This window comes from Rhinopithecus roxellana, chromosome 12 (genome assembly GCF_007565055.1).
Source record: "Rhinopithecus roxellana isolate Shanxi Qingling chromosome 12, ASM756505v1, whole genome shotgun sequence".
Classification (NCBI taxonomy): Eukaryota; Metazoa; Chordata; class Mammalia; order Primates; family Cercopithecidae; genus Rhinopithecus; species Rhinopithecus roxellana.
The window spans coordinates 86,057,206-86,128,598 of NC_044560.1; the positions used below are offsets into that span (position 1 = coordinate 86,057,206).

General features: G+C 43.6%; 1 protein-coding gene and 1 non-coding gene across 4 annotated transcripts; one reads left to right on the forward strand and one right to left on the reverse strand.

Annotated features, from left to right (window-relative positions):
- Positions 1 to 609: 609 nt before the first annotated feature.
- Positions 610 to 39,784, forward strand: ZMYM1 (zinc finger MYM-type containing 1). Of its 3 annotated transcripts, XM_010385157.1 has the most exons (10): positions 616 to 686; positions 16,985 to 17,154; positions 18,904 to 18,976; positions 20,410 to 20,659; positions 27,361 to 27,535; positions 27,623 to 27,835; positions 33,342 to 33,495; positions 35,137 to 35,277; positions 35,763 to 35,806; positions 36,907 to 39,784. In XM_010385157.1, the coding sequence occupies exons 2-10, from the start codon at positions 17,059 to 17,061 to the stop codon at positions 39,187 to 39,189; spliced, it is 3,429 nt and encodes a 1,142-aa protein (XP_010383459.1). In that variant the 5' UTR covers positions 616 to 686; positions 16,985 to 17,058; the 3' UTR covers positions 39,190 to 39,784. The 3 variants fall into 3 exon arrangements, with proteins under 3 accessions (XP_010383462.1, XP_010383459.1, XP_030769597.1); XM_010385160.2 differs by lacking the exon at positions 16,985 to 17,154 and having other exon boundaries at positions 610 to 686; XM_030913737.1 differs by lacking the exons at positions 616 to 686; positions 16,985 to 17,154; positions 18,904 to 18,976; ... (1 more) ...; positions 27,361 to 27,535; positions 33,342 to 33,495 and having other exon boundaries at positions 27,758 to 27,835.
- Positions 39,785 to 66,931: 27,147 nt separating this feature from the next.
- On the reverse strand, positions 66,932 to 66,992 carry LOC115892523. Its single transcript, XR_004052396.1, has one exon. It is a non-coding gene; the product is annotated as a U7 small nuclear RNA (small nuclear RNA).
- Between the last annotated feature and the right edge of the window lie 4,401 nt (positions 66,993 to 71,393).

A 71,393-nucleotide genomic window follows, 5' to 3' on the forward strand; every position in this document is an offset into this window, starting at 1 on the left:
TTTCACCGTGTTAGCCAGGATGGTCTCGATCTCCTGACCTCATGATCCGCCCGTCTCGGCCTCCCAAAGTGCTGGGATTACAGGCTTGAGCCACCGCGCCCGGCCATTTTTTAAATTTTAATGTATTAATGAAAGAAGTCTGAACTCCCTACCTCTGAGGATAATTTCCTTTTACTGGAAATTTACTCTGCACCTGGCACTTCACTAACATTGCCTTTTTTTTTTTTTTTTTGAGTCCAGCTTCTGCAGAAGCCTGCCGAATCTTTACAAACCTACGATGCAGCCACTACAATTATCCCCATTTCAAGGACGAAGAAATTGAGATTTATAGAAGTTGTCAAATCGCTTACTAGCACACAGCTAATAAGTGGTAAAGCCATCTCTCAAATACAGAAAATCTAACTGCCCTGCCTGAGCTCTGAGTCAAGGGTCCCACTTTGGCTGCCAGCCAGCGACGACTTCAAGGGTAAAATCCTATGCGGGCCGTAAGGACTCTTCCCCTCCCTCTCTCCCACGTTTTCAATCCCAAGGTCGCCCTTCCCAACGCAGGGAGCTGGGACCACCCTGGGCCTGCGGCCCTGCGCATGCTCAGCCGCGGAGCACGACGGGAGAGGGGCGTGGCCGGCGGGGCCGTTTCGCTTCGAGATTGAGAAGCTTTGCGCGGCGGGCGTCTCTGAGAGAAATTAGTAAGGCTCCTCATGCGGCTCTGGTTTCGGTTTTTACTCCTGCGCCTTACTCGAAAGGGGCAGGGTTTCTCCTGTCGGTCGGAGGGAGGATGAGGCGTCGGGTTGGGGTTTTAGAGACGGAACTTTGAGTGCAGATTCCGCCAGATGGGGGTCGGGAACTCCGGGCCAGGCCCTGACCTGGATTGTGTTTGTCGCCTCCTTTAACCTTACCCTCACAGATTTGGGGGGTTACTGCTCCCCGCTTCCAGCGATTCTCGCCGCCTCCTGCTCCTGTGTCGTAACCGGGCCTTCAGACTTTGGTCTCCCTCCGCAGCCTCCGTTTCAAAAGCCTTCATCACACCTGTAGCTCTCCTTCATTAAGCAGTGATTTTTCAAAAGTTTGACTCCTGGCCGGGCGCGGTGCCTCACGCCTGTAATCCCGACACTTTGGGAGATCGAGGCGGGCGTATCACTTGAGGTCAGGAGTTCGAGAACAGCCTAGTCAACATGGCGAAACCCTGTCTCTACTAAAAATACAAAAATTAGCTGGGCTTGGTGGCAGACGCCTGTAATCTCAGCTACTCAGGAGGCTGAGTCAGGAAAATCGCTTGAACCCGGAGGCAGAGGTTGCATTTAGCCGAGATCGCGCCACTGCACTCCAGTCTGGGCGACAGAGCGAGACCCCGTCTCAAAAAAAAAAAAAAAAAAAAAAAAAAGAAATGTTTGCTGAACCCCAAAAGCACAGTTTGAACGCTGCTAATTTACAAGATTAATTTTAAGGTATTTGGTATCAGGGACCTTCCTGACATGACCCATGACCCATGTCTACTTTTTCAGCTTTCCAGTTGCTTCTACTGGCACTCTTGCACTTGTACTTTATCTGCAACAATAATCCCGCTCCTTCTAGTTCCCATGTATTTGTGCCTTTTTTTTTTTTTTTTTTTTTTTTTGGAGACAGGGTCTCGCTCTTTGGCCCAGGCTGAGTGCAGTGACAAAATCACGGCTCACAGGCAGCCTCAGCTTTCCGGGCTCAAGCGATCCTCCCACTTGAGGCTCCAGAGTAGCTAGGACAACAGGTGTTCCCCACTACGCCCAGCTAATTTTTATATTTTTTGTAGAGACAGGTTATCTCCATGTTGCCTAGGCTGTCTCGAACTCTTGAATTGAAGCAAACCACCCGCTTCGGCCTCTCAAAGGGCTGGGATTACAGGCTTAAGCCACTGTGCCCGACTATTTGTGGTTCTGTACATGCTGTCTCTATACCAGGAATATCCCCCATTATTGGTTGGTAGTAGACACTTTAAAACCCAGCTCAAATTTCACCTCCCAGAAGACTGACCGTCTTCTTTTCTCATTTCTTCTCAGTACCTTGTATATACTTACTGGTTGGGACATCCTGCTCATCAATGTAACCCCGTACCAAGGCACTTCGGAAATGATGGCTCCCCATTGCCTGCAGAATTAACCATGGACATTTTAGTTTGGTTTGAAAAGCATATAGCTTTCTGCCTCCAGCCTTCCCATCAGGCTAGTAAAAGACCTTGCAGAACTCAGTTGAATAAGATAAATTTCTCTTTTTTTTTTTGGAGACAGTTTCACTCTTGTCGCTCAGGCTGGAGTGCAGTAACACGATCTCAGCTAACTGCAATCTCCACCTCCTGAGTTCAAGTGATTCTCCTGCCTCAGCCTCCCAAGTAGCTGGGATTACACCACACTTGGCTAATTTTGGTTTAGTAGAGACAGGGTTTCACCATGCTGGCCAGGCTGGTCTAGAACTCCTGACCTCAGGTGATCCACCTGCCTCGGCCTCTCAAAGTGCTGGGATTACAGACAGGAGCCACCGTGCCTGGCCAAATAAAATAAATCTTAGCAAAGTGTAATGTATAAAGAAGTAGTATAATGCAAAGAAATAAGAGGAGTATATCTGCTTCTGGACTCTGTTTTGTTTTTGCTTGTGTCCGTACCACACTATCTTAATTTACTATAGCTTTATAAGCCCTTCCAACTTTTTTTTGTTTTTTTTTTTTTTTTTTGAGATTGTCTTGGTTATTCTAGGCTCTGTATGCACATTATATATACATTAGAATTACCTTGCAAATTCCACAAAAACCCCCTGCTGGGATTTTCTTCTACAGCTTAATTAGGAGAAAAATTAACTTAATATTGACTCTTTCCATCAATGAGCATTTATTTAGATCTTCCTTAATTTCACTCAGCAATGTTTTGTTTTCACTGTAGAGTTCTTTAATAGCTTTCATTAGATTTATTCATATACTTGATATTTATGATGTTGTAGCAATGGTTATTTTTATATTTTTCTGTTCTAGTGCAAATAAATCAAATTGATTTTTTTTTTTTTTTTTGAGACGGAGTGGCGCTGTGTCACCCAGGCTGGAGTGCAGTGGCACAATGGCTCACCGCAGCCTCCGACACCCACGTTCAAGTGATTCTCCTGTTTCAGCCTCCTGAGTGGCTGGGATTACAGGTGCCCACCACCACGCCCAGCTAATTTTTTTGTGTTTTTAGTAGAGACGGGTTTCACCATGTTATACTGGCCTTGAACTACTGACCTCAGGTAATCCACCCGCCTCTGCCTCCCAAATTGCTAGGATGACAGGTGTGAGCCACTGTACCTGGCCAAAATTGATTTTCAAATGTCTTGCTAAGCTTAATAATTTGGAGATTCTTTTGAATTTTCTTTGTACAGAATCATGTCATCCATGAATAATAACAATTTTACTTACTTTTCAAAGTTTGTCTTTTATTTTTTCTTGCTTTATTGATCTGACTAGAACTTCTACTACAATGTTGAAGATCAGTGATAAGAAAAATTCTAAAATATGGATCTTGTATTATCCTATGATTCTGCTGAATTCACTTATTCCAGTAGTTTCTTTTACCAGGATTGAGTTGGGGGAGGTTCCTTAGAGTTTTCTATATGCAGTCATGCCTACAAATAAAAAGTTTTCTTCCTTTCCAACTTTTTTTTTTTTTTTTTTGAAACGGAATCTTGCGCTGCCACCCAGGCTGGAGTGCAATGGCGTGATCTGGGCTTACTGCAACCTCCACCTCCTGGATTCATGCAGTTCTCCTGCCTCAGCCTCCCGAGTAGATGGGATTACAGGCGTGCACCATCATACCCAGCTAATTTTTGTATTTTTAGTAGAGATGGGGTTTCACCACACTGGCCAGACTGGTCACGAACTCCTGACCTCAAGTGATCCGCCTGCCTCAGCCTCCCAGAGTGTTGGGATTACAGGCTTGAGCCACCATGCCTGGCCTCCTTTCCAACTTTTATGCTAAATTCCCATCTACTATTTTACTTTAGCTTAAAGAATTTCCTTTAGTGGCCGGGCATAGTGGCTTACACCTGTAATGGCAGCACTTTGGAAGGCCGAGGCAGGTGGATCACCTGGGATCAGGAGTTCCAGACCAGCTTGGCCAACATGGTGAAACCCCTTTTCTACTAATAACACAAAAAATTAGCCGGAAGTGGTAATGCATGCCTATAATCCCAGCTACTCAGGAGGCTGAGGCAGGAGAATCCTTTAAACCCGGGAGGTGGAGGTTGCAGTGACCCGAGATTGTGCCATTGCACTCCAGCCTGGGTGACAAGAGTAAAACTCTTGTCTCCAAAAAAAAAAAAAAAGAATTTCCTTTAGCATTTCTACAGTGTTTTCATTTATCTGAAAGTGTCTTTATTTTGCTCTTAATCTTGAAGGATATTTTTACTGAATATAGAATTTTAGGTAGATTGTCCCCAGCACTTTAAAGATATTACATTGGCTTCTGAGATTTCATTGTTTTCTTTTCTTTTCTTTTTTTTTTTTTAGACAGGGTCTCACTCTGTCCCCCAGGCTGGAGTGCAGTGGCATGATCACAGCTCACTGTAGCCTCACCCTCCCAGCTTAAGCAATCCTACCAACTCAGCCTCCCGAGTAGCTGGGACTCCAGATGCACACCATCACACCCAGCTAATTTTTAAATTGTTTTTAGAGATGGGAGGTCTCACTATGCTGCCAGGGGCTGGCCTCAAACTCCTGGGCTCAGGCAGTCCTCTGTCCTCTACCTCCCAACATGTTCAAATTACAAGTGTGAATCACCACACCCAACCTTCTTACTGCTTTTAAGATTTTCTTTTTGGTTTTCACCAGTGTGACTATGATATGCCTACTCGCTTTTTTCTTTATATTTGTCTTTTTTGTGATTCACAGAACTTCTTGAATTCATGTGGTTTGATGTTTTTCTTCAGTTTTGGGAAATTGTCCCAAAAAATTGTAGGTATTTTTTGTTACTTTTTTTTTCGAGACAGTGTCTCAGTCTGTTACCCAGGCTGGTGTGCAGTGGTGCGATCATAGCTCACCATAACCTGGAACTCTTTCCTGGGCTCAAGTGGTCCCCCAGCCTCAGCCTCCCATATAGCCTGTACTACAGGCATTCACCACCATGCCCAGCTAATTTTTCTAATTTATTTATAGAGATGAGGGTCTCACTATGTCACCCAGGGTGGTCTCGAACTCCTGGACTCAAACTCCTGCCTGGGCCTCCCAAAGTCCTGGGATTACAGGCGTGAGACACCTTGCCTGGTATTTTCTTTCAAATATTACTTCTTTTGCATTGTCTATTTTCTCTTATTCTAGAACCGAATAAGAGATCCCACATGGCACATTATTCTAGATTCTTATTCTAGAACTGAATAGGAATCCCACATGGCACATTATTTCAATTTTCCATCCTTTTATCTCTGTGCGTCAGTCTACCTTCTAGTTTGTCTTCACTAATTTGATACTCATCTGTTGAATTCTTAATATTCTCACTGTGTTTTCCAAGTCTAGATTTTCCATTTAACTCTCTCTCTTTTTTTTTTTTTTTAATGGATTCCAGGTCACTGCAGAACTTCTCCATCTTTTCCTCTATTTTCTCAAACATAACCAAGTCCTTGCCTGACAAGAACAATATCTGAGTCACCTGTGGGTTTGTTTCTGTTGCCATTTTTTTCCAGTCAGTTTTGGGATTTTAAAACTTCCTCTTGGTCCATAAATTATTATTAGATTCTGGACATTTTGGATGAACATTATTAGCATCTGGATGTACTTCCTTCAAATCAAAGCAGGCTAAGGTTGCCATTAGGCAGGTGGATAGTAGTAGCAGATGACATTGATCCTGTTGATTACAGGCGTTGTTAAGGCTGTTCTATTTCAGTTTGTCCTTTCTTCTTGGAAGTGGTCTCTTTTCTTCTTGGGGCATGGCCATTACTCTTGGGGCAAGGTCCTCCTTGAGTCTCAACCAGAAATCCAGGTCTTTACCAAAACCCTTCTATCTGCTAGTCTTAAATTTCAACTCTCAACTCAGCATAGCTGCTATAATCTTATCAGCTCTTTGACATTTAACTGCTGTGTTCTGTTAAGTTTTTTAAGTCTCACTCTGTAAATGTGCAGTTTAGGAGTCAGCCAATGACTTGGAGGAGGGGAGATTTGTATGCACATTGTTTTTCTGTGGTTTCCTCCTCTCCCAGATTGTGCCTCTTGAGTTCCAGCTACTTTAGAATCCAGTACTGCTAACTGTCTCCTGCTGTTTTCTGCTTGGGTTTCCACTATTTTGTCGTGGAAAGTCCCCTTACCAGTAAATAAAGTCTGTTAAATTTTGTAATTGATTCTAGTGAAAGGATTTAGTATGCTAAAGGCTACTCTACTATGCCTGGATTTATCCGTTTTTTGTTTTGTTTTGTTTTGGGTTTTTTTGGAGACAGAGTCTCGCTCTGTCACCCAGGCTGGAGTGCAGTGACGTGATCTCGGCTTACTGCAACCTCCGCCTCCTGGATTCAAGCAGTTTTCCTGCCTTGGCCTCCCAAGTAGCCGGGATTATAGGTGCCTCCCGCCATGCCCAACTTTTTTTTTTTTTTTTTTTCAGACAGAGTCCCAGGCTAGCACAGTCTCAGCTCACTGCAACCTCTGCCTCCCAGGTTCAAATGATTCTCCTGCCTTAGCCTCCCTAGTAGCTGAGATTACAGGCGTGTGCTACCATGCCCTGCTAATTTTTGTATTTTTAGTAAAGATGGGGTTTCACCATGTTGGTCAGGCTGGTCTTGAACTCCTGACCTCAGGTGATTTACCCGCATTGGCCTCCCAAAGTGCTGGGATTACAGGTGTGAGCCACCATACCCAGCCCCATTTTTTTTTTTTTAAGACAGTCTCGCTCTGTCGCCCAGGCTGGAGTGCAGTGGCGCGGTCTTGGCTCACTGCAAGCTCTGCCTCCAGGGTTCACACCCTTCTCCTGCCTCAGCCTCCTGAGTACCTGGGACTACAGGCGCCTGCCACCACACCCGGCTAATTTTTTGTAATTTTAGTAGAGATGGGGTTTCACCGTGTTAGCCAGGATGGTCTCGATCTCCTGACCTCGTGATCCACCTGTCTCGGCCTCTCAAATTGCTGGGATTACAGGTGTGAGCCACTGCACCCAGCCCCCATATTATTTTTGATTCTTGCTAGTCTGATAAAATCTGGAGTTCAATTGGTTTACAAACTCATAGGATCTGATTAGGCAGAAATGACTTGCAGGAAGGAAAGCAGTATGGGGACAAGTAAAGTGAGGAGATTAAGGTGCAGCTGATTCTTTGCCTTGACATCTGTCTCTCTTTCCCTCTGGCCCAAAGAGGAGGATGGTGTTTTCTCCTGTGGTTGTTGTAGATCTCCTTTTGGCTGCAGCTGTCATTTGCTGACCCTGAAAGCACCTCCTTGACTACATTCCAGCTTGAGGGACAATAGCCTCCTTCCTTGAACAGTCATTCCTAGGGCTCTCCTGGGCCTGCCCATTCCTGCCTTTGGTGTGGCACATGCCAGCCACCTAGCTCTAATAGGGAATTGTTGTTAAATCAGTATTCTGCACCCCTCATTCCCAGCCTAGTTTTGAAACGTACTTGTGGTTGGGGTGCTAGGTTCACACTGGCCCCTAGCCTTTGTGGGGTCCTTGCTAAGATTATGAACGGAAGCCCACATACTCTGTCTAAATATTTAAAAGTTATAAATTAAGCGAACACATCGCGGAATAAAATGAGTTCCATCCTCCTACCGTGACCAATACATCTTTGTAATGACCAAATAGAAAAATACATGTAAAGCTGTGGTTTTCAGGACTGAAAGTAAGCAAATTATCAATGATGTCAGAATTCAATTTTGTGTATTATGTTTAAACATTGTATTTGGGTCACTCATGGTAAATGGTTATCACAGAAAATATAGAAGATTTGAATTTCATTATATAAATCACTATCATCCATAATATGACTTTTTAAAAAATAATTTCTTCAAGTTATATTTATAGTCATACAGAATTTTAAGGTTTTTCCCCAAAATTTTCAATATTGAGTTATTAGTTTATTTTATTTATTTATTTTGAGATGGAATCTTACTCTGTCATACAGGCTGGAGTGCGGTGGCGCAATCGTATCTCACCGCAACCTCTGCCTTCCAGGTTCAGGTGATCCTCCTGCCTCAGCCTCCTGAGTAGCTGGGACTACAGTCTGGGCTATTATTTGTAAAAAACAGAAAGTTTGTTGCTAAATTTGTTCAGATCTCTCTCCAATCAAGATTATAACTTTATCTGTAGCAGTAAAAAAAAGTGTCTATATAAATTAGTTTTGAGATTATATGTCTGCATCTTACTCATCGTCATGCAGTTTCCTTTCATTATTGTAACTGCCTTATATTTTATTGAAATCTCATGCAAATTTTTTTTTCAATTGAAAAAAAATTTTTTTTTTTTTTTTGGGATGCAGTTTCACTCTGTTGCCCAGGCTTGAGTGCAGTAGCCCGATCTTGGCTCACTGCATCCTCCACCTCCCGGGTTTAAGCAATTGTCTGCCTCAGCTTCCCGAGTACCTGGGATTACAGGCACCCACCACCACGCTCGGCTAATTTTTTTTGTATTTTTTTTTTTTTTTTTTTTTTTTTTTTTTTTTTTTTTTTTTTTTTTTTTTTTTTTTTTTTTTTTTTTTTTTTGTATTTTTAATAGAGATGGGATTTCACCATCTTGGCCAGGCTGATCTTGAACTCCTGACCTTGTGATCCACCCATCTCAGCCTCCCAAAGTGCTGGGATTACAGGCGTGAGCCACCGCATCCGGCCTTTCGTTTGTTTGTTTGTTTTGAGATGGAGTCTTGCTTTGTTGCACCCAGGCTGGAGTGCAGTGGCACGATCTCCGCTCACTGCAGCCTCCGCCTCCCAGGTCAAGAGATTCTCCTATCGCAGCCTCCCAAGAGCTGAAACTACAGGTGTGTGCCACCACACCTGACTAATTTTTTGTATTTTTAGTAGAGATGGGGTTTCACCATGTTGGCCGGGCTGGTCTCGAACTCCTGACCTCAGATAAATCTGCCCGCCTCAGGCTCCTAAAGTGCTGGGATTACAGAGGTGAGCCACAGTGCCCGCCCAAAAATTCATTTTTTAACAGTAATTTGAACCATCAGGGTTATGTAAATACTGTTTACTAATTTTCCAGGAAGAATCTGGATGATATCCCCTGGAGGTCTATATGTGTATCTGGAAATAACTCTTGAAACTTGCATTTTCTTTTTCCTTTTTTTTTTTTTTTTTTTGAGATGGAGTTTCGGTCTTGTTGCCCAGGCTGGAGTGCAGTGGCACAATCTAGGTTCACTGCAACCTCTGCCTCCCAGGTGCAAGTGATTCTCTTGCCTCAGCCTCCCAAATAGCTGGGATTACAGGCATGTGCCACCACGCTCGGCTAATTTTTTGTGTTTTTAGTAGAGACGGGGTTTCTCCATGTTGGTCAGGCTGGTCTTGAACTCCTGACCTCAGGTGATCAGCCCGCGTCAGCCTCCCAAAGTGCTGGGATTACAGGCATGAGCCACCGTGCCTAGTCTCGAAACCTCCAATTTCTTTATGATCTCCTGTTTTCAGTTTAAGAATGAATGTGGGCCGGGTGTGGTGGCTCATGCCTGTAATCCCAGCACTTTGGGAGGCTGAGGCCGGTGGATCATGAGGTCAGGAGTTCGAGACCAGCCTGGCCAAGATGGTGAAGCCCCTTCTCTACTGAAAAAATAAAACTTCCCATCTCTACTAAAAAACAAAACTTAGTGGCCAGGTGCAGTGGCTCAAGCCTGTAATCCTAGCACTTTGGGAGGCCGAGACGGGCAGATCACGAGGTCAGGAGATCGAGACCATCCTGGCTAACACGGTGAAACCCTGTCTCTACTAAAAATACAAAAACTAGCTGGGCGAGGTGGCGGGCGCCTGTAGTCCCAGCTACTTGGGAGGCTGAGGCAGGAGAATGGCGTAAACCCAGGAAGCGGAGCTTGCAGTAAGCTGAGATCCGGCCACTGCACTCCAGCCCAGGCGACAGAGCGAGACTCCGCCTCAAAAAAAAAAAAAAAACTTAGCCAGGCGTGCTGGCCGGCGCCTGTAATCCCAGCTACTCAGGAGGCTGAGGCAGATAATTGTTTGAACCTGGGAGGCGGAGGTTGCAGTGAGCTGAGATTGTGCCACTGCACTCCAGCCTGGGTGACAGAGAGAGATTCCGTCTCGAGAAAAAAAAAAAAGAAAGAATGAATGTGAATTTTGTTGTGTGCTCTATCATATTACTCTCTTTGGTTTAAATTGAAATATTTTATGGCCAGGCGTGGTGGCTCACATGTGTAATTCCAACACTTTGGGAGGCCGAGGTGGGCGGATCACAAGGTCAGGGGATCGAGACCATCCTGGCCAACATGGCGAAAACCCGTCTCTACTAAAATACAAAAATTAGCTGAGCGTGGTAGCGCATGCCTGTAATCCCAGCTACTCAGCATGCTGAGGCAGGAGAATCGCTTGAACCTGGGAGATAGAGGTTGCAGTGAGCCGTGATCACACCGCTGCACTCCAGCCTGGTGACAAAGCAAGACTCCATCTCAAAATGTGTGTATGTGTATATATGTATATGTATTTTATGTTACTACCAAGTAGTATTGCCCAGCAGGAAGATTTGCAGCATTCATCCTTTGACTATTAATACCTGTACTCTGTCATACTATGATTTAGCCCTAGTTTGGAAAGATGAGTAGGGCTATGTTAAAAGGAAATCTGTAGGAATTATTTTACTCTAATGTGCATCTTGTTGGAAAAGGATGTAATGGATCTGTCACTAATACGTGTTTTGTTCTTCTTATAGCCAAACAAATGTTGCATTGCATTTTCCCTTGCCTCAGAAATTTTCAGGATGCTTTCCTTTTTTTCTTTCTGAGACAGAGTCTCACACTCTTGCCTGAGCTGAAGTGCAATGGTGAGATCTCGGCTCACTGCAACCTCCACCTCCCAGATTCAAGCTATTCTCCTGCCTCAGCCTCCTGAGTAGCTGGGATTACCGGTGCCCACCACCATGCCCGACTAATTTTTTGTATTTTTTAGTTGAAATGGGGTTTCACTATGTTGGTAAGGCTGGCCTTGAACTCCTGACCTCCTGATCCACCCACCTCAGCCTCCCAGAGCTCTGGGATTTCAGGCGTGAGCCACCACGCTCAGTCTCCACTATTTTTATGTTTGTATGATGACACATTTGAAGGGGTTGCAAGATGCCAAAGCTCATAGGTACTTTGTTTTGTTTTACTTTGTTTTGTTTTGTCTTACAAATAGCAGTAATTGTACCTCACGTAAACTTCATTGGCTATGATACCGCCACTGCACAAAACTCGGTGCTTTCTTTTTAATTGATGTTTAGACTTGCAAGGCATATGTACTTTCAGGTGAAGGGAATCTACCTGATGACAAATAGTTAATTATTAGTGAGTTTTGCTTTACTGCTTGTGTGTAGTGCTCAAATGGGCTGGACAGAGGCTGTATGAACCATTTATTGCACTTGACACTCAGGCCTTATTTAACTTTCTGCGTTGGGATAGGAACTTTCAGCAAAAGTTGAACTAAAGATGGAAATGAGGGAAGGTGGTTGAGCCCCAATCACAGAAATAAAAAATAATGGCAGGATTACTTGGGTCTTTCATGTACTAACCCAGAATAAAACCGTAGTCCTGGAATTACTCCTATAAGAGATTTTTTGTTTGTTTTTTTCTTTTTTGGAGCCCATTATTCTAAGTGAATAACTTCAGCTTCTCCACATTTGTGTTAGTTATCATCTGCCCTCCATAATGAAGGCTTTTTTTTTTTTTTTTTTTTCTGAGACAGAGTCTTGCTCTGTCACCCAGGCTGGAGTGCAATGACACGATCTCGGCTCACTGCAAGCTCCGCATACTGGGTTCACGCTATTCTCCTGCCTCAGCCTCCCGAGTAGCTGGGGCTACAGGTGCCTGCTGTAAGGCTCTTTTTTTTTTTTTTTTTTTTTTTTTTTTGAGGCGGAGTCTCGCTCTGTCGCCCAGGCTGGAGCGCAGTGGCATGATCTCCGCTCACTGCAAGCTCCACCGCCTCCTGGGTTCACGCCATTCTCCTGCCTCAGCCTCCCGAGAAGCTGGGACTACAGGCGCCCGCCACCACGGCCGGCTAATTTTTTTTTTTTTTTTTTGTATTTGTAGTAGAAAGGGGGTTTCACCATGTTTGCCAGGATGGTCTCGATCTCCTGACCTGGTGATCCGCCCGCCTCAGCCTCCCAAAGTGCTGGGATTACAGGCGTGAGCCACCGCGCCCGGCCTCAAGGCTCTTTTTTAAGGATCTAGGAGACAGGAAGACTTGCACTCTGAAGCCAAGCTAGAGTGGCAGGAAAGGAAAGAGTTCCAAAGGATTTAGAATCAGAGGTGGCAGTTACCAGAAAAGTGGAAAGTAGGCCTCAGTCAAGGAAAAAGGAGAAAATAAGGAACCAATCTGTCTTTGAAAAAGAGACCTTGCTGGGAGGGATAGCATTAGGAGCTATAGCTAATATAGGTGACAGGTTGATGGGTGCGGCAGACCACCATGGCATGTGTATACCTGTATGACAAAACTGCATGTTCTGCACGTGTACCCCAGAACTTAAAGTATAATGAAAAAAGTAAAAGAGACCTTGCTTTCATCGTTCCTCAAAAATTGTAAGATGGAATTTTTTTAAAACCTGAATGCACAACAGTCTTTTATACTGTGAGTTTGGATTTTAGCTGCCTATTGACCAGAAATGGATCTACTGATTTGGATAGTGAGGAGAAACAGGCAGGCATGTGTGATGGGAAAATAGACTTAAGACTTATTTGGCTGGTCGTGGTGGCTCACACCTGTACTCCCAACACTTTGGGAGGACAAGGCAGGCGGATCACCTGAGGTCGAGAGTTTGAGCCCATCCTGACCAACATGGAAAAGCTCCATCTCTACTAAAAATACAAAATTAGCTGGCGTGGTGGCACATGCCTGTAATCCCAGCTACTCGGGAGGCTGGGGCAGGAGAATCGCTTGAACCCAGGAGGACTGTGGTTGCAGTGAGCCGAGATGCATACCATTGCACTCCATCCTGGGCAACAAGAGCAAAACTCTTGTCTCAAAAAAAAAAAGAGAGACTTATTTAAAGGGTAGATTGATCTAATTTCATGATTAGATTTAGGGAGAAGAAGAATAATCCCAGGTTAATCCTAGATTTCTGGTATGGGAAATTAGGTATATGACACTGCTATTTACCAAGAAAGGGAATATCTGTAAAGCAGGTTTGTGGGGGTAATAAAAGAATATAGTTTTATTGAGGCAAGAGGATTGCTTGAGACCAGAGTTCAAATCCCTTGAGTTTGAGGGACCTGTGGAACATTTAAGTGGAGATATTTATTTATTTATTTATTTATTTATTTATTTTATTATCGAGACAGAGTCTTGCTCTGTCACCCAGGCTGGCGTGCAGTGACTCGATCTCTGCTCACTGCAAGCTCCGCCTCCCAGGCTCACGCCATTTTCCTGCCTCAGTCTCCCGAGTAGCTGGGACTACAGGCACCTGTCACTGCACCTGGCTAATTTTTTTTGTATTTTTAGGAGAGACGGGGTTTCACCGTGTTAGCCAGGATGGTCTCAATCTCCTGACCTCGTGATCCACCTGCCTCAGCCTCCCAAAGTGCTGGGATTACAGGCGTGAACCACCGCCCGGCCAAGTGGAGATATTTAATAGGCAATTAGGTATATGGGCCGCAGCTTAGGAATGTAGGGGAGAAACAGCCCATAGGTGATAGTTGAATCTGTGGTTGTGATCATAGGCTGGGCACAGATAGACACCTGTCATTCGAGCACTTTGGGAGGCTGAGGTGAGAGGATCACTTGAGCCAGGAGTTCGAGATCAGTCTGGGCAACATAGTGAGACCCCTTCTCTTAAAAAAAAAAAAAAAAATTAGCTGGGCATGGTGGCGCATGCTTGTGGTCCCAGCTACTCGGGAGACTAAGGTGGGAGAATTGCTTGATCCCAGGAGGGTGAGGCTGCAGTGAACTGAGATAGTGCCACTGTCTGAGTGACAGAGCAAGACCTTGTCTCAAAAAATAATAAAAATAAAAAAAGACTTGGTTTTTGTTTGTTTTGTTTTGTTTTGTTTTTTGAGATGGAGTCTCTCTCTGTCTCTCAGGCTGGAGTGCAATGGCATGATCTCAGCTCACTGCAACCTCTGCCTCTCGTTTTCAAGTGATTCTCCTGCCTCAGCCTCCCAAGTAACTGGAATTACAGGCGCCTGCCACCATGACCAGCTAATTTTTGTATTTTTAGTAGAGACAGGCTTTTGCCATGTTGACCAGGCTGGTCTCGAACTCCTCACCTCAGGTGATCCACCTGCCTTCACCTCCAAAGTGCTGGGATTATAGGCATGAGCCACCGCGCCCGGCCAAAGACTTGGTTTTTTTGTTTGTTTGAGACAGCTGGAATGCAGTGGTGCAATCTCAGTTCACTGCAGCCTCCGCCTCCTGGGTTCAAGCAATCCTCCTGCCTCAGCCTCCCGAGTAGCTGAGATCACAGGCACATATCACCACACCCGGCTGATTTTTCTTTTCTTTTTCTTTTTTTTTTTTTGTATTTTTCATAGAGACGGGGTTTCGCCTTGTTCGCCAGGCCAGTCTCAAACTCCTGACCTCCGGTGATCCACTCGCCGTGGCCTCCCAAAATGCTGGGATTACAGGTGTGAACCACCGCACCCAGCCAACAGGTTTTTCTTTCTTTCTTTCTTTCTTTTTTTTTTTGAGACAGAGTCTCGCTCTGTCACCCAGGCTGGAGTGCAATGACGCGATCTTGGCCCACTGCAACCTCTGCTCACAGGTTCAAGCTATTCTCCTGCCCTAGCCTACCGAGTAACTGAGATTACAGGCACGTGCCACCAAGCCTAATTCTGTGTATTTTTAGTACAGATGAGATTTCAGCATGTTGACCAGACTGGTCTCAAACTCCTGACCTCACGTGATCCACCCTCCTCAGCCTCCCGAAGTGTTGGGATTACAGGCGTGAGCCACTGCGCCCAGCCAACTTGGTTATTTTTTAAAAGCCAGGAGTTCAAGATCATAGAGCAGGCAAGAAGAGTACTGGGAAATTGTATTTTTGAGGAACACAAACATTTTAGAAGCAGGTAAAATAAGTATTTGTGAAAAATACTGCCAAAGAGGTAAAATGAGAAACAGGAGACATCGGAGTAAGAAAAATCAAAGGAATTTCAAGAATGGGGAAAGGGATGGTCAGAGACGGTGGATAGCTTTAGATTCTAGAATGTATTTAAATGCTTATATCCTGTAATGGAAGAGAAATCGAAGAAGCAAATGACAAGGATAACTGGAGGGCAGAGAGGGGTAGTGAGTACAGATTGGGTTAACCTCAGATAGAAAGCTTTACATTTCTTTTTTGTTTGTTTGTTGAGGCACAGTCTCACTCTGTCTGCCAGGCTGGAGTGCAGTGGCTCAGTGTGTTTAATGCAACCTCCACCTCCCAGGTTCAAGCGATTCTCGTGCCCCAGCCTCCCAAGTAGCTGGGATTACAGGTACGTGCCACCATGCCCGACTAATGTTTTGTATTTTTAGTAGAGATGGGGTTTCACCATGTTGGCCAGCCTGGTCTCGAACTCCTGACCTCAGGTGATCCGCCCACCTAGGCCTCCCAAAGTGCTGGGTTTACAGGTGTGAACCACCGCCCCTGGCTGAAAGCTTTACATTTTCTACTATTGAAAAGTTAAAAATATGTAATCCCAGCACTTTGGGAGGCCGAGACGGGCGGATCATGAGGTCAGGAGATTGAGACCATCCTGGCTAACACGGTGAAACCCCGTCTCTACTAAAAATACAAAAAAACGGCCGGGCGCGGTGGCTCAAGCCTGTAATCCCAGCACTTTGGGAGGCCGAGACGGGCGGATCACGAGGTCAGGAGTTCGAGACCATCCTGGTGAACACGGTGAAACCCCGTCTCTACAAAAAATACAAAAAACTAGCCGGGCGAGGTGGCGGCGCCTGTAGTCCCAGCTACTCGGGAGGCTGAGGCAGGAGAATGTCGTGAACCCGGGAGGCGGAGCCTGCAGTGAGCTGAGATCCGGCCACTGCACTCCAACCTGGGCGACAGAGCAAGACTCCGTCTCAAAAAAAAAGAAAAAAAAAAAAAAAAAAAAAAAAAAAAAAAAAAAAATACAAAAAAACTAGCCGGGCGAGGTGGCGGCACCTGTAGTCCCAGCTACTCGGGAGGCTGAGGCAGGAGAATGGCGTAAACCCGGGAGGCGGAGCTTGCAGTGAGCTGAGATCCGGCCACTGCACTCTAGCCCGGGCGACAGAGCAAGACTCCGTCTCAAAAAAAAAAAAGAAAAAAAAAAAAAAAAAAAAAAAAAAGAAAAGTTAAAAATAAACTTGTAAGTTTTGGTGGTTTTATGCTGCATTCAGGCTTGGGGAAACAGAAATGGAGACTATTTCAGAAGAAAGCACAGAGTTGGTAGTAGCTACCAGAGAAGTATACAGCAAAACTATATTGAAGAATAATGAATGAAAGGAAAGGGCCGGGCGCGGTGGCTCAAGCCTGTAATCCCAGCACTTTGGGAGGCCAAGACGGGTGGATCACGAGGTCAGGAGATCGAGACCATCCTGGCTAACACCGTGAAACCCCATCTCTACTAAAAAACACAAAAAACTAGCCGGGCGAGGTGGCGGGCGCCTGTAGTCCCAGCTACCCGGGAGGCTGAGGCAGGAGAATGGCGTAAACCCGGGAGGCGGAGCTTGCAGTGAGCTGAGATCTGGCCACTGCACTCCAGCCTGGGCAACAGAGCGAGACTCCGTCTCAAAAAAAAAAAAAAAAAAAAAAGGAAAGCCAGTGTTCTTACAGTGAAGGAACCTTGATGCCAAGCTGTCTAAAGACCCTTTTGTGGTTCCAGAAAATTACCGTATTTAAAAGGACTAATTTTAAAAATCAAACTCTTTATCAATATTTTATTTTAGGAATCTGGAAACTGTTCTTCAGGAAGAAACCCATTAGTTTGGAACTGGAGAATTCCTTTGCATCAGATACTAAAATGAAAGAACCACTGTTAGGTGGTGAATGTGACAAGTCAATGGCATCACAGCTGGGGCTGCTAGATGAAGTTAAGACAGAACCCGACAATGCTCAAGTAAACACTTTTCCCTTATTTCCATTATTTCTAGAGCAGCATTTAATTATAAATTTTAGTTATAAAGGTGCTGAAATTATTCATTGAAAAACTCAAATCTTTGTCTCCTCCAAAGCAGTTAATGAAATAATACAAGGTATATAGTGTTAAGTACCATTACAAGTATATGTAAGAAAATGATTTGAGGAAAAATTAGACTGTTTGGAATTGGGTTTTTGTGTAGATAAAAGGATTGTTTAAGGTGTTATGGGCCTAGCTAAGGTTAACACTTTTTTTTTTTTTTTTTTGCCAGAGTCTACTTCCAGAGGATAACATATTTTATTTTTGTTTTTCTTAACTTGAAACAATACAAATTACAATTTTTTAATCTAAGTTAATTTTTTATGTAAATTTAAAAAAATTTTTTATACATATCACTTACTAAAGAACTTATAAAGGATGAACTGACTTGAGCTGTGAGTATTGTTTAAGTAGGGAAAACATTCCTTAGAATGTTTGTATATATGGCCGGGCACAGTGGCTCACTAGTAATCCCAGAACTTTGGGAGGCCAAGGCAGGACGATCACTTGAGCCCAAGAGTTTGAGACCAACCGGATGACAAGACCTTGTCTGTATAAAAAATACAAAGATTAGCCAGGCATAGTGGTGCACACCTGTAGTCTCAGCTACTTGAGAGGCTAAGGCAGGTGGATCGCTTGAGCCCCAGAATTCAAGGAAGCAGTGAGCTATGATTGTGCCATTGCACTCCAGCCTGGGTGATGAAGCGAGACCCTGTCTCTTAAAAAAAAGAAAAAAAAAAAAGAATGTATATGAACTGTGAACGAGCTGAAAGTTCTAATGAAAGAAAAATCGCTAAAAAGAGTAATTTATTTGTAGTATTCTATTTAGAAATAGCCTAAAGTAGATGAATATTAAATAAGGGTATGCTTACCATTGAGTTGTTGACACTGGGGAATGTTACTCATCTAGGAACTATCTATTGCTTCTTCATCCCGTGGACTTTCAGGCATAGATCAAGTTTAGATATAGCAGCTATGAAATTGCCTCCTGTTCTGAAAAAATTGTCCTTTGTAAGAATCATTCTGTCCAATTAACAATTTCTGGGGTTAAGGTCTTTATGAAGACAATTGACTGTTAATGATTAGAACAAGCAGGGAAGACTGAGTGTGGTGGCTCATGCCTGTAATCCCAGCATTTTGGGAGGGTGAAACAGGCAGATCACTTGAGGCCAGGAGTTCAAGACCACAGGCAACATGGTGAAACCATGTCTCTACTAAAAATTCAAACATTAGCCGGGCATGGAGGCACGTGCTTGTAGTCCCAGAGCCTGAGGCATGAGAATCACTTGAACCCAGAAGTAGGAGGTTATAGTGAGCCGAGATCGCGTCACTGTACTCCAGCCTGGGTGACAGAGTGAGATCTTGTCTCCAAAAAAAAAAAGAAAAAAAAAGTAGGGAAAATAGTTGTAATTCAATATGTCTGCTCCCTATTGGTAGTGACTGGAAGGATTTTGTTGACAAAAGATTCTGATGTCACACCTGGATACCACAGAAAATAATGTATTAGGTGATTGGTGTTGTCAGCCAAAGAGCACCAAAAGGGTAGTGCATACCTATGTATTTTGGTTCAATTCAGTTTACAATTCATTGACCAGACCTGACCACAATTTATCATTTTCTGTTGAATGAGTGGTTGTCTTAAATTCATTGTATTCATTATTTTTAATTCTTTTCTTTTTTTCTTTTTAGGAGTATTGTCATAGGCAACAATCCAGAACTCAGGAAAATGAACTGAAAATAAACGCTGTGTTTTCAGAGAGTGGTAATAGAATTATTTAAGTTAATTATGTTTATTCAGACCAATATGATAGCTGATTCATTCTTTTTTAATGCCTTTGAATATTGCTCTGTTTGTGTTGGGTTTCAAGTCCAGGAGAAGTAACTTGTAAGAAAATTAAAGAGAGGCCATGCACGGTGGCTAACACCTGTAATCCCAGCACTTTGGGAGGCCAAGGCAGGCGGATCATGAGGTCAGGAGTTCGAGACCAGTCTGGCCAACATAGTGAAACCCCGTCTCTACTACAAATACAAAATTAGCCAGGCATGGTGGCACATGCCTGTAATCCCAGCTACTCAGGAGGCTGAGGCAGGAGATTCACTTGAACCTGGGAGGCGGAGGTTGTGGTGAGCCGAGATTACACCACTGCACTCCAGCCTGGGCAACAGAGCGAGACTCTGTCTCAAAAAAAAAAAGAAAGAAAAGAAAATGAAAGAGCCTGGGCATGGTGGCTCATGCCTGTAATCCCAACATTTTGGGAGGCCAAGGTGGAAGGATCGCTTGAGGGCAGGAGTTTGAGACCAGCCTGGGCAACATAGTGAGATCCCATTTCTACAGAAGATTTATAAACCAGATGTGGTGGTGCATGCCTGTAGTCCCAGCTACTTGGGAGGCTGAGGCATGAGGATTTTTTTTTGTTTGTTTGTTTTTGTTGAGATGGAGTTTCCATTCTTGTTGTCCAGGCTGGAGTGCAATGGCACGATCTTGGCTCACTGCAACCTCCGCCGCCCAGGTTCAAGCAGTGCTCCTGCCTCAGCCTCCCAAGTAGCTACGATCACAGGCACGTGCCACCACACCCAGATAATTTTGTTTTGAGACAGGGTCTCGCTCTGTTGCCAGGCTGGAGGGCAGTGCGTGATCTCAGCTCACTGCAACCTCCACCTCTCAGGTTCAAGTGATTCTCCTGCCTCAGCCTCCCGAGTACCTGGGACTACAGGTGCGTGCCACCATGCCCAGATAATTTTTGTATTTTTAGTAGAGACGGGGTTTTCCCATGTTGCCCAGGATGGTCTCAATCTCTTGAACTCGTGATCCACCCACTTTGGCCTCCCAAAATGCTGGGATTACAGGTGTTAGCCCCCGCGCCTGGCTAATTTTGTATTTTTTATTAAGATGGGGCTTCACCACGTTGGCCAAGGCTGGTCTTGAACTCCTGACCTCAGGTGATCCACCCGCCTCGGCCTCCCAAAGTTCTGGGATTATAGTCGTGAGCCACCACACCAGGTGGCGAGAGGGTCACTTGAGTACAGGGTGTCAAGGCTGCAGTGAGCCATGATCATATTACTACACTGCCTAGAGTGCAAAAGAGGTCAACTAGAGCAAGACCCTGGCTCTAAAAAAAGAAAGAAAGAAAATAAAAGAATGCCTATTTAATTTTATGTAACTCGATTTTTTTTCTCCCTCTTCTGTTTTTATAGCTTCACAGTTGACTACAGGCATTCAGCTTTCTCTGGCATCATCTGGCATGAATAAAATGCTTCCTTCAGTTTCAACCACAGCTATTCAGGTTTCCTGTGCTGGTTGTAAAAAAATTCTTCAGAAGGGGCAAACTGCTTATCAGAGGAAAGGATCTGCTCAACTTTTCTGCTCCATACCATGCATCACTGAATACATTTCATCTGCCAGTTCATCAGTTCCTTCTAAGAGAACTTGTTCAAACTGCTCAAAGTATATAATTCTAAATTATGCCCCCTTTTATTTCCCTACCTTGTTCTTGATCATAGTCTTAGTTGTAATTTCTACATTTCCTTGTTTTATTTTTTGAGACTGAGTTTCACTCTTGTTGCCCTGGCTGGAGTGCAGTGGCACGATCTCAGCTCACTGCAACCTCCTCCTCCTGGGTTCAACCAGAATCTCCTGCCTTGGCCTCCTGAGTAGCTGGGATTACAGCTATGCACCACCACACCCGGCTAATTTTGTATTTTTAGTAGAGATGGGGTTTCGCCATGTTGGCCAGGCTGGTCTTCAACTCCTGACCTCAGGTGATCTGCCAGCCTTGGCGTCCCAAAGTACTGGGATTACAGGTGTAAGCCACTGCGCCCGGCCATTTTCATTTCTTTTGAAGACATGTCGTCTTGGTTTAGTAAAAAGTTTTTTCTACTTTTAGTTCCTCTGATGGATTCTCTAGAAATATTTTTTTTTTGCAGAAATTTAACATGTGAAAAGTTCTGTTTCTCTTCACCTTTAAGTAATGTGACTTTCAAAAACTTACTTTCCTACTCTTTTTGTTTGAAATTCTCTGTAAGTGGGATTATTGTTTATCCATTCTGTTCTATTTAACTGTATAGGGAGCAACATACTAAAACATTAATCCTATGACAGTTATTTTGGATTTTCCAAGATGTAGAATAATACTACATTTCTTTTATAATGGTAAATGAAGTGATTCTTTTGAAAAATTGATGGCCATAGATAAACCTACATGACTGTATGTAATCTTTTAAAAACTTACGTGAGAATATGTGAAAAATCAGTGTCATTTTGGCTTTGAGAGTCCTAAGGCAGTATAATTATGGTTGTTAGCACTTAGGATATGCTAATTTTTAAATGTTCTTGTTCAGAACAAGAAAATTCATAGGCAACCACAGTGCTTCTAAATATAACAAATTTCTTCCAAATAATACTTGTTTTGGACTCAGGTTGCCATAATTTGAATTTTGCTTCTTCTGTTTAGTTATATTTTACTACTCAAAGTTGCATACCTGAGTTGCTAGATCAGCATCACCCAAGAGTTTGTTAGAAATGCACTTTTTCAGGCCGTGCACGGTGGCTTTCGCCTGTTATCCTAGCACTTAGGGAGGCCGAGGCGGGCGGATTGCCTGAGCTCGAGTTTGAGACCAGCCTGGGCAACACGGTGAAACCCTGTCTCTACTAAAATACAAAAAATTAGCCAAGTGCTGTGCTGTGCGCCTGTAATCCCAGCTACTTGGGAGGCTGAAGCAGGAGAATTGCTTGAACCCGGGAGGCGAAGGTTGCAGTGAGTTGAGATCGGGCCACTGCACTGTAGTCCGGGCGACAGAGTGAGGCTCCATCTCAAAAAGAAAAAAAAAGAAATGCAGTTTCTCGGGTCTCACCCAGACCTACTGATTCAGAACTGCATTTATCCCCATGTGATTCCTATACATGCCAAAGTTGGATCACTATTGAGAACTTCTTTGTTACTTAGTATTCGTATCTGTTTTTATAAATGTACAAAAAGAATTATGAGCATTAAATAGTATATTTAAGTGGTCAGAACAATACTAGCAGGTAATAAGGACTCAATAAATGTTAACTTATTATTTTCTTAACAAACTCACAAACCGTTTTGATGGGTTGCTTCAGCTCCTCTGGCTGCTGCTTCAGTTCTTATCTGTTGCTTCCGGTCTTATTCCATGGAAGGTTACTTACATTCTCTTTTGCTTTTCAACCCTTCAATACTATACTAGCCTTTTGTCTTTTTACTTTCTTGCTATGGGCCATATAGTACTCTCTTCAGCCTGCTTTCTCTCCCTGCAGAATCATAAAACTGGAAGGGACCTTAGAGACTCACTACACATCTTCAGCAGATGTCCCAGACAGATTGAAAAAGGCTGAAGCAGGAAAGATTTAGTGTGTAAGTTCTCCTAGGCATGAAAATCCAATATGAGTAAAAATCTGAGATAAGTTTTACTTCCTCTAGAATAAAATTTTTAAATCAAAAATACTATATTGTAGTGGGTAGAAAGATGGTAGTAAATTTTAGGCTGGGAAAGACCATGATTCAGAGTAGACTGTGCTTTTTTCAAAACTTAAAAATTCCACATTAATTAGCCTTTTATATAAATTTTAGCTAGTCTTCTGGGGTTTTTTATCTTCCAGTGAAACTATCCTGAATTGAAAATAATTTTCAGTTACTTATTTATTTATTTTTGCAGAGACAGAGTCTCACTGTGTTGCCCAGGCTGGTCTCAGACTCCTGAGCTCAAGTGATCCTCCTGCCTTGGTCTCCCAAAGTGCTGGGATTACAGGTGTGAGCCACCGTGCTGATTTTCAGTTTTGTTTGTTTGTTTTGTTTTGTTTTGTTTCATTTGAGACAGAGTCTCACTCTGTCACCCAGGCCAGAGTGCAGTGGTGCAATCTTGGCTCACTGCCACCTCCGCCTCCTGGGTTCAAGCAGTTCTCCTGCCTCAGCCTCCTAAATAGCTGGGATTACAGGCGTATGCCACTGTGCCCAGCTAACTTTTTTATTTTTAGTAGAGATGCACTTTTGCCATGTTGGCCAGGCTGGTCTTGAACTCCTGACCTCAGGTGATCTGCTTACCTCGGCCTCCCAAAGTGCTGGGATTACAGACATGAGCCACCACACCCTGCCTGATTTTTAATTACTTTTTAAGATTTCTGTTATAGGAATGATTTAATATCTGTTTTGAGTCAATGCAGTTTTTATTCTATTTCATGGACTAAATGGAAGATCACTTTGAAGATAACATTTTAAATCTTACTAGAAAGATGCAACTTGTGGGCCAGGCAAGGTGGTTCACACCTGTAATCCCAGCACTTTGGGAGGCCAAGACAGGAGAATCACTGGAGGTCAGGAGTTCGAGATACTCCAGTGACTGAGGCAGGAGAATTGCTTGAACCCAGGAGGCAGAGGTTGCAGTGAGCTGAGATTGTGCGACTGCACTCCAGCCTGGGCAACAGAGCGAGACCCTGTCTCAAAAAAAAAAAAAACGATGTGACTTGTTCTTGGGAACTGTGTATTTAAGTGTCATTTCTTCACTTTAGTATCTCAGTTGGAACCAACTAGAAATCCTGAATGCAATCAATAAAGCCCAAAATCGGCCTCTGCACTAGGTTTGATTTATTTATCAGAAAGTTGTTCCTAATTTGTTGGCGTTTCTTTCTTTTTTTTTGAGACAAGATCTCTGTCTGCCACCCAGGTTGGAATACAGTGGCACCATCTTGACTCACTGCAGCTTCGACCACCCAGGCTTAAGCAATCCTGCCACCTTTACCCTCCCAAGTAGCTGGGACTGCAGGCACATGCCACCCTGCCTGACCAGTTTTTGTATTTTTTTGTAGAGATGGTTTCACCATGTTGTCCAGGCTGGTCTTGAACTCCTGGGCTCAAGTGATCCTCCTACCTTGCCCTCCCAAAGTGCTGGCATTATGGGCGTGAGCCACTGTACCCAGCCAACATTCTCTTTTTTTTTTTTTTTTTTTCTTTTTTTGAGGCGGAGTGTCACTCTTTTGCCCGGGCTGGAGTTCAATAGCGGGATCTCGGCTCACTGCAACCTCCGCCTCCCAGGTTCAAGAGATTCTCCTGCCTCAGCCTCCCTCATAGCTGGGATTACAGGTGCCCATCACCATGCCCAGTTAATTTTTGTATTTTTAGTAGAGACGGGGTTTTACCATGTTGGCCAGGCTGGTCCCCAACTCCTGACCTCAGGTGATCTGCCTGCCTCGTCTTCCCAAAGTGCTAGGATTACAGATGTGAGCCACCGTGCCTGACCAACATTCATTTTTTAATTTTTTATAAAGCTTTAGGAGATCGTTAGAAGCCAGAAATCTAGTATGCTGATAGCAATAAAAACTAGGAAGCATTTTCAGACGTCCATGCGTCATTGATGTAGTTTCTTCTTCTCCCTTCCCATCTGGCTGGTGTCTTTATTCTGTCTGAAAGGTATGCCTCAAATATCTTTACCTTTTGTCTATTCCCACACCATTCCTCACTCTCCTTTTACAACCACCCGCTCCCCAAATTAATTCTTCTGTGGTCTGTGATTTTACAGTGTTGTGTTCATAACTCCCAAAACATTGATCACAAAATACTAATGGTTTTAAATATTTTTAGTAGAGATGGGGTTTCACCACGTTGGCCAGGCTGGTCTCGAACTCCTGACCTCAAGTGACCCACCCGCATTGGCCTCCCAAGATTAAAGGCATGAGCCACCACGCCTGGCTATTAGGTATATAGATATTTTCTATAGTGGCAGTTCTCAAACTCTCTGGTCTCAGGACTTCTTATACCCTGAAAAATTATTGAAGACCCAAAGAGCTTTAGCTATGTAGATTATGAGTATTAACTGTATCAAAAATTAAATGACCTTTTGAACGAAAAATACCCATATTTTTAAAAAATTGATAAATATCATTGTTTTATCAGTTTTGCAAATCACTTTACGTCTAGCTGGATTTTTGTATCTGTTTCTGCCTTCGCTTTATTGCAAAATGTCATTTAGGTTGAAGTCTGAAGAAAATCTGGCCTCACAAATATGTGATTGGAAAATCAGGGAGTGTTTTAGTAGGCTTTTAGATCGTTGTGGGTGTTCTTTGATACTACAACCAAAAATCAAGTGGTAGTTTCTTAAAGGCTAGTTGCAATGTGGGATGAAACTTTTTGTACCATGTGGATCAGTGAACTTTTTGCACTCTGTTATGTTAAAATTCATTAATTTATCTTGTACTTTGAATGAATCTTTTACCCGTGAATGATTTTTGTAATATGCTCTTGTAATTTGGAAAATATTGGTTCACCGAGTTCTGCAGATCTTCTAAATGTTCTCATATTTTATTATGCAGTATTTTAAAAATCACCACTAGTCTCAGAAAAGTTTTTAAGTTTTGGGTATCGATCAAGTTGAATTTGGAAGATACAAGATTTCCAAAATTCTACTTATCACTTGAAAGCCAACATTTTGTTGTTGGTGATAAATACTGTCAGTTGTTTTACTTGAAGTGGCAGTCTCATTTTTTTTCATTTTCAAGAAAATATCTGCAGATACCCACTTGTGGATAATATAGTTTGTCTTTAAACTATTTACAGTAAACTGTTTATAGTACTTTGAAGTAAAAATGTTTTCCATGAAAAAAGTGGCTAATTCATTTATAACTCAACATTTACATGTGGGCTTTTCCTTGAGACAACCATCATCCTTTGGTGTGCAGAAGTACTTTATGCTTATGTCCCATGTTGTCACACAGAATTTTTTTTTTCTCACCCTACCACTTGGCCAAGACAGAATATTTTTTAAATGTACTTAAGGATGAAGTTTAAATAATTTAAAATATTTTGCTGTTTCATTGAGTACATCCTTAAGTGAAACTGATACTTCAAAAAAATTTTTTTTGGCAGCGAATGTGTAGCAGGGAATAACATGAATATTAGTACATTTTGATGCCACAGCCTTGATTTCTGCTAAGGCTCTGACAGTTTTACCCACCATTGCCTTTTTTCTTTTCCAAATTCATTGAAGTGAAATTTGTATACCAAGAAATTAACCATTTCATTGGCATTTAGTATATTCATAATGTGTGACTATCACCTCTATCTTGTTCCAAAACATTTCCATCACTTCAAAGTAAAACACCTTAAACACTAAGCAGTTTCTCCCAAGTTCGCACTACCCCCAGTGCCTGTCAACCACCAGTATGCATTATATCTATAGATTTCATCTATTCCGAATATCTCCTATAAATGGAATCATACATGACTTTTTTGTGACAGGGTATTATTACTCTGTTGCTCAGGCTAGAGTGCAGTGACTTTTTGTGTCTGGTTCTTTCCCTTAGCATAATATTTTCAAGGTTTGTCCATGTTGTAACATGTATCAGTACTTTATTCTTTTTGTTAATAGGCGAATGATACTCCACTGTATGTATGTAACACAGTGTGCTTACTGATTCATTCACTTACTGATGAACATTTGGGCTGTTTTCATCTTTTGACTATTGTGAATAGTGCTGTTATGCATATACATGTGCTTGTTTAAGTACCTGTTTTTAGTTTTTTTGGGTGTTTACCAAGGAGTGGGATTGCAAGGTCCTACCGTTAGCTTTGCAACATCAGTGGCAAAGTGATGTTGCAAACGTCAACACAGTGAAAAGGCAAATAACATCTTACGAAAATAGTTTTGATATTGGGGACCCCCCGCCCGGGGATTTGAAGACTATACTTTGAGATTCTCTGTCCTGTACATTCTAGAGTTGCTCGTGTGATTATGTGATCCCTCGGTTTTCACTAGCACCACCCAATACTACAGGCTGGCTAGTCTCCAAAACTGCACCATCAAAGTCAGGCATAGTGGCATCATGTGCCTGTAATCCTAGCTACTTGGGAGATTGAGGTAGGAGAATCTCTTGAGCCCAGGAATTTGAGGCCAGCTTGGGCAATATAGCAAGACTCTATCTCTTAAAAAAAACAAAACTGCACTATTAGATGTGCTTTATATATGAGAAAATTAAAATTTAGGGAGTATAAATGTGACAGAACTGGATACCAAATTCAGGTTTTCTCATTTCAAGGCTAACGTTCTTACTCTATTTTGAGAGGTTATTTTGTTTATAAAGAGGAAGAAGTTATAATTGTGTTTAAACTGTTTAATGGTGTCCTTGTTATTTATTCTTAGAGACATTTTAAATCCAAAGGATGTGATCAGTGTTCAACTGGAAGACACTACCTCATGCAAAACTTTTTGCAGCCTATCTTGTCTTTCATCATATGAAGAAAAAAGAAAACCATTTGTTACCATATGTACTAATAGCATTATGACCAAGTGCAGCATGTGCCAGAAGACTGCTACTGTAAGTTTCAATTACAACCTTTACAGGGATTCTGATGATTCTGCTTAAATATCAGAGTTTTTACTGAATCTTTTTATTAAATCCTAGATTCAGTATGAAGTAAAATACCAGAATGTGAAACATAATCTTTGCAGTAATGCCTGCCTTTCAAAGTTTCACTCTGCTAACAACTTCATCATGAACTGCTGTGAGAACTGTGGCACTTATTGTTACACCAGCTCTAGTCTGTCTCACATACTTCAGATGGAAGGACAGTCTCATTACTTTAATAGTTCAAAGAGCATTACAGCATTTAAGCAGGTATGAATAAAGACCTATGGTTTCTTCTATTAACTGGCCTATGAATGGTTTCACTCTAGGAAAATGTGGGAAGTAGTTTTTGGTACCCTTTGGAATAATGTCAGTTGGTAAGTTGATGAAGATGAAATAGAAGACTTTTTAACAGTTTCTTCTTGCATAAGAATTCATGATCAATGCTATATGGAGATTTTTCTAAATCATCTCAGATTGATTATGTTATCTTAAAGAAAAGGCAAGCAGGCTGGAGCCAGTTTGTAAACTACAAATAAGTATAGCAAAAATAACAAGTCTGCTGGTCAATAAAACCCAAACATGAAAGTATTTTTGTTTTTATTTTTATTTATTTTTTTTTGAGAAGGAGTCTCACTGTCTTGCCCAGGGTGAAGTGCAGTGGCACAATCTTGACTCACTGCAACCTCTGCCTCCCGGGTTCAAGCAATTCTCCTGCCTCAGCCTCCCAAGGAGCTGGGACTACAGGCATGAGCCACCGTGCCCAGCTATTTATTTATTTTATTTATTTTTATTTTTTTGAGATAAGGTCTTTCTCTTCTGTCAGCCAGCTTGGAGTGCAGTGGCAATCATGGCTCACTGTAGCCTTGACCTCCTTAGCTCAAGTGATCATCCCACCTCAGCATCCCGAGTAGCTGGGACTACAGGCACACGCTACCACACCTGGCTAATTTTTAAATTTTTTGTAGAGGCAAGCTCTTACTGTGTTGCCTAAGCTTGTCTTAAAACTCCTGAACTCAGCTGGTCCTCCTGCCTTGGTCTCCTAAGGTGCTGGGATTACAGATCTGAACCTAGCTATGTTTTTGTTTTTAATTCCACGTGTTTAACTCTTATACCAAACAATGCAAAGATGAATCAAGAATGTCACATGTGGCCAGGCATGGTGGCTTACACCTGTTATCCCAGCACTTTGGGAGACCAAGGCAGGAGGTTCAGTTGAACCAGGAGTTCAGGACCAGCCTGAGCAACATATCAATAACCCATCTTTAAAAAAACAAACAGCCGGGCGCGGTGGCTCAAGCCTGTAATTCCAGCACTTTGGGAGGCCAAGGCGGGTGGATCACGAGGTCAGGAGATCAAGACCATCCTGGCTAACATGGTGAAACCCCGTCTCTACTAAAAATACAAAAAAACTAGCCGGGCGAGGTGGCGGACGCCTGTAGTCCCAGCTACTCGGAGGCTGAGGCGGGAGAATGGCGTGAACCCGGAGGCGGAGCTTGCAGTGAGCTGAGATCCGGCCACTGCACTCCAGCCTGGGCGACACAGCGAGACTCCATCTCAAAAAAAATAAAAAAATAAAATAAATAAAAAAAAAATAAAATAACAAACAAAAAATATCACATGCTTTTTCTGAATCAGTCATAGGAGGAAATAATCCAATGAGATTTGGATTATTTGTCCCTATTTCTGATGAGACGAGCTCTGGGTGGGTGCTTCTGAGAGCAGAGAAAGAGCAAATGAGATGAGGTGGGACTTCTTAGATATGTTGCTTGTTCATATCATGTTTTGAGACCCAACTCTTTCCCTATACAGACTTCCTTAAAAACAAGCAGTTGACCTGGTGCGGTGGTTTACGCCTATAATCCCAGCACTTTGGGAGGCTGAGGTGGGCGGATCACCTGAGGTCAGGAGTTGGAGACCAGCCTGGCCAACATGGCGAAAACCCGCCTCTACTAAGAATACCAAAATTAGCTGGGCATGGTGGTGGGCACCTGTAATCCCAACTACTTAGGAGGCTGAGGCAGAAGAATTGCTTGAACCCGGGAGGCGGAAATTGCAGTGAGCCGAGATGGCACCATTGCACTCCAGCCTAGGCGACAGAGTGAGACTCTGCCTCAAAAAAAAAAAAAAAAAAGCAGTTGAAGATGGGAGTCAAAACAAGCCATAATTCAAATAGATCATTTGTGACTCACATCTTTTCTAAGGCAGAATGCCCCCATTTTGAGAGTATCCTGCCTTGGGACCAGAATGGAAAGCCCAGAAGACTTCTCCCAAAGGCAGGAAATAATATTCCTTTTTTTTTCTTTATTTTTGACACTCAATAAATAGGCTTTGTTCTGTTTTTAAAAGCCTGTATTGAGTACCCAGTTGTTCAGCTTATGTGATGGGGCAGAACTGATTTGGGTAAACGAGTTAGTTAATAAGCACAACCTAACACTTTCCTCTTACATCTGAATGTAAGACATCATGTGACAGTGATAATGGAGTAAATCTACAATGTTAGGGAACTATAATCCAGAATTAGAAAAATGTCCAAATACGTGAATCTAAAAATGGGATAGCTTTTTATTTTTAAAAAGTGGATTATGGCCGGGCGCGGTGGCTCAAGCCTGTAATCCCAGCACTTTGGGAGGCCGAGACGGGTGGATCATGAGTTCAGGAGATGGAGACCATCCTGGCGAACACGGTGAAACCCCGTCTCTACTAAAAAATACAAAAAACTAGCCGGGAGCGGTGGCGGGCGCCTGTAGTCCCAGCTACTCGCGACGCTGAGGCAGGAGAATGGCCTAAACCCAGGAGGCGGAGCTTGCAGTGAGCTGAGATCCGGCCACTGCACTCCAGCCTGGGTGACAGAGCGAGACTCAAAAAAAAAAAAAAGGCCGGGCGCGGTGGCTCAAGCCTGTAATCCCAGCACTTTGGGAGGCCGAGACGGGCGGATCACGAGGTCAGGAGATCGAGACCATCCTGGCTAACACGGTGAAACCCCGTCTCTACTAAAAATACAAAAACTAGCCGGGCGAAGTGGCGGGCGCCTGTAGTCCCAGCTACTCGGGAGGCTGAGGCAGGAGAATGGCGTAAACTCGGGAGGCGGAGCTTGCAGTGAGCTGAGATCTGGCCACTGCACTCCAGTCCGGGCGACAGAGCGAGACTCCGCCTCAAAAAAAAAAAAAAAAAAAAAAAAAAGTGGATTATTAGATGCAATTATAATTATTTTGGCCATATGTTAATAGAGTATATTAAGTTAGCCTTCCCTTATGAATAATAAACTAACTTAATTATAAATTATACATTGGGCCAGAAGCGGTGGCTCATGCCTGTAATCCTAGCACTTTGGGAGGCCAAACAGGAGGATCACTTGAGGTCAGGAGTTCAAGACCAGCCTGACCAATATGGTGAAACTCCATCTCTACTAAAAATACAAAAATTAGCCGGGCATGGTGGCACAGGCCTGTAATCCCAGCTACCCAGGAGGCTGAGGCAGGAGAATTGCTTGAACCTGGGGAAGGTAAAGGTTGTAGTGAGCCGAGATCGTACCACTGCACTCCAGCCTGGACAACAGAGCAAGACTCTGTCTCAAAAATAAATAAGTAAATAAAAATAAATTATGCCACTATTGTTGATTAATGTTAAAGATTAGTGAATTGTTAAGATTTCTCAAAATATAAAAGTTTTTCATGCTAATAAAGGATAAAAATAGAAATTTTCAAAATTATCCTTTTTGTTTTATTGTGCCTTTGCCAATATCCTGTTCTCTCACAGAAAAATAAAACGTGTATTTTTTTGTCTTTGTGCTTTGGTGGGGTTTTTTTTGTTTTGTTTTTGTTTTTGTTTTTTTGAGACAGAGTCTTGCTCTGTTGCCCAGGCTGGCGTGCAATGGCACGATCTCAGCTCACTGCAGCCTCCGCCTCCCGGGTTCGAGCAATTCTTTCATCTCAGCCTCCCAAGTAGCTGGGGTTACAGGTGCCCACCACCACACCCAGCTAATTTTTGTATTTTTGTAGAGACAGGGTTCCACCATGTTGGCCAGGCTGGTCTTGAACTCCTGACCTCAGATGATCTGCCTGCCTCGGCCTCCCAAAGTGCTGGGATTACAGGTGTGAGCCACTGGCGCCCAGCCTGTCTGTGTACTTTGTATTTCTGAAAGCAGTTTTATTCTATCAGTGACTTTTTTTTTTTTTAGACTGAGTCTTCCTTTTCCACCCAGGCTGGAGACTGGAGTGCAGTGGTGTGAGCAAAGCTCACTGGAGGCCCAACCTCAGGTGTTCAAGCAATCTTCCTGCCTCAACCTCCCACGTAGCTGGGATCACAGGCATGTGCCACCACACCTGGATAATGTTTGTGTTTTTTGTAGAGATGGGTCTCACTTTGTTGCCCAGGCTGGTCTCAAATTCCTGGGCTCAAGTGATCTTCCTGCCTCAGCCTCCCAAAGTGCTGGGATTACAGGCAGGAGCCACCATACCCAGCCTGATGTTTTATTTTTCTTTCTTTCTTGTTTTGAGACAGAGTCTTACTCTGTTGCCCAGGCTGGAGTGCAGTGATCTCAGCTCACTGCAACCTCTGTCTTCCTGGGCTCAAGTGATCCTCCCCATCGCAGCCTCGCAAGTAAATGGGACTACAGGCACATGCCACCACACTAGGCTAATTTTTTATTTTTATTTATTTATTTATTTATTTATTTATTTATTAGAGATGAGGTCTCACTATTTTACCAGTCTGGTCTCAAACTCCTGGGTTCAAGTGATACTCCCGCCACAGCCTCTGAAAGTTGAGATTACAGGCGTGAGGCACTGTGCCTAGGCTCTGACATATTCTGAAATCCAGGAATATTGGTTCCTGTTTGACTAGAAAGAATAGATGGTGAGCATAATCTTTGCAGTAATGCCTGCCTTTCAAAGTTTATATCCTTTCTTTTGCACAGTTACTACTCAACTCAGAATACTCTATACTTTCTATTGCTTGTATGCTGCTTTCTTACAATATGCTTGTAATTTTTACCATGAAGTTAGCCTAGAAAAACAGTTATTCCCACAGTATCTTATAAAGTGTGTTAAGCACTCCTTCCTGGCTGCTCCTCAGCATCAGTAGACATCTTCCCAAGTTAATTCCCAAGCTACCATTGAGGACAGATCTATAACTATATAAGGCCTTTGTTTATCCAGTAGGCTTTGACTGCCTGAAATGATGAACTTCTTCTGTGACCACTTTCTTCATTGCTTTTTCTTTTTTTCCTTGAAATGGAGTTTCGCTCTTGTTGCCCAGCCTGGAGTGCAGTGGTGCAATCTCAGCTCACTGCAACCTCTGCCACCCAGGTTCAAGTGATTCTCCTGCCTCAGCCTCCTAAGTAACTGTGATTACAGGTGCTCACCACCACACCTAGCCAATTTTTTGTATTTTTAGTACAGACGGGATTTCACCATGTTGGCCAGGCTGGTCTCGAACTCCTGACCTCAGGTGATCTGCCTGCTTTGGCCTCCCAAAGTGCTGGGATTACAGGCGTGAGCCACCATACCTGGCCTTATTGCTTTCATAGGTATTATTATTATAATTGCTGTTAAATATATCTGATAAATAATAAAGACCATTTTCAAATTTGCCAATTTTCTTCATTTTAGTTATTGCAATCTGTAGTGTCTTTTTTTTTTTTTAAGAAAATATAAAAACTATCTTGTTATTCTTTTTAATATTCCAACTAAAAGCAGTGGTAATAGATAGGTTCTTCTTCATTAACAATATATCACATATCAGGAATATGAATATTATTTTAATCTCTAAACAGAAACCTGCCAAACCACTTATATCTGTTCCTTGCAAACCATTGAAGCCCTCAGATGAAATGATTGAGACTACCAGTGATTTGGGGAGGACAGAGCTTTTCTGCTCTATTAATTGTTTCTCTGCATACAGTAAAGCTAAGATGGAATCTTCTTCAGGTAATGTTTGTTTAGCAATTGTAGGGGTTTAGTAATTATTAATAAATAATATTATTTGGCTTTAATTTATAACCTTGATTCATTTTCAAATTAAACGGACTTTTAAAAGTCGAAACAATCTAAACCTGTTGCAAATAACTATTTTTCAGTATTTTTGTATAAAAGGAAGGCTACTTTACCCCCAGAGAGTTGATATTTGTAGGCCAACCACGGTGGCTCATGCCTATTTGGGAGGCCAAAGCAGGCAGATCGCCTGAGGTCAGGAGTTTGAGACCAGCCTGGCCAACATGGCGAAACCCCATCTCTACTAAAAATAGAAAAATATTAGCTGGGCGTGGTGGTGGGTCCCTGTAGTCCCGGCTACTCAGGAGGCTGAGACAGGAGAATCACTTGAACCCAGGTGGTGGAGGTTGCAGTGAGCCGAGATTGCACCATTGCACTCTAGTCTGGGCAACAGATCAAGACTGCATCTCAAAAATAATAATAATAGGCCGGGCGCGGTGGCTCAAGCCTGTAATCCCAGCACTTTGGGAGGCCGAGACGGGCGAATCACGAGGTCAGGAGATCGAAACCATCCTGGCTAACACGGTGAAACCCCGTCTCTACTAAAAATACAAAAAAATTAGCTGGGCGAGGTGGCGGGCGCCTGTAGTCCCAGCTACTCCGGAGGCTGAGGCAGGAGAATGGCGTGAACCCGGGAGGCGGAGCTTGCAGTGAGCTGAGATCCGGCCACTGCACTCCAGCCTGGGGGCAGAGCGAGACTCTGTCTCAAAAAAAAAAAAAAAAAAAAATAATAATAATAATAATAAAAATTAAAAGATACATGTCTTTAGATTCTTTAGTAAATGAACATATGTATGTTTACATCAATATATATTGAGCACCTACTGCAAAACATGGTAAATAGGAGACACTCAATATAGAGTTTAATCCATTTACAAGACTGCTTTTATTAGAATATAGAATGTTTTACTTAGCCCTGCTTTGTAAAAATAAGAGTTTTCATTACATTTTTCACATGAAATAGAGGTGATTGTAAATGCTTTAGGACTTAATAATAAAAAAGCACAAATAATCTGAGCCAACTAAGTATTCCATCAAAAAGCCCCAGGATAGGACCAGTGGTGCTATTTACATAGACCATAGAGTGACTGCTGCCTTTGGGATTTGTAAGTCATACAAACTGGCTTGTTACAGAAATTTCTGCAATAATAGCTTGGACACCAACCTATTCACCAACCTAGCACCCTATTGATGTTAAGGTTTATGAATCCTGGAAGAGTTTGAAATTGATGCCCATTAGAAGATTCTCAGAATCTCTTTTCTTCATGAGTAATTTTCACAGAAAAATTTTCTCATAATTTAAACTTTTTAAATTGTTTAAAAGGACTGGGAAATTGTGCACAAAGGTAAAAGACATAAAATATTGGAGAAGTGTAAATTTTCAGTGTAGTGTTGTAATTATAAATATGATACTACAGAACCTGGCTATTCCTAAGCCCTAATAAAAATTACTTCAGTAACTACCAATTCCTTAAGCTATTAGATGCTTGCATTATTACTTGAAACAGTATTACTATAACAGTACTTTCTGATGATTGATTTCGCTTAGTTTATAAGAAATCTTTTTGTTTTTGTCAGTAAATGTTGTTTCCGTGGTGCACGATACTTCAACAGAGCTTCTCTCTCCAAAGAAAGATACGACTCCAGTTATAAGCAATATAGTGTCATTGGCAGACACCGATGTTGCCTTGCCCATCATGAACACTGATGTCTTACAAGGTAAAAATTGACGTTAAGGTATTTGACATAGGCCGGGCGCGGTGGCTCAAGCCTGTAATCCCAGCACTTTGGGAGGCCGAGACGGGCGGATCACGAGGTCAGGAGATCGAGACCATCCTGGCTAACACAGTGAAACCCCGTCTCTACTAAAAATACAAAAAACTAGCCGGGCGACGTGGCGGGCGCCTGTAGTCCCAGCTACTTGGGAGGCTGAGGCAGGAGAATGGCGTGAACCCGGGAGGCGGAGCTTGCAGTGAGCTGAGATCCGGCCACTGCACTCCAGCCTGGGTGACAGAGCGAGACTCCATCTCAGAAAAAAAAAAAAAAAAAAAAGATATTTGACATAAATATTGTTTTGTCACACTTGATAAATCTGTCTATATGCTAAATTTCCTTTTTGTTTCTTGTATAAGCAATTATAGTTTATGATGCTATTTTATAGGTTATAGTAGGTAAGATCTTGAATTTATGCTCTATTTTAACAGATACAGTTTCTTCAGTAACAGCAACAGCAGATGTCATTGTGGAGGTAAGTTTTATTTTAACCTTTTTTTTTTAACCACTGTTTGTTTTTAATAAGCAGAATTTTTTTTGTTTGTTTGTTTTTTTGCAGACAGAGTCTCGCTCTGCCACCCAGGCTGGAGTTCAGTTGCATGATCTCAGCTCACTGCAACCTTTACCTCCTGGGTTCAAGCGATTCTCCTGCCTCAGCCTCCTGAGTAGCCGGGATTACAGGCACCTGCTACCATGCCCAGTTAATTTTTGTATTTTTAGTAGAGAAGGGGTTTCACCATGTTGGCCAGGCTGGTCTCAAATCTGCCCACCTCAGCCTCCCAAAGTGCTGGGATTACAGGCGTGAGCCACTGCACCTGGCCCAGATGTTTTTTATATATATGTTTATATAATATATATTATATTTCTATATTTAATATATAAATATATATTATATTTCTATATTTAATATATATTTCTTCTTTTTTTTTTTTTTTTGAGACGGAGTCTTGCTCTGCTGCCCAGGCTGGAGTGCAGTGGCCGGCTCTCAGCTCACTGCAAGCTCCGCCTCCCGGGTTCACGCCATTCTCCTGTCTCAGCCTCCCGAGTAGCTGGGACTACAGGCGCCCGCCTCGTCGCCCGGCTAGTTTTTTGTATTTTTTTAGTAGAGACGGGGTTTCACCGTATTAGCCAGGATGGTCTCGATCTCCTGACCTCATGATCCGCCCGTCTCGGCCTCCCAAAGTGCTGGGATTACAGGCTTGAGCCACCGCGCCCGGCCAATATATATTTCTTATATATTTTTTTAAATATATGTATTATATGTGTGTAGATTGTTTAAACAGAAGGATTTTTTTCCTCTGGGTTCTTCTTTTAAAAAAATACTATGCAATTTGAGTCATCTGAGCAATAAAAATTATTTTTATGACAATTACATACCAAAAAGTCCTTCAAACATTTAATGCTGAATCTAGATTGCAAATAAATAAGTTATACATAATTGTTAATGTTTCCCCCTAGTGGAGCTCATACTGTAACTCAGCCATTTATTTTACTATGTTATTAGAGTAGATATATTTGATATTTTAATTAATTTTTGAAAACTCTTAAATGTTCTTTTCCCATTTTCTCCCAAAGCTTTCTAAGAGTTCACCTAGTGAACCCAGTAGTGCTATTGCAAGTAGTAGTATGGAACAGCCAAGCCTTTCACCATCTTCATCAGTATTCAGTCAGCATGCAATTGGTTCCAGTATAGAAGTACAAAAAGACAATATGAAATCTATGAAAATAAGTGATGAACTATGTCACCCAAAATGTACATCCAAAGTACAAAAAGTTAAAGGTAAATCAAGAAGTATTAAAAAATCTTGTTGTGCAGATTTTCAGTGTTTGGAAAACAGTAAAAAAGATGTGGCATTCTGTTATTCATGCCAGTTGTTCTGCCAAAAATATTTTAGCTGTGGAAGAGAGTCATTTGCAACCCATGGAACCTCTAACTGGAAAAAAACTCTGGAAAAATTCAGCAAGCATGAAAAAAGTGAAATGCATTTGAAGTCACTGGAATTTTGGAGAGAATACCAATTTTGTGATGGAGCTGTCAGTGATGATTTATCTATTCATTCGAAACAGATTGAGGGAAATAAAAAGTACCTAAAGCTTATAATTGAAAATATTTTATTTCTTGGAAAGCAGTGTTTACCCTTAAGAGGAAACGACCAGTCAGTTTCATCTGCGAATAAAGGCAATTTTTTAGAATTGTTAGAAATGAGAGCAAAAGATAAAGGAGAAGAAACATTTCGACTCATGAATTCACAAGTTGACTTCTATAACAGTACACAAATTCAAAGTGATATTATTGAAATAATAAAGACTGAAATGTTGCAGGATATTGTGAATGAGATCAATGACTCCTCAGCATTTTCAATAATATGTGATGAGACAACCAATAGTGCCATGAAAGAACAGCTTTCAATTTGTGTAAGATACCCACAAAAATCATCAAAGGCTATCTTAATTAAGGAAAGATTCTTGGGTTTTGTTGATACTGAGGAGATGACTGGGACCCACTTACATAGCACCATCAAAACTTATCTGCAGCAAATTGGAGTTGATATGGATAAAATACATGGCCAGGCCTATGATAGCACCACTAATTTGAGAATAAAATTTAATAAAGTAGCAGCAGAATTCAAGAAAGAAGAACCAAGAGCTTTATACATACATTGTTATGCACACTTTTTGGATTTATCAATAATTAGGTTTTGTAAAGAAGTAAAAGAACTCCGAAGTGCTCTAAAAACTCTCAGTTCTTTGTTCAACACTATTTGTATGTCTGGGGAAATGTTGGCAAATTTTCGAAACATTTGTAGGCTAAGTCAAAACAAAACATGCAAGAAACATATATCACAATCATGTTGGACAGTCCATGATCGTACATTACTATCTGTGATTGACACTCTTCCAGAGATTATTGAAACATTGGAAGTTATAGCAAGCCATTCTTCAAATACAAGTTTCGCTGATGAATTGAGTCATTTGCTGACATTGGTTTCCAAATTTGAATTTGTCTTTTGTTTGAAATTCCTGTATCGAGTGCTGAGTGTTACAGGAATTCTTTCCAAAGAGCTTCAAAATAAAACCATAGACATTTTTTCTTTGTCTTCAAAAATAGAAGCAATTTTGGAATGTTTATCATCTGAAAGAAATGATGTATACTTTAAAACAATCTGGGATGGAGCAGAGGAAATATGTCAAAAAATAACCTGTAAAGGTTTTAAAGTTGAAAAACCTTCTCTTCAGAAAAGAAGAAAAATTCAGAAATCAGTAGATCTTGGCAGTTCAGATAATACGTTTTTTCCTACTTCAACAGAAGAACAATATAAAATTAATATCTATTATCAAGGATTAGATACTATATTACAAAATTTAAAGTTATGTTTTTCAGAGTTTGATTATTGCAAAATAAAGCAAATTTCAGAACTGTTATTTAAATGGAATGAGCCATTAAATGAATCAACAGCAAAACATGTTCAGGAATTTTATAAACTTGATGAGGACATTATCCCAGAACTCAGATTTTATCGACATTATGCAAAGCTCAACTTTGTCATAGATGATAATTGCATAAACTTCGTCAGTCTCGGCTGTTTGTTTATTCAGCATGGTCTTCACAGTAATATTCCTTGTCTCTCAAAGCTATTATATATTGCTTTGTCTTGGCCAATTACTTCAGCAAGTACTGACAATTCATTTTCTACCTTGCCTCGTCTTAAGACATATTTATGTAATACCTTGGGACAAGAGAAGCTTACTGGCCCAGCCCTAATGGCTGTTGAGCAGGAGTTGGTAAATAAACTAATGGAGCCTGAAAGACTCAATGAAATTGTGGAAAAGTTTATCAGTCAGATGAAAGAAATATAATACTTGTTCATTTGAACTTACCTAAAAGACTTGTATATCCGTTGGAATGTTTTTATTTCAAAATTGTTCAAAATTCAAAAGACACAGAATGATATACAGTGAAGTTTTCTTCCCTCCTTTAGAACTCATTTTCTCTTCCCAGAAAGTGTTATCTTTTCCTTAAATATCCCTCTAGAGATATTTTTCCTAAGTGGTATTGTACAGTGTATAGTGTTCTTTAGCATGTCTTCTCTGTGTAACATATTTTTGAGATTGTCATGTTACATGAAGAGTTTCTTGATTCTTGGTCTATAACTGCAGATGTTATTGTATGAATGTACCATAATATATTTGAGCAGTCCCTGCTGACAGACATGTTTTTTCCTAACCTTTTGCTATTATAAATAATGATTCATTTTTTAACCTTTTATATAGGTCATATTGCACTTGAGTGAGTTACTGTAAACTGGAAATCTAAAGTTAGAATTACTAGGTTAAGATATGTGCATTTTTACTTTTGATAGATATTGGCAAGTTGCCATCTATAAGGATTATGCCAATTTACAGTCCCACCCACAATGCATGAGAGTGCCTATTAAATCTTTGTGTTATCAAATGTTTTGATCTTTCTCAATCTCTTACTTTAAAAATGGCATTTTAATCTCAGTAGAATTTTGTATATTAAGAGTAAGGTGAGGGACTGGGCATGGTGGTTCACACCTATAATCTCAGCTCTTTGAGGGCCTACGCAGGAAGGAAGATCACTTGAGACCATGAGTTCAAGATCAGGTTGGCAACATAGTAAGATACCATCACTACAATTTTTTTTTTTTTTTTTTTTTTAATTAGCAAAGTGTGGTGGTGCATACCTGAAGTCCCAGCTACTTGGGAGGCTGAGGCAGGAAGATTGCTTAAGCCCAGAAATTTGAGGCTGCAGTGAACCATGATTGCACCACTATGCTCCAGAGCCTAGGCAACAGAGTGAGACCTTATCTCTTTTTTTTTTTTTTTTTTTTTTTTTTTTTTTGAGACGGAGTCTTGCTCTGTCGCCCAGGCTGAAGTGCAGTGGCCGGATCTCAGCTCACTGCAAGCTCCGCCTCCCGGGTTCACGCCATTCTCCTGCCTCAGCCTCCCGAGTAGCTGGGACTACAGGTGCCCGCCACCTTGCCCGGCTAGTTTTTTTTTTTTTGTATTTTTAGTAGAGACGGGGTTTCACCGTGTTAGCCAGGATGGTCTTGATCTCCTGACCTCGTGATCCGCCCGTCTCGGCCTCCCAAAGTGCTGGGATTACAGGCTTGAGCCACCGCGCCCGGCGAGACCTTATCTCTTTAAAACAAACAAGAGCCAGGCGCGGTGGTTCACGCCTGTAATCCCAGCACTTTGGGAGGCCGAGGTGGGTGGATCACGAGGTCAGGAGATCGAGACCATCCTGGCTAACACGGTGAAACCCCGTCTCTACTAAAAATACAAAAAATTAGCCGGGCGTGGTGGCGGCGCCTGTAGTCCCAGCTACTCGGAGGCTGAGGTAGGAGAATGGCGTGAACCCGGGAGGCGGAGCTTGCAGTAAGCCAAGATGGCACCGCTGCACTCCAGCCTGGGCGACAAAGTGAGACTCCGTCTCAAAAAAAAATAAAAATAAAAAAATAAACAAGAATAAAATTAGGTATCTATTTATTTGTTTGAGCCATTTGTATTTCCTTTTTTGTAAACTGTCCTGTTTAAATGTTAAAGTCATTGCTCTGTTTTTGGTGTATACATCTCAGCTGGATGACACAATAAATTACTAAGGCACGTTATGAAAATATAACTATATTTAAGTAACCTCAAAAGAAAAGACTATTTATACTTCAGAAGAGTTTTTTTTTTTTTTTTTTTTTTTTTTTTTTTTTTTTTTGAGACAGTTTTGCTCTTGTTGCCCAGGCTGGAGTTAAATGGTGTGATCTCAGCTCACTGCAACCACTGCCTCCCAAGTTCAAGCGATTCTCCTGCCTCAGCTTCCCAAGTAGCTGGGATGACAGGCGCATGCCACCACACCCAGCTAATTTTTGTATTTTTAGTAGAGATGGGGTTTCATCATGTTGGCCAGACTGGTCTTGAACTCCTGACCTCAGGTGATCCGCCCGCCTGGGCCTCGCAAAGTGCTGGGATTATGGCGTGAGCCACCATGCCTGGCCAGAAAAGTTTAAATAACAAAGAAAATGTGTTACTCAAAGATTTGAAAGAATCAAGTGGTGTATATATCTAGGCCTGGAATTTTTTTTTTTTTTAAGACTATTTCTCTGGCACTTTTCTCCAGCTGTTTCTCCTTTACCCTCTCATCAATTTTGAAAACTTGTACTTTTTCTAGGAGAACATCCATTTCATTGAGGCTTTCTTTCAAATGCATTTGTCTAGAGTTGTAGAAAAAATTCTCTTAGTATCTTCTATATACCTGTTTTACTTTCTTTCTTTCTTTTTTTTTTTTTTTTTTTTTTTTTTTTTGAGGCGGAGTCTCGCTCTGTCACCCGGACTGGAGTGCAGTGGCTAGATCTCAGCTCACTGCAAGCTCCGCCTCCCGGGTTTACGCCATTCTCCTGCCTCAGCCTCCCGAGTAGCTGGGACTACAGGCGCCCGCCACCTCGCCCGGCTAGTTTTTGTATTTTTAGTAGAGACGGGGTTTCACCGTGTTAGCCAGGATGGTCTCGATCTCCTGACCTCGTGATCCGCCCGTCTCGGCCTCCCAAAGTGCTGGGATTACAGGCTTGAGCCACCGCGCCCGGCATCTTTTTTTTTTTTTTTTTTTTTTTTTTTTTTTTTTTTTTTTAAAGATGGAGTCTCCCTCTGTTGCCCAGGCTGGAGTGTACGGTGGCGCAATATCAGCTCACTGCAACCTCCACCTCCCGGGTTCAAACGATTCTCCTGCCTCAGCCTCCCAAGTAAATGGGATTACAGGCGCCCATCACCACACTTGGCTTATTTTTTTGTATTTTTAGTAGAGATGGGGGTTTCACCATGTTGGCCAGGCTGGTCTCGAACTCCCGACCTCAAGTGATCCACCCACCTTAGCCTCCCAAAGTGCTGGGATTACAGGCATAAGCCACCATGTCCGGCCCTAATTAACTGATTTCCACCTTAAGAAAGAGAAAACAGCCCTGGCGCAGTGGCTCACACCTGTAATCACAGCACTTTGGGAGGCCGAGGCAGGCAGATCACTTGAGGTTGGGAGTTCGAGCCCAGCCTGACCAACATGGAGAAACCCTGTCTCTACTAAAAATACAAAATTAGCCAGGCGTGGTGGCACATGTGTAATCCCAGCTACTCCAGAGGCTGAGGCAGGAGAACAGCTTGAACCCCGGAGACTGTGGTTGCGGTGAGCCAAGATCGTGTCATTGCATTCCAGCCTGGGCAACAAAAGCGAAATTCTCAAAAAAAAGAAAAAATAAATAAAATAGGCCGGGCATGGTGGCTCATGCCTGTAATCCCAACACCTTGGAAGGCCAAGGCAGGCGGATCACGAAGTCAAGAGTTCAAGACCAGCCTGGCCAACATAGTGAAACCCCATCTCTATTAAAAATACAAAAAAATGAGCCAGGCATAGTGGTGGGTGCCTGTAATTCCAGCTACTCAGGAGATAGGCAGGAGAATCACTTGAACCCAGGAGGCAGAGGTTGCAGTGAGCCAAGATCACGCCATTGCACTCCAGCCTGGGCAATGAGTGAAACTCCGTCTCAAAAAAAAAAAAAAAGAAATAGAAGACAGTTAACTCTAGTATTGAATGCTTATTGCATATATTTTCATTCTTTTAATGGAAGTGCTTTAGACTATGAACTTTCCTCTAAAGTCAGCTTGGTCAACCATGTGTGTTTTTCATCATTTTCTAGCTGTTTTTAGTTGTAGTTTCTACTTTGTCATAAAATCAAGAAGTTGGTGTTCTTATTTTCATTTTCAAGTGTTTTCTACTCTTTGTAGTCTATTATAAAGCCAATAATGTAAAAAAAAATAAACAAGTATAACAGCTATCTTTGTTGAATGCCTATTAGCCTATTAAGTAACCTAGTACTTCCCTCGGTGTTTTACATATATTATTTCATTTAGTTCTCACAACGACCTATTATTTTACAGAGGAAACTAAAAAAAAACAGACATTATGGATTACGCAACTAATACGGGGGAAACTGGGATTTGTACCCAGGTAGCCTGACTCCAAAGTCCATCCTATCAATCACCATGCTCTACTACCTCTTAGACAACCATTATCACTTATAAATATTCCTAAATAAAAGATTACCAGAAGTCCATTAAAAAATAAATGGCCGGGCGTGGTGGCTCACACCTGTCATCCCAATATCTTGGGAGGCCAAGGCGGGTGGATCACCTGAAGCCACGAGTTCAAGACCAGTCTGACCAATATGGTGAGACCCCATCTCTAAAAATACAAAAAAATGAGCCAGGCATGGTGGTGCACACCTGTATTCCCAGCTACTTGGGAGGCTGAGACAGGGGAACTGCTTGAACCTGAGAGGCAGAGGTTGCAGTGAGCCAAGATTGCACCATTGCACTCCAGCCTAGGTGACAGAGCGAGACTCTGGTGCAGAAAAAACAAAAAAAAGTAGTTGTCAGAAATGGTTGTGTCATTGTTAATCTCCCCAAATCCCTTCATAAAAACAGCAACTAGGAGAGTTAAAGCAGAAATCCATGCACGGCATCTACTGCTAATCTTTGTGACAAGGTATCTCCACAATTCCAAAATATGATCAGATAGTGACAAACTCAAAAGCAGCTATAAGATCTGCTTGGGACATCTGTGTAGAAAGCCATGGAGGAAAGGCAGTGGGACATCAGATGGCCTTAAGAATAGGAGAGCCCCCAAGTCAACATGTTTTCACTGGAAAGCATGGTAGGCCAAAAATAAAATTTTAAAAATTGGAACCAGGTGTGGTAGCTCACGCCTGTAATCCCAGCTCTTTGGGAGGCAGAGGCAGGTGGATCACCTGAGGTCAGGAGTTCGAGACCAGCCAGGCCAACATGGTGAAACCCCCCCCCCCCATCTCTACTAATACAAAAATGAGCCAGAGGTGGTGGTGGCAGGCGCCTGTAATCTGAGTTACTCAGGAGGCTGAGGCAAGAGAATCTCTTGAACCCAGGAGGTGGAGGTTGCAGTGAGCCGAGATCCTGCCACTGCACTCCAACCTGGGCAACAGAAGGAACAAGACTTCCATCTCAAAAAAAAAAAAAAAAAAAAAAAAAAAATCTAGCAACAGCCGAAACACGGAAAGTTTCTATCGACTCCAATTTGCCCATGAGTTTGTGGGGACGGTGCTAAGTTCTGAAGATGTTGTAGTGGTCTAGGTTCTCATGAACTCTTGAAACTAACAAATTTAAGCTTCATTCCAAAGCAAAACTCCTCTGAGGTTGTAGACTCCAAATTGAGCAGGACAGTGACAGAGGTAAAGGAAAGAAAAGGTACAGACAGCAGTGCGAGAGAAGCAGAGGAAACATCTCAAAGTATTAGGCTATTTTAGTCACTTTGTGAAAATAATAGAACTTCATGAGCCTTGAGGCTAGAAAAGCTATTCTGGCCCATCTCTCCCAATAAGTACAGGAAAATGCATTTCACATGAAAGTAAGCAACAAAAAGGATTATGAAATATAATACAAAATTGCATAGAAAACAGCAAAGTAAATCCCTACCAAACAGGTGAAAATTAACATGATGTTTTGAAACAAGCTAAAAGAGCCTGGGCAACATAGTGAGACCCCGTCTCTGCAAAAAATAAAGTAGCTGGACATGGTGGCTCACACCTGTTGTCCCAGCTACTTGGGAGGCAAAAGTGGGAGGATTGTTTGAGCCCAAGAGGTCGAGGCTGTAGTGAGCTGTGATTGTACCACTGCACTGCAGCCTGGATGACAGAGTAAGACACTGTCTCAATAAATAAATATTTAAAAAGTAGGGGGCGGGGGCGATGGCCCGGGTCTGGAGCTAGCGGCAGCCACCGCCAACAACAACAACCACGTGTAGGCGGCCGGAGACGGAGCAGGGGCCAGAGTTGCGGCTAGCGTGGGGCCTGCGCGTATGAGTGGCCGAGAGACCGGAACGTCAAAGTCCAGGCGGAAGCGTTATTGGTGGGCTGAGCAGCCGTCGCCCGCGGCACGGCGCCCCCCAGGCCCAGACGGCGGGGCGCAGGTCTAGCAGGCGCGGACTGGCTTCTCTCAGAGCGAGCCCTTAGAGCCGGGCTCGAGATCTTCCTCGGCCTCGGGCCCCCTTCACTTTCAGGCCAGAGGCCAGAGAACGGTGATCATCACACACCCCGTCCGGCTTCCTGGCCTGGGCATTTTCTCCGCGGCCAAGCAGTGTTGGGGTTGTAACCGCTGGGAGCTCCCTCCTGCCGCCACCTCTCCTGCTAGGAAGGGACTGACGCGTTCCCACCTTCTTGCTCTACACCTCCCCACTCTTCCCACTCAAGAATAAGTTTCTCTTCCCTCTCTATTGAAAACTCTGCCCCAGAGGTCCAAAACATCTATTTTGTGTGCCCTTCCCCAGCTCCTGGAGCAGCACCCTTAGAAGTATTGCGTTACTTATCAGGGCTGAGAATCCTTCATTTTTGACTTGGCTTTTTTCCCGCTTTGGGAGATAAAGGTCCCTTTCCACCCTCTTTACTAACGCTCTGCGCTCAAGGCCTTATCCTTTGGGGTCATCAGCTCCTTGGCCATTTCTATTTGTCTTCCCCCATCCAGCTTCCTCTGGGCTTCAATCTCCAGTCCCTGGCGGATCCGGTCAGTCCCACCCCTAGGTGGGAGTGACCAGGGGGCTCTGGCCCAGGATCCCCAACCCTGGAAGGCAGCTCCAAGGCAGGAAGAGAATGGGGCATCCGATGTGCACCTGGCAGCTCAGGATTCGGGGCTCCACTTACCCCACACAAGAAAATGAAAATGCTCAAAGAGCTCAATGCATTGATTGGTTTGGCTGGGGACAGCCAGAGAAAGAAGCCCAAGAAAGGTCCAAGCAGTCATCGCCCTGAGCCTCCTGACTCAGACTCTGAGTCCAGCTCCCAGGAGGAAGAGGAATTCGGTGTGTTTGGAAATGGCTCTCGCTTTGCCAAGGGAGGCTATTTACGATGCTGCAAGATCTGTTATCTGCTCTGTGGTTTTGTCACCCTCGCTGCCTGTGTTGTGGCCTATGTTGTGGCCTATGTTGGCTTGGTGTGGATGCAGGTTGCTCTCAAGGAGGATCTGAATGCCCTCAAGGAAAATTTCGAACAATAGAATCTAATCAGAAAACCTCATTCCAAGAAATCCCCCAAATTAATGAAAAACTACTCAGCAAGCAAAAACAACTTGAGAAGACAGGATCTGGAGAGATGAGTTTGAACGAAGTCTGAATAAACACCACAGCAATGAATAAGCAGTGCAGGGTCGGGTCATGAGTGGCCGGAGCCTATCCTGGCAGCTTAGAGTGCAAAGTGAGAACCTACTCTGGAGAGGATGCCACCCCATCGCAGGGCTTCCTCATAGACACTCTCACACTCAGACTGGGGCTGTTTACACATGCCAACTAACCAAACATGCACAGCTTTGTATGTGGGAGTACCCGGAGAAAACCCACGCCAACATGGGAGAACATGCAAACAGACAGCGGCCCCAGCCAGGAGTCAGATTTTTTTCTCATCAATGTTATAACCAAATGATGTTGAATAAAACATTATTCAAAGACCTGCTATAAATAGGAAAGTTTACTTCTGTCCTAGAGCTTCATCTATGAAACTGGAAGAGATTGCACTGAAACCCTTTCCATTTCAGCATCAATACGCCTTCAAAGATGCTGGGACTGACTTATGAAGCCAGTCTGATAACAGAGGACTTCTCTGTGAGCGCAGGCCCAGAAGCATGGGTGGTGGGAAAGCAGAAACTTGTGTTGTTTCCTAAGGGAGCTCAGCACTCTCTGAGTGGTTTTCTAAAATTAATGTTGCACATCTCTGATGGTCTGTTCAAGTCAGAGGCATCTGTCCTAAACCAAAATAGGTGGAAAAATAAAAATAGCCGGGCACAGTGGCTCACACCTGTAATCCCAGCACTTTGGGAGGCCAAGGCGGGCAGATCACCCAAGGTCGGGAGTTCGAGACCAGCCCGGCCAACATGGCGAAACCCCCGTCTCTACTAAAAATAAAAAAATTAGCCTGGTCTGGTGGCGCGCATTTGTAATCCCAGATACTCCGAAGGCTGAGGCACGAGAATCGCTTGAACCCAGCAGCAGAGGTTGGCAGTGAGCCAAGATCACACCACTGCACTCCAGCCTGGGTGACAGAACAAGACTCCATCTCAATAAAAAAAAATTAATTAATTAAAACATAAAAGTAACATTTAACCATAAAAAATAATTTTTAAAAAAAATTGGCCATTTCTCCATCTCAAAAGAATAAAAAATTCTAATTTTCCTTTTGATTTCTCCTTTATGAGTTATTTAAATGTATATTATGTAATCTCCAAATTTGGGGGTATTTTCCAGGTATCTTGTTATTAATTTCTAATGTAATTCCATTGTAGTCAGAGAACATTCACTGTATGATTTGAATCTTTTAAAATTTATGTTTATCACCAAGACTTATTTTACAGTCCAGACTGTGGTCTATCTTAGTAAATTTTTCATCTGCCCTTAAAAATAATGTGTGTTCTACTATTGTTAGGTGGAGTAGTCTATAAATATCAATTAGGCCAGCATGGTGGCTCATGCCTATAATCCGCATGATTTGGGAGGCTGAGGCTGGAAAAATCACTTAAGGCTAGGAGTTCGAGTCCAACCTGAGCAATATAGTGAGACCCTCTCTAATAAAAAGCAAACAAACAAACAAACAAAAAAAAAAAACAAGCTTAACTGGACATGGTGGCATGCACTTACAGTCCTAGCTACTTGGCAGTCTGAGCTGGGAGGATCATTTGAGCCCAGGAGTTTGAGGTTACAGTGAACTATAATCATATCACTGCACTCCAGCCTGAGTGACAGTGGAAGACTCAGTCTCTAGAAAAAAAATTAGGCCCAGCTAATTTTTGTATTTTTAGTAGAGATGGGATTTCACCATGTTGGCCAGGCTGGTCTTGAACTCCTGACCTCAGGTGATCCACCCAGCTCGGTTTCCCAAAGTGCTGGGATTATAGGCGTGAGCCACCGCACCCAGTCAAAAAAAAAAGTTATAAATAAATAAATATCAGATAAGGTTGGCTGATAGTGTTGCTCAATTTTCTTATTCCTTGCTGATTTTCTCAATAATTGCATAATATTGATTATGAAGGGATACCAAATCTCCAACCTTAATTATGAACTTCTCTATTTTTCCTGCAGTTCTAGCAGTTTTGGCTTTGTGTACTTTGAATCTTTATTATTAAGTGTGCAGTGTTTAGAATAGATATGTCTTTTTGTTTGTTTTTTGAGATGGAGTCTCACTCTGTCGCCAGGCTGCAGTGCAGTGGTGTGATCTCAGCTCACTGTAACCTCCACTTCCCAGGTTCAAGCGATTCTCCTGCCTCAGCCTCCTGGGTAACTAGGATTACAATCACGAGCTACCATGCTCAGCTACTTTTTGTATTTTTAGCAGAGACAGAGATTTGCCATATTGGCCAGGCTGGTCTTGAACTCCTGACCTCAGGTTATCTGCCCACTTCGGCCTCCCAAAGTGCTAGGATTACAGGCATGAGCCACTGCAACTGGCCTGCATTTTGTTTCGAAAGATATTTTTGCTGGGTATAGAATTAGAGGTTAATAGCTTTTGGGTTTTTTTTAAATTTCTTTCAGTACTTTAAAGGAGTTTAATACCTCTGCTTGCATTGTTTTCTTCAAGAACTTGGCTGTCATTCTTATCTTTATTCTCTACATGTCTTTTTTCTCTGGCTGCTTTCCTATTTCTTTTTTCCTTTTTTCTTTTTCTTTTTTTTTTTTTTTTTTGAGACGGGAATTTTGCTCTTGTCACCCAGGCTAGAGTGCAATAGCACAATATCAGCTCACTGCAACCTCTGCCTCCCAGGTTCAAGCGATTATCCTGCCTCAGCCTCCAAGGAGCTGGGATTATAGGCACCTGCCACTACACCTGGCTAATTTTTGTATTTTTAATAGAGACGGGGGTTTCACCATGTTGGCCAGGCTGGTTTTGAACTCCTGACTTCAGGTGATCCATCTGGCTGCTTTAAAAAAAAAATGTTGGCCGGGCGCGGTGGCTCAAGCCTGTAATCCCAGCACTTTGGGAGGCCGAGACGGGCAGATCACGAGGTCAGGAGATCGAGACCATCCTGGCTAACACGGTGAAACCCCGTCTCTACTAAAAAATACAAAAAAACTAGCCGGGCGAGGTGGCAGTGCCTGTAGTCCCAGCTACTCGGGAGGCTGAGGCAGGAGAATGGTGTAAACCCAGGAGGCGGAGCTTGTAGTGAGCCGAGATCACACCACTGCACTCCAGATCACACCACTGCACTCCAGCCTGGGCAACAGAGCGAGACTCCGTCTCAAAAAAAAAATGTTGCTTCCATTCACAGTATGTAAAAAAAGAAGTTAAATGCCCTGGGGAGGTAGATGCTTCAAATCTCCCTGTCCACTAGTTCCAGGGCCTGGGAAAGTTCTTTCTTTGTTTAAATCTCAGCTCTTCCTGTTGCCTGTGATATTCCTTATTGTTCAGTCCTCCAAGGAGGCTGTAAAGCAGCTCCGTGTCCCCTTTTCTTTGTTTAATATAATATCCTTTCAGAGATAAAATGACAATTCCATTTCCCCCCAAACTGTTTTTGGACACAGAATCTTGCTTTGTCACCCAGGCTGGAGTACAGTGGTGTAATCTTGGCTTACTGCAACTTCTACTTCCCGGGCTCAAGCAATTCTCATGCTTCAGCCTCCTAAGTAGTTGGGACTGTAGGCTCATGTCACAATACCTGGCTAATTTCTGTATTTTTAGTAGTGACAGGATTTTGCCATGTTGCCCAGGCTGGTCTTGAAATCCTGACCTCAAGTGATCCACCCTGCTAGACCTCCCAAAGTGCTGGGATTACAGGCATAAGCCACTGCACTTGGCCAGAAAGCTTATTTTTAAAAGGTTGCGAACTCTCATGTCCTGTAAAGAGAAAATAGAGGAGGAAGGGAGAAAAACAACAAACAAAGAACAATCCTGGAAAATCAATATAGGCCACAATACTCTGAAGTCAGTACATCAGTAGGCAGGTATGAAAGTGGGTTATCTATGTAAATAGGTTGCTGTTATTTTCTTCTGAAATTTAAGTTGTCTAGCTTCAGTTCGCAGGGCTTTAAGAAAGCACAGCTTAGGCCAGTCGCAGTGGCTCACGTCTGTAATCCCAGCACTTTGGGAGGCTGAGGCGGGCGGATCACCTAAGGTTGGGAGTTCGAGACCAGCCTGACCAACATGGAGAAACTCCATCTCTACTAAAAATACAAAATTAGCTGGGCATGGTGGTGCATGCCTATAATCCCAGTTACTCGGGAGGCTGAGGCAGGAGAATCGCTTGAACCTGGGAGGCAGAGGTTGCGGTGAGCCGAGATTGTGCCATTGCACTCTAGCCTGGGCAACAACAGCGAAACTCTGTCTCAGAAAAAGAAAAGAAAAGAAAGCACAGCTTAATTTTCAGTGACTCCAAATTAGGGAAAACGGAGAAAAAGAAGGAGAAAGAAATTGAAAATATTATTTTGCAGGCTCGTAGCCAAGAAAATTAGAATTCAGTCCAAACTGTAGAAAAAAATAAAAATTGGTAAACATTAGGCAAGACTAGAATCTACTAACAACAGGTGTACTAAAGTTTCTGAAACACAATTATTCTCTCTCCAGTTTCAGGACTGATTTGCTTTATTATACTTGGCCTGATTATTTGTATATACTGCAGCAAGAATTATAATTATTTTTTTCCATAGGCTTTTAAAGTTGCTTTGATGGAACTTTGTTCAATAGAAGGAATCTTAGATAAGACTTTTTTAAAGGTGAGCCCAGCCATGGATTTGTATCATCAAATACCTATGAGTTGGGTGAATTCATCTCCTCTTAGGTTCTAAGATAAACCTGGGGCTCCTGGGCCTTGTCAGAAAGTGACATTCTTTACTTACCACAGGTCAGGAACCCTGTACAGGGACTGTGTAGACAAAAGTATGAGGCCAGTTTTTTCCAAGGGGCTTTTATTGGCTCCATAAATCACGTTCAATTCCTTAAAGGAAAGCACACCATTCAAGTCAAAGCCTTGGTAAAATATCCAGTTTCTCCAATTGTGTCCTGTTACAAATGAAAACAGATTCTTATTGCGCTTATGTGGGGAAAGGAGAGGTCAGCCTGTTACTGTGTCTATATAGAAAGAAGTAGATTTAAGAGACTCCATTTGGTTCTGTATTTGAGATGCTGTTAATCTGTGACCCTATCCCCAACTTTGTCCTTGCAGGAGATATGTGCTGTGGTGACTTAAGGTTTAAAAGATTCTGGGCTGTACAGAATGTGCTTTGTTAAACAAGTGCCTAAAGGCTGCTTGTGGTTAGAGGTCATCACCATTCTCTTAATCTCAAGTAAGAGAAAAACATTTGTCTCCTGCCCGTCCCTGGGCAATGGAACATCTCCGTGTAAAACCCATTGTGTGCTTTGTTTACTGAGCAAAGAGAAAACCGCCTTTAGGAATAAGGTGGGATTTGCTGGAGCAATACTGCTAAAAGGTTTATGGAGAGTTTGCATATGCATCTCAAGGCACAGCATTTTCCTTTGAACTTATTCAGGTCACAAAGATCTTTATCTATATGTCTTACTGCTGATTTTCTCCCTAAAATGATCCTATTGTCCTGCCACTCCCTTATCTTTTTGATGGTAAAGATAATTATCAATAAATACTAAGGGAACTCAGAGACCAGTGCCGGCGTGGGTCCTCTGTAAGCTGAGCGCCGGTCCCCTGGGCCCCGCTTTTCTTTCTCTATACTTTGTCTCTGTGTCTTATTTCTTTTCTCAAGTCTCTCGTTCCACCTAACGAGAAACACCCACAAGTGTGGAGGGGCAGGCCACCCCTTCACACTTATGCAAATAATTGTATTGTCATAATTTAAGAATACTCACAGTTTCTAAATTCTGTCGAAATCAGGTAGAGATAAACAAATAGGCTCCAAATTTTGTTCACAGGAGTATACTTTACTCAGTTGTTAAAAAGCTGTAAATAGCTTAAAAGAAAAATTGTACTGACTCTGAAAAAAAAAGAATCAGCAATGTTTTTTGTTTGGTTGGGTTTTTTTTTTTTTTTTGAGATGGAGTTTTGCTCTTATTGCCCAGGCTAGAGTACAGTGGCAGAAGCTCAGCTCACTGCAACCTCCGCCTTCCGGTTTCAAGCGATTCTCCTGCCTCAGCCTCCCAAGTTGCTGGGATTACAGGTACCCACCACCACGCCCAGCTAATTTTTTTTTAGAGATGGGGTTTCATCATGTTGGCTAGGCTGGCCTTGAACTCCTGACCTCTGGTGATCCTCCCACCTTGGACTCCCAAAGTGCTGGGATTACAAGTGTGAATCACCATGCCTGGCCAAACTATGTATTATTTAATATAACTTTAGATTCTAAATTATGACAAGTTTGTCTACAAGTATTTATCCCATTACATTGACCTTATTTTATTTTAATCATTTACCTATATTATTTGTGAAAATTGGAATTGTCATCATTTAAAGTTATGAAACTGCCATTGCAAAATTATAACTGAGACAGTGAAAAAGATCTGCCCTAACTGACCCCATCTTGCTTCTAACCTCCAAGCTGTCCGTGTTCATTCCTGGGTGTCAGCCAAACTAACTTTGGGAGGAATTTAGTTTATAGTTTAGCTTTGAAGAAAAGACAAACAGTCCTTTCCCAAAGCAAACCTCCTTACTGCCTATGGACTAGACTGCCTAAAGCCAAGGATTAGAAGTTATGGTACCATCCTGGCTAACACGGTGAAACCCCGTCTCTACTAAAAACTACAAAAAACTAGCCGGGCGACGTGGCGGCGCCTGTAGTCCCAGCTACCCGGGAGGCTGAGACAGGAGAATGGCGTGAACCCGGGAGGCGGAGCTTGCAGTGAGCTGAGATCCTGCCACAGCACTCCAGCCTGGGCGACAGAGCAAGACTCCGTCTCAAAAAAAAAAAAAAAAAAAAGAAGTTATGGTAATCTTAGTAAATTCAAGATGTAGCTATTTTCATTAAACCAATATCAATGTGTTATTTATTTTAAAATATACAAGCAAAGATCATTCTATTATGGGCTATGTTTATACTTTTGTAACCCCATGCCAAATTTTGACATCTTATAGTATTTGGCAGGGATGAGTATAAAATTGCTTGATTGATAAATGTGAACAAAAATATATGCTGGGCTGGGCACAATGGCTTACGCCTGTAATCCCAGCACTTTGGGAGGCCGAGGCAGGTAGATTACCTGAGGTTAGGAGTTTGAGACCAGCCTGGCCAACATGGTGAAACCCTGTCTCTACTAAAAACACAAAAAATTAGTCAGGTGTGGTGGCACACGCCTGTAATCCCAATTACTCAGGAGGCTGAGCCAGGAGAATTGCTTGAGCCTGGGAGATGGAGGTTTCAGTGAGCCAAAATTATGCCACTGCACTCCAGACTGGCCAACAGAGCAAGACTCTGTCTCAAAAAAAAAAAAAAAAAAAAAACTGTATGCTGGCAATCTTAAGACATTTCTGATATTACTTTACCAATAATTTTTTTTTGTTTTTTGTTTTTTTTTTGTTTTTTTTTTTGAGGCAGAGTCTCGCTCTGTGGCCCAGGCTGGAGTGCAGTGGCCGGATCTCAGCTCACTGCAAGCTCCGCCTCCCGGGTTCACGCCATTCTCCTGCCTCAGCCTCCTGAGTAGCTGGGACTACAGGCTCCCGCCACCACGCCCGGCTAATTTTTTTTGTATTTTTAGTAGAGACGGGGTTTCACCATGGTCTCGATCTCCTGACCTTGTGATCCGCCCGCCTCGGCCTCCCAAAGTGCTGGGATTACAGGCGTGAGCCACCGCGCCCAGCCTACTTTACCAATAATTTTAAAGCTACCTTATTTATTAAAGATTTTACTTAAGTCACGTAAACTTGAAAAACCATTTAACTAGTCTTTCCATGTTCAGATAAAGTATTTGATTTACACACTTTTGTTTTTCTTTTTTTTTTTTTTTTTTTTTTTTTTTTTTTTTTTTTTTTTGAGACAGAGTCTTGCTCTGTCGCCCAGGCTGGAGTGCAGTGGCCGGATCTCAGCTCACTGCAAGCTCCGCCTCCCGGGTTCCCGCCATTCTCCTGCCTCAGCCTCCTGAGTAGCTGGGACTACAGGCGCCCGCCACCGCGCCCGGCTAGTTTTTTGTATTTTTTTTAGTAGAGACGGGGTTTCACCGTATTAGCCAGGATGGTCTCGATCTCCTGACCTCGTGATCCGCCCGTCTCGGCCTCCCAAAGTGCTGGGATTACAGGCTTGAGCCACCGCGCCCGGCCACACTTTTGTTTTTCTTTAAGCCAATTAATAGAACTATTTTATATATTTTCAGGAGTGAAACATTGTGTACACAATACATGAATACACAGCTGTATTAGGTATGCCAATAGAAGTACATCTTGATTTATAAAAACCTTTCTTTTTGCCATCTTAAACTTTCAGATTCTTGATAACCTGTTTCACAACCCTAAGCAGCTGTCAGCTAAATAGCCTTAAATTTGCATATTCAGGGAAACAACTCAGGTGAAAATCAAATAGCAAAATTTACATCATAAGGTACAGAGAGAAAAAGTCTGGTGGTGCTAGAGGGAAATTAAAGATAGATATCAAATCAAACATAAAACTATAGAAATGTATCATAGGATTGTATAACGAGGTCAATTTTATTTAGATAGGGATATCTTTTAACTGGATCTCTGAGCTCTGCGCAGTGCTAGCAGTGAATCCTGGGTCTCTAAAAAGGGAGACTTGTTATGAGATTAGACCACGCGATGCTTTTAAAGTGCACTTAAGGCCGGGCGCGGTGGCTCAAGCCTGTAATCCCAGCACTTTGGGAGGCCGGGACGGGCGGATCCCGAGGTCAGGAAATCGAGACCATCCTGGCTAACACGGTGAAACCCCGTCTCTACTAAAAAATACAAAAAATTAGCCGGGCGAGGTGGTGGGCGCCTGTAGTCCCAGCTACTCCGGAGGCTGAGGCAGGAGAATGGCATGAACCCGGGAGGGTGGAGCTTGCAGTGAGCCGAGATCCGGCCACTGCACTCCAGCCTGGGCGACAGAGCCAGACTCAGTCTCAAAAAAAAAAAAAAAAAAAAAAAAAAACATATATATATATATATATATATATATATATAAATAAAGTGCACTTAACTTTTTTTTTTTTTTTTTTTTAAAAGATGGAGTCTCGCTCTGTTGACAGGCTGGAGTGCAGTGGCACAATCTCAGCTTACTGAAACCTCCGCCTCCCAGGTTCAAACAATTCTCCTGCCTCAGCCTCCCGAGTAGCTGGGATTACAGGTGCCCGCCACCACACTCAGCTAATTTTTGTGCTTTTAGTAGAGATGGGGTTTCACCATATTGGCCAGGTTGGTCTCAAACTCCTGACCCAGGTGATCTGCCTGCCTTAGCTTCCCAAAGTGCTGGGATGACAGGCGTGAACCACTGCACCCAGCCACCACACAGACATCTTGGATGCTGGCTTTTAATTAAGCTGACTTTTAACTATTGAGTTCCTTTAAAAAAAACTTTCTTAACCTCATTATCATATTTCAGCTAGGACAAACTGCTGCTGTTTCGGAAGTACAGTCATTGCTCTTTCAGTTTGGCCTGGCTAGCAAAAAGGTGGCCTTGTTATGTAAATAAATCCCTTAGTAGTCAAAATAAAAACTTTCCTTTTTTTTTTTTTCCTTTTGCTGGCTGTTTTTTCTCCCCCACCATACCACTTTTGTGTTGTGGGGGTGCAGGGGGAATTTAACCATTTCAGGGCCTTGTTCCCCATAATTTGGAACTTTCCTTCGGATTTGATCAAGACAGATAAAGTTGGTCAAACCCAGTGGGAAAAGGACCAAAACAGCAACAAAAATGGACACAAACAACAACAACAACAACAACCAGTTAAGCAAAACAAACACAACTTCTATGGATTACTGAGTGCTCTAATGGCACGGAGAAATTAGGACCAGCTGGTTGTTAACTTTAGACAAGACAAAACTCCAACTCATCTACTTACTTAGGGATGGGTCTCAGGCTGAGGACTGCTGCCTACCATCCGAGAAGCAAGAAAAAAAAACTCACCTTCCCTATTGGAAGCAAGCTCAAACTCAGCAGAGGAGCTAACCTGCATTCCATCACCATGGAAGCTCGAAAACTTGTTGGAAGCAAGTAAAACTAAAAGAAAAAAAAAAGAAGTTGTACAGCAAAATAATCCTTTAGATCTCAACCAAATATTGGGAAATCAGGGATTCTCTGGAGTGGGTGATCCAGGCCTCAGCAAGTTGTCCTATTGGTTCGAGCCATAAAGATAGATCAAGCTGGCACCAGGCACCAACAGGAGGTTTGTCAAGGTCAGGGGCACCTCCACTCAGAATCCCTTCATGGTTACCAAAACGTGAACCCCGAAAATCTGAGACAGATCTCAGTTCATTTCGAAAGTTGATTTTGCCAATGTTGAGGATGCACACCCGTGACACAGACTCAGGAGGTCCTGACGACAGGTGCCCAACGTGGTCAGAGCACAGCTTGGTTTTATAGATTTTAGGGAGACATGAGACAGCAATCAACATATGTAAAATGAACACTGGTTTGGTCCAGAAAGGCGGGACAACCCGAAGCAAAAATGGGACAACTGAAAGCAAAAGCAGGACAACTCGATGTTGGGAGGGGCCTTCCAGGTCCTAGGTAGATAAGAGACAAAGGGTTGCATTCCTCTGAGTTTCTGATTAGCCTCTCCAAAAGAGGCAATTAGATAGCATTTATCTCAGTGAGCAGAGGGGTGATTTTGAATAGAATGGGAGGCAGGTTTGCCCTCAGCAGCTCCCAGCTTGACTTTTCCCTTTAGCTCAGTAATTTTGGGGGCCCAAGATATTTTCCTTCCACACCCTGTTAACACTGAGCTGAGAGAGGTTCCGGCACTCACCATGATTATTCCAAATTCCTGACACCCACAAACATATGAGTTCTCTCCCAAAACTCATCACACTCTGTATGCATCACAATTATAACATTAGCACACTGTATTGTAATTATTTGCATGTATGTCTGCCCTCTAAGCTCCTTAAGGTGTTGGGGGAGCTCTTCTTTTACTGTTTTTTTTTTTTTTTTTAACTTGCCACTTTAACCATTTGAAGTATACAGTTCAGTGGCATTAATTACATTCACAATGTTATCCAACCATCACTTCAATCTACTTACATATTTTTTATCACCCCAAACAGAAACTTCCCATTCATCCCTACCCTAACATCTGATAATCTCTCATCTTTCTGTCTCTATGAATTTGTCTATCCTAGAGATCTCATGTAAGTGGAGTCATACTATATATATATATATATTTTTTTTTTTTTTTTTTTTTTTTTTTTTTGAGATGCAGTCTTGCTCTGTTGCCCAGGCTGGAGTGCAGTGGCCGGATCTCAGTTCACTGCAAGCTCCGCCTCCCAGGTTTTACGCCATTCTCCTGCCTCAGCCTCCTGAGTAGCTGGGACTACAGGCGCCCGCCACCTCGCCCGGCTAGTTTTTTGTATTTTTAGTAGAGACGGGGTTTCACCGTGTTAGCCAGGATGGTCTCGATCTCCTGACCTCGTGATCCGCCCGTCTCGGCCTCCCAAAGTGCTGGGATTACAGGCTTCAGCCACCGCACCCGGCCAATATATATATATATTTTGAGATGGAGTCCTGCTCTGTCACGGCAACCTCTGCCTCCAAGGCTCAAGAGATTCTCCTGCCTCAGCTTCCCAAGTACCTGGGATTACAGGTGTGCACCACCACGCCTGGCTAATTTTTGTATTTTTAGTAGAGACCAGGTTTCACCATGTTGGCCAGGCTGGTGTCAAACTCCTGACCTCGTGATCCACCTGCCTCAGCCTCCCAAAGTGCTAGGATTACAGGCATGAGCCACCACACCCAGCCTATACTCTCTCTATATATATATGGTTCAAGTGATTCTCCCACCTCAGCCTTCCAAGTAGCTTGGGTTACAGGCACCCACCAACCATGCCTAGATAATTTTGTTTTTTTTTTTTTTTTGTATTTTTAGTAGTGACGGGGTTTCACCATGTTGCCCAGGCTGGTCTCAAACTCCTGACCTCAGCCGCCCACCTCAGTCTCCCAAAGTGCTGAGGTTACAAGAGTGAGCCACTGCGCCTGGCCCAATATTTGTTTTTTTTTTTTTTTTTTTTTTTTTTGAGACAGTCTTGCTCTGTCACCCAGGCTGGAGTGCACTGGCACAATCTCGGCTTACTGCAACCTCTACCTCCCAGGTTCAAGTGATTCTCCTGCCTCAGTCTGCTGAGTAGATGGGACTACAGGCGCGCACCACCATGCCCAGCTAATTTTTTGTATTTTCAGTAGAGACAGGGTTTCACCATGTTAGCCAGGATGGTCTCAATCTCCTGACCTTGTGATCCGCCTGCCTTGGCCTCCCAAAGTGCTGGGATTACGGGTGTGAGCCAAAGCGCCCGGCCTCCAATATTTGTGCTTTTGTGCCTGCTTATTTCACCTCATACAGTTTTTTCAAAGTTCATCCTATATCAAAACTTCTTTTTATAGCTGAATAATATTCCATCATATGGATATACCACATTTTGTTTATTCATTCATCAGTTGATAGACACTTCGGTTGTTCCCCTTTGGCTATTGTGATTAATGCTTTCATGAACATTGGGTTATAATTCTTTTGAATGATTTGTCTACTAATTCTAACATCTGTGTCAATGCAGGATTAGTTTTGATTATTTTTTCAAAATGGGTCATGTTTTCCTCTTACTTTGCATGTCTGACAATCATTAATTGAATGGTAGAAATTAATTTTACCTTGTTGCTTACTGTTTGGATGAACGGAGGCAGGATGGCGCACTTCCGGGTTCTTCATCACCAACTTTTCCCGCGCGCGTGAAAATGCAGCCGGCGCCCGGGAAGGTGCAGACCAACCGAGCATGTGCCAGGTGACGTCAATCCGAAGAGACCAAGATTTACCTGGTCGCACCTGCGGAACACCCCCTGACACGCCCGTGCCCCGCCTATTGCCCTCCCACTCCCAGAAAAGCCGCTCCCGGAAGACGCCCCGGGCGGACTTCCCAGCCCCCAGTCGGGACTGTATCAGGAACTCCGCCCCAGAGCTCACTGGGCGACTCTCTTGGCCTCCTTTGCCGGAGGCCGACAGACCTCTCCCTACCCACCTACTTCCCTGAAGCTAGGTGACCAAAATAAATTTGCAGTTTTGCTCCTACCCTTGCCTGCTCACTAGTTCTTTTGTGCCCGCTCTGGTGGTCTTTAGAAAAAAACAAATCAGTTGGTGCCGAGACCCGGGAGGAGACCCCTCCTCAGGCCTCTAGGGGTTGAGGAACCTCCTCCTGCTCCCACGCCGCAGACGGACCAGGACCTGAGACCCGCTTCCCTCACTCTCACGGCCTCTCTGGGGTAAGTGCCCTTGTCTCCTCTTTACCTCCCTGGGCCAAAAATCCTGCGCAGGTCCGAGGCCCACTTTTGAGCCACCAAGTGGCTCGGGAGAATGGATGGAGACGTCCGCCTGAAGGTAATCTCCACTTTGGCTCCATGAGCCTCCGGTCTGTCTCTGGTGGTTCCAAAGGACGCTTTGAAGCCAGGCAGAGATCCACTTCCATTTCCATTGTGTCCATTGTGTAAGTAAGAGGAAACAAATGGGAAACCCCCAGTCCAAATTTCCAAAGAGCACCCCCTTGGGGTGCCTCCTAGCCAATTTATAAACCTTACAGCTCGAACAAGACCTTAGGAGGAAGCGGTTAATTTTCCTTTCCACTGTGGCGTGATCGACCTCAGCAATTTCTGCCAGCGGCTAGGCAAGTGGTCTGAAATTAATTACATACAAGGCTTTTGGGCCTTACGCTCTCGTCCCGATCTGCCCTATACTCCTCTTTCTCTCCCCGCTCTCTCCACCCCCTCCCTTCCTGTCCAGACTCCTCCTTCCTCCTCCTTATCTACTAGTAATCCACTCGGTCCCGTGCCTCCTTCGGGGCCCCCAACTGGCTGTCTTGAGTCCCCTATCTCTGCACACACCCGCTCTAAGTGCCCCGCTAACACCTCCACTCCTGCCCCACACCCTCCTACAGTGTTACCACCTTTGCGAGAGGTAGCTGGGGCAGAGGGGGTAGTCAGAGTACATGTCCCTTTTTCACTGGCCGATGTTTCCAAAATTGAGAAGCATTCAGGTGATTTCTCAGCTAATCCTACCATATACATAAAGGAATTTAGATACCTTTGTCAGGCCTATGACTTAACTTGGCATGACCTCCAAGTTATCCTAACCTCTGCCCTAAACTGACTGAGGTTCTAACCCAGTATACCCGGTTAGATCCGGCCTGCCCCACAGGGGCCACCATTTTGGCGTCTTATTTCATTTCTCAATCAGCTCCTGACATTCGCAAAAAACTTCAAAAGGTAGAGGATGGTCCTCAGGCACCAATACAAGCAAGACCTGGTTAAATTAGCCTTTAAGGTCTATAACTCCAGAGAGGAGACGGCTGAAGCATAGCGACAGGCTCGCCTTAAACAGAAAGCACAGTTCCTAGCAGCGGCTTTACAGCCCAGTCGTAACCCCAGGCCAGAGAGCACACACCCCACAGACTCCAAGGCTACAAAAGGAGCCTGCTATAAGTGCGGCAAGGCAGGACACTATGCCAACAGGTGTCCGCAAGGTCCCCGAGCCCCAACGCAGCCTTGCTATAAGTGCAAGGCATCAGGACATTGGGCTAGTGAATGTCCTAACCCTTGTCCACCAGCAAACCCCTGCCCTGCTTGCCAGCAGGGAGGACACTGGAAGTCTGATTGCCCCACCCTGAGAACAGGTGCCGCGTCTCCATGTGACCCCCCTTTCCCAGGATCCTGGGAGCTCCTTCCAGCTCCTACATCTGGACGACGACAGCTGAAGGTGCTGAGACTCGGGGACCCCCATCACCCTTGCCGAGCCGCGGGTAACTCTCCTGGTAGCGGGTAAGACAATTAATTTTTTAATCAACAGCGAGGCTACCTATTCTGTTTTGCCGTCCTTCTCTGGACCTAGCCTTCCATCCAATATCTCTGTAGTAGGAATAAGCGGAAAGCCATCCACTCCAAGAAAAACTCCACTCCTTAATTGCTGCCTGGCCAACAACTACTTTGCGCACTCGTTCCTCATTCCCAACTAAAAAGGGCCCCTACCGAAAGTAATCAGTGGAAATCAGTTTGGCTTTCCCCCATTTGCCTCAAACTTACTGAATTTTCTTAACTATCTCATACTCCTCAGCCTTGCCAGGACTATCCTTCTGGGTTTTGCCCATATTCCAACAAATGCTTCCATTCCTCATTCCTATACTAATACTGTACCTTATTTTATGTTTTGCCCCCATTTTGATCAAATTTCTCTGTGCCAAGATTTCGTACGTCCAAATACCAAACATAGGCCCCGACCTTAACGACACCCCTTAATAGCAGGAAGTAGCCAGATAGACCACGGCGCCCCTTATCACTATTATCAATAAAAGGTTGGACTGTTTGGATGAACGGAGGCAGGATGGCGCACTTCCACGTTCTTCATCACCAACTTTTCCTGCGTGCGTGAAAATGCAGCCGGCGCCCAGGAAGGTGCAGACCAACCGGGCATGCGCCAGGTGACGTCAATCCGAAGAGACCAAGATTTACCTGGTCGCACCTGCGGAACGCCCCCCGACACGCCCGTGCCCCGCCTATTGCCCTCCCACTCTCAGAAAAGCCGCTCCCGGAAGACGCCCCGGGCGGACTTCCCAGCCCCCAGTTGGGACTGTATCAGGAACTCTGCCCCAGAGCTCACTGGGCGACTCTCTTGGCCTCCTTTGCTGGAGGCCGACAGACCTCTCCCTACCCACCTACTTCCCTGAAGCTAGGTGACCAAAATAAATTTGCAGTTTTGCTCCTACCCTTGCCTGCTCGCTGGTTCTTTTGTGCCCACTCTGGTGGTCTTTAGAAAAAAAAAATCACTTACTTGATTTTTTTTTTTTTTTTAGATGGAGTCTTTCTCCGTCTTGCCCAGGCTGGAGTGCAGTGGTGCGATATTGGCTCACTACAGCCTCCACCTCCTGGGTTCAAGCGATTCTCCTGGCTCAGCCTCCTGAATAGCTGGAACTTCAGGTGCGTGCCACCACACCCAACTAGTTTTATATTTTTAGTAGAGATAGGGTTTCACCATGTTGGCCAGGCTGGTCTCAAACTCCTGACCTCAGGTGGTCCACCTGCCTTGGCCTCCCAAAATGCTGGGATTACAGGCGTGAGCCACCGTGCCCAATATTTTCTATTCTTATACAACTTCTTGTTCTTTGTTCTGGGATTCAGTTAACTTACATGGAAAGACTTTGATCATTTTGTTACTACTTTTGTCATTTGTCCAGCAGGTCTGAAGTAGTGCTCAAGCTGGGGCTAATTAGACAAAGCAAGCCCTACCTGAGTATTTTCCCAGTGCCTGGTGAATTGTGAGATTTTCTAGTCTAGCTGGTGAGAACAGGCACTATTCCCAGTCCTGTATGAGTGCCAGGCACTGTTCTCCAATCCATTCTAATGGTTTTATCTCAGTTTCAGGAAGTTTCTATCACACATGCACTGATCAGCACTCTGCTGAATATTTGAGGGAGGCCCTCTGCAGATACCTGGATATCTGGTACAAATTTAAAGACCTTGATGTTGAAGGAGTGAAGGACATGCCATCCCAAAATATGCTGGATTGGTACATTGATTATTTCTAGCTAAAAACATTGGTGAGGCCAGAGGTGGTGGCTCACGTCTTCAATCCCAACACTTTGAGGCCAGGGGTTTGAGACCAGCCTGGCCAACATGGTGAAACCCTGACTCTACAAAAGGTACAAAAATTAGCTTGGCATAGTGGTGCATACCTATAATCCCAGCTGTTTGGGTGGCTGAGGCACAAGAATTGCTTGAACGTCGGGAGGTGGAGGTTGCAGTGAGCCGAGATTAAACCACTACACTCCAGCCTGGGCAACAGAGGGAGACTGTCTCAAAACAAAAACAAAACAAAATGTTAGCGAAATTGTAGTTTCGGGAAGAACTAGCTGACCTGTCCCTTCCTGCATGCAGCAAGCCATAAGGATTCCTCCAGGAGGAGTACCCTCCCCACACCAGGGTGAGAAAACAGCCCTCATTATCAGAGACACACTGCGGGGCTGCCATAGACCCAAATAAACACACTTACCCAAGTAACTCTTATTTTCTGTTAGTTTTACACCCTCCCCTACATGCCTAGTGACTCCCCTAGCCTATTTACTGCCCCTCACCAGATTATCTTTATCCTGTCATTGCTTCTCAAGTTCATCATCCTTTGTCTAAAAAGTATAAACACAGCCGGGTGCGGTGGCTCATGTCTATAATCCCAGCACTTTAGGAGGCCAAGGTGGGAAGATCACTCGAGGTCAGGAACTCGAGACCAGCCTGGTCAACATGGTGAAACCCTGTCTCTACTTAAAATACAAAAATTAGCCAGTTGTGGTGACGGGTGCCTGTAGTCCCAGCTACTTGGGAGGCTGAGGCAGGAAAATTGCATGAACCCAGAGGCAGAGGTTGCAGTGAGCTGAGATCGGTCCACTGCACTCCAGCCCAGGCAACAGAGCGAGAATCCGTCTCAAAAACCAACTAACTAACTAACTAACTAAATAAATAAATAAATAAATTCACCAGGCATGGTGGTGTGTGCCTGTAGTCCCAGCCTCTCAGGAGACTGAGGCAGGAGAATTGCTTGAACCCGGGAGGCGGAGGCTGCAGTGAACCAAGATCACACCACTATACTACAGCTTGGGCAGCAAAGCGAGACTTTGTCTCAAAAAAAAAAAAAAAAAAAAAAAATCAGCCCTGCATAGTGGCACATGCCTATAGTCTCAGCTACTCGAGAGGCTGAGCCAGGAGGATCTCTCAGGCCTAGGAAGTCAAGGCAGCAGTGAGCTATCTTTGCACCACTGCACTCCAACCTGGGTGATAAAGTGAGAGACCCTGTCTCTAAAAAAATTAAAAAATGTAGAAGTATCAAATTATACAGTTTAAATATATGCATTTTACTGTGTATCACGTATCCCTCAATAAATGTTGGTAGAGTTAGTGACTCACAGACACTAGGAATTCTATAGAGGCTCAGATATACATTTCAGGAACAACTGACAAGTGATATAAGAACATCTATACATAGAACATCTTGTTCCATATTCTTGTTTTTATATTCATGTTCAATTACTTTTTAAGTCTCATTTCTTAGAGGCAGAATTCATAGATTTCTTAGGTATTTTTTCCCTAAAGGCAGAGCCTGAGACAAAGACATGGTTGGGGTTGTTTATTTGGGAGGTGACCCCAGGAAGCGGAAGTGAAGGAGTGGAGAATATGATTGAAATAAGAAAGGGGAAAAAAATCCAATAAAGGGTGTTACTGAAGTGGTCACCATGCAAAGAACAACTGGGGCTCAATCTTACTGGGACTCTCTAAGGAACCATGTAGACAGTACTTTGGACTGTCCTACTAAAGAGCAGGAAGGTTGGGGCATTTATCCACCAATTCTTTTTTTTTTTTTTTTTTTTTTTTTTTGAGATGGAGTCTCGCTCTGTAGCCCGGGCTGGAGTGCAGTGGCGGGATCTCAGCTCACTGCAAGCTCCGCCTCCCGGGTTTACGCTATTCTCCTGCCTCAGCCTCCCGAGTAACTGGGACTACAGGCGCCTGCCACATTGCCCGGCTAGTTTTTTTGTATTTTTTTAGTAGAGACGGGGTTTCACCGTTTTAGCCAGGATGGTCTCGATCTCCTGACCTCGTGATCCACACGTCTCGGCCTCCCAAAGTGCTGGGATTACAGGCTTGAGCCACCACGCCCAGCCTTTATCCACCAATTCTAACTGAGAATTCCCCTGGGATATTAATTCCCCCACACCTACAGGTTGTGCCTCCAAATGGCAAGCAGTACCCCCGAAGCAGGAAAAGAGATGCCCCCATAGCCCTTGTTTGATGTGGGATGATGATAAGTACATGAGAATTTCCATACAGAGATCAAAGCTGCACTCAAGTGAGCCTCTTAAGTGGACGGAGCAAGACTATAAAAGTGATTAAAAGCACAGGTTCTGGAGTCATTCAACCCTGGTTCAAATCTCAGTTCCATCATTTTGTACTTTGAGCCTAAGCAACTTTTTTTTTTTTTTTGAGATGGAGTCTCGCTCTTTCTCCAGGTTGGAGTGTAGTGGTACAATCTCGGTTCACTGCAACCTCTGTCTCCTGGGTTCAAGCGATTCTCGTGCCTCAGCCCCCCGAGTAGCTGGGACTACAGGCGCCCACCATTACACTAGCTAATTTTTGTATTTTCAGTAGAGAGGGGGGTTTCGCCATGTTGGCCAGGGTGGTCTCGAACTCCTGACCTCAGATGATCCACCTGCCTTGGCCTCCCAAAGTGCTGGGATTACAGACATGAGCCACTGCACCCAACCGCAACAATAATTTAGATAATGCATATCAAGCGCTTAGCACAGTATTTGCCACATGGTAACAATCAACTCAATTATGTATTTTATTCATCAGAGAAGATTCTAGATAACTTTACCTATCCTCAAAGGGCAAAGTTTCCTCATCACTCAGGATATTCTTACCAAATTAATCGTGGGTTTTGAAGACAAAAGCAAATCGTAGGGTACTGGACAGAAAAAGGAGACTGACCAAAGTGGCTAGTCTGAGAGAAAAGTAGGTTCCTGGATACGGAAATCAAGCTAAGTACTTTTAAGACTAATCATAATTGTTAAATACTATAAAAGAAGTACACCGGCCAGGCACGGTGGCTCATGCCTGTAATTCCAGCACTTTGGGAGGCCAAGGCGGGAAGATCACCTGAGGTCAGGGAGTTCAAGACCAGCCTGGCCAATATGGTAAAACCCCATCTATACTAAAAAATACAAAAATTACCCAGGCATAGTGGCAGACGCCTTTAATTCCAGCTACTTGGGAGGCTGAGGCAGGGAGAATTGTTTGAACCTGGGAGGTGGAGGTTGCAGTAAGCCGAGATCTCACCACTGCACTCCAGCCTGGGCGACAGAGCAAGACTCCGTCTCAAAAAAAAAAAAAAGAGAGAGAAGCACATCAAAAATCTTTTTTGTTTTGTTTTGTTTTGAGATAGAGTCTCGCTCTGTCACCCAGGCTGGAATGCAGTGGCACGATCTCTGCTCACTGCAAGCTCTGCCTCCCAGGTTCATGCCATTCTCCTGCCTCAGCCTCCCGAGTAGCTGGGACTACAGGCGCCCGCCACCACGTCCAGCTAATTTTTTGTATTTTTAGTAGAGACGGGGTTTCACTGCGTTAGCCAGGATGGTCTCGATCTCCTGACACCTCACGATCCGCCTGCCTTGGCCTCCCAAAGTGCTGGGATTACAGGCATGAGCCACCGAGCCTGGCCCAAAAATCTTTTTAAAAATGTCTCCTATTCATTCAATTTCTTGAGACCAAAACAAAATAAAATGTTATTATAAGTAATATGTTTCCAGCATATTTAAGAACAAAGCCACATTCCATTTTCTTTAAAAAAAATAGGGGGAAACCATTTTTATATCTAGTTGTACTAAAATACTCCATATTTAATGCCAATATATTTTTTTGGGGGGGGGCTTTCCGGCAAATACCGGAAGGCCTGCTGACAAATTCTAAAAGAGCTGTAACACTAATGCCAATATTAAATATAAGAAACCTTATACAACCAAGCAAGCAGAGAAAAAAAAAATATTGGATAGGTTTATTGAGGGGTGAAATAAACTGTTATTTTCTTGTCCTGACCAAGAACATTTAAAAACTATTCCTATTTATTAACCCCTGACTCCATACGCTATTCTCGGAATTTCTAATGTCTACCATAGGATACTAAAGACCCAAACTACCCCAGATCTTCAAACATCTCAGCATGCAGAGAGCTCATGGATCCTCTTCACAAATTCAGTGTGTGACTCTAGTGAAGACATTACCACATCAAAGTGTCCTTACCTGCAGGAGACAGCAATAAAACGATCTAAGGTAATCATGTCCGGGGGTGTTGCAAAAATCAATGCACACACCCGGGACACGCAAAGTTCCTTTTTCCAAATGAAATAGCAACCGGGCGCGGTGGCTCAGGCTTGTCATCCTGGCACTTCTGAAGCTAAGGTGGGAGGACTGCTTGAGCCCAGGAGTTAAAGACCAGCCTGGCCAACACGGCAAGACCCTGTCTCTACAAAACAAAATTAAAAATTAGCTGGGCATGGTGGCACAAACCTGTGTTTCCAGCTACCTGGGAGGCTGAGATGGGAGGATCACCTGAGCCTGGGAGGTTAAGGCTGCAATGAGTGGTGGTCACGCCACTACACTCCAGCCTGGGCGACAGAGTGAGACCCCATCTCTAAAATAAATAGAATAACATAATAAAATAAAATAGAAATAACTTCCCACATAGTAGTAGTCCCAGCTACTTGGGAGGCTGAGGTGGGAGAATGGCGTGAACCCGGGAGGCGGAGCTTGCAGTGAGATTGCCGAGATTGCACCACTGCACTCCAGACTGGGTGACAGAGCGAGACTCTGTCTCAAAAAAAAAAAATTAGCCAGGCATGGGCTGGGTGCCGTGGCTCATGTCTGTAATCCCAGCACTTTGGGAGGTTGAGGCAGGTGGATCACCTGAGGTTAGGAGTTCTAGACCAGCCCGCCAACAGGGTGAAATCCCCTCTCTACTAAAAATACAAACAAATTTGCCAGGTGCACGCTTGTAGTCCCAGCTACTTGGGAGACTGAAGGACGAGAATCGTTTTAACCTGGAAGGCAGAGTCTACAGTGAGCTGAGATCGCGCCACTGCACTCTAGCCTGGGAGACAAGAGCAAAACTCCGTCTCAAAAAAACAAAAAACAGGGGCCGGGCGCGGTGGCTCAAGCCTGTAATCCCAGCACTTTGGGAGGCCGAGACGGGCGGATCACGAGGTCAGGAGATCGAGACCATCCTGGCTAACGCAGTGAAACCCCGTCTCTACTAAAAAAATACAAAAAAAAAAAAAACTAGCCGGGCGAGGTGGCGGGCACCTGTAGTCCCGGCTACTCGGGAGGCTGAGGCAGGAGAATGGTGTAAACCCGGGAGGTGGAGCTTGCAGTGAGCTGAGATCCGGCCACTGCACTCCAGCCCGGGCAACAGAGCGAGACTCTGTCTCAAAAAAAAAAAAAAAAAAAAAAACTAGCCAGGCGACGAGGCGGGCGCCTGTAGTCCCAGCTACTCGGGAGGCTGAGGCAGGAGAATGGCGTAAACCCGGGAGGCAGAGCTTGTGACTATTAAGTATAGATTCTTTCTTTTATAGAGCTTTTCGGTATTGAAATTTAGTATTATGTTGAATATTATAATCAATGTTTAAATTTTGGACATCACCAAATTTAAAATTTAAAAAACAGCACCAGGCATGGTGGCTCATGCTTGTAATGCCTGCACTTTGGGAGACTGAGACAGGTGGATCACTTGAGGTCAGGAGTTTGAGGCCAGCCTGAACAATATGGTGAAAGCCCCTCTCTACTAAAAATACCAAAAATTAGCCTGGTGTGGTGGCAGTCGCCTGTGATCCCAATTACTTGGGAGGCCGAGGCACGAGAATCGCTTGAACCCAGGAGGCGGATGTTACAGTGAGCTCAGATCGCACCACTGCACTCCAGCCTGGGTGAGAGGGTAAGACTCGGTCTCAAAAAAAAAAAAAAGAGAAAAATTATTACAATACATTGCACTACACATATACAAAAACTAGATGTATCTTTGGGAGGCTGAGGCGAGTGGGTCACTTGAGGCCAGGAGTGCAAGACCATCCTGGGCAACATGGTGAAACTCTGTCCCTACTAAAGAAACAAAAATTAGCCAGGCGTGCTGGTGGGCTCCTGTAATCCCAGCTACTTGGGAGGCTAAGGCAGAATAGCGTGAACCCGGGAGGCAGAGCTTGCTGTGAGCCGAGATCACGCCACTGCACTCCAACCTGGGCAACAGAGCGAGACTCCGTCTCAAAAAAAAAAAAAAATTCATCTGCAAAGACATCTACCAAGCAACTGCCTGTCCAACCTCAGCCAGGCAACACCCTTGTTAAGGATTTTTATAGCCAAGGATATCATTTCAAAACAATGATGTAATCCTCATTTTTTCCTTTGAAAACGTTTCTCTGTCTCTCATTTTTCTTTTCTTTTCTTTTTTTTTTTTTTTGAGACAGAGTCTTGCTCTGTCACCCAGGCTGGAGTGCAATGGTGTGATCTCAGCTTACCACAACCTCTGCCTCCTGGGTTTGATTCTCATGCCTCAGTCTCCTGAGTAGCTGTGATTACAGACATGCACTACCATCCTCGGCTAATTTTTGTATTTTTAGTAGAGATAGGTTTTCGCCACGTTGACCAGGCTGGTCTCAAACTCCTAGCCTCATGTAATCCACCCACCTCAGTCTCCCAAAGTGCTGGGATTGCAGGCACCAGCCACCACACCCGGTCAAAACCTTTGTCTTTCTTTACCTACTCAATACATACACATAGTTTACTGTGGCACACATATTCCCATTGCAATGCCTAACTCCTGAAGAAATCTCTTTTTCTTTTAGAGAGCCTCTCTCTGTTTATTATTTAGATTGACAGTGGTAATGATCTTATTGGTGTATACATATGTCAAACTTTATCAAATTTGTACTTTAAATATGTGCAGTTTATTGTATATCAATTACTTCATTTAAGCTGTTTTTTAAAATGTTCATTATGTTTTCCTGTGTAAAACAGAGATTTGTGTGACTATTTATAACTTTTTCCAACTTGTTCTGTCTCTGTTAAAACAAATCTGTTGTATTCGGCTTCCAGCTCAGACAGAAAAGTGGTACCAGATTTTCCTCAGTGCTGTAAACAACTAGAAAACTGCATGACGTACATGAAACAACTGCTGTTCATACATGGTATGTGTGTTTGCTAGAGCTGCCATAACAAAATACCAGACTAGTGGCTTAAAAAACAGAAATAGGGGCCGGGCGCAGTGGCTCATGCCTGTAATCCCAGCACTTTGGGAGACTGAGGTGGGCAGATCACGAGGTCAGGAGATCGAGACCATCCTGGTTCACACAGTGAAATCCCGTCTCTACTAAAAATATAAAAAATTAGTTGGGCGAGGTGGCGGGCACCTGTAGTCCCAGCTACTTGGGAGGCTGAGACAGGAGAATGGCGTGAACCCAGGAGGCAGAGCTTGCAGTGAGCTGAGATTGCACCACTGCACTCCAGCCTGGGCAACAGCCAGACTCTGACTCAAAAAAAAAAAACAAAAAAAAAAACAAAAAAAAAAAAAACAGAAATAGGCTGGGCACAGTGGCTCAGGCCTGTAATCCCAGCACTTTGGGAGGCCGAGGTGGGGGCAGATCACTTGAGGTCAGGAGTTCAAGACCAGCCTGGCCAACATGGTGAAACCTTGTCTCTACTAAAAATACAAAAATTAGCCAGGCGTGGTGGCAGGCGCCTGTAATCCCAGCTACCTGGGAGGCTGAGACAGGAGAATGGCGTGAACCCGGGAGGCGGAGCTTGCAGTGAGCTGAGATTGCACCACTGCACTCCAGCCTGGGCAACACAGTGAGACTCCATCTCAAAAAAAAAAAAAATTAGCTGGGCGTGGTGGCGGGTGCCTGTAATCCCAGCTACTCAGGAGGCTGAGGCAGGAGAATCACCTGAACCTGGGAGGCAGAGGTAGCAGTGAGCTGAGATCATGCCACTGCACTCCAGTCTGGGTGAAAGACTGAAACTCTGTTTCAGAAAAAAAAAAACAAAAACAGAAATGTATTTTCTCACAGTTCTTGAGGGTGGAAGATCAAGATGGCAGTGTTGGCAGGTTTAATTTCTTCTGAGGTCTTTCTCCTTGGCTTGCAGAGGGCTGTCTACTTGCTGTGTCCTTTCCTGGTCCTCACGTGGTCCACTCATCCATGGTGATTCTTCCTCTTCTCATAAAGATATTAGCCATAATGGAGTAAGGCCTAACCCATATGCCTTCATTTTACCTTAATTACTTCTTGAAAGGCCCTATCTACAAATATAGTCACATTCTGAGATGCACTGGGGGTTAAGACTT

Excerpts from the sequence above, each read along its gene's own strand:
- ZMYM1 (XM_010385157.1), top strand. The coding sequence starts at position 17,059 with ATGAAAGAACCACTGTTAGGTGGTGAATGTGACAAGTCAATGGCATCA. Across the intron at positions 18,977-20,409 it reads CGCTGTGTTTTCAGAGAGTG|CTTCACAGTTGACTACAGGC; the intron begins GTAATAGAATTA and ends CTGTTTTTATAG. Across the intron at positions 27,836-33,341 it reads GCATTACAGCATTTAAGCAG|AAACCTGCCAAACCACTTAT; the intron begins GTATGAATAAAG and ends ATCTCTAAACAG.